The sequence below is a fragment of the Nicotiana tabacum genome, chromosome 9 (assembly GCF_000715075.1).
Source record: "Nicotiana tabacum cultivar K326 chromosome 9, ASM71507v2, whole genome shotgun sequence".
Lineage (NCBI taxonomy): Eukaryota > Viridiplantae > Streptophyta > Magnoliopsida > Solanales > Solanaceae > Nicotiana > Nicotiana tabacum.
Window position 1 is genome coordinate 106,611,626 of NC_134088.1, and position 72,089 is coordinate 106,683,714.

At 36.8% G+C, this 72,089-nt stretch overlaps 2 protein-coding genes across 19 annotated transcripts; one reads left to right on the forward strand and one right to left on the reverse strand.

Annotated features, from left to right (window-relative positions):
• Positions 1 to 22,058: 22,058 nt before the first annotated feature.
• On the forward strand, positions 22,059 to 36,397 carry LOC142164280 (uncharacterized). Of its 18 annotated transcripts, none has more exons than XM_075221990.1 (5): positions 22,061 to 22,367; positions 22,837 to 22,896; positions 23,438 to 23,486; positions 32,929 to 33,006; positions 34,942 to 36,397. In XM_075221990.1, exons 1-5 carry the CDS (start codon positions 22,270 to 22,272, stop codon positions 35,041 to 35,043), a joined length of 387 nt encoding a protein of 128 aa, XP_075078091.1. In that variant the 5' UTR covers positions 22,061 to 22,269; the 3' UTR covers positions 35,044 to 36,397. The 18 variants fall into 18 exon arrangements, 4 of the variants coding, with proteins under 4 accessions (XP_075078091.1, XP_075078092.1, XP_075078093.1 ...); XM_075221991.1 differs by having other exon boundaries at positions 22,062 to 22,367; positions 22,843 to 22,896; XM_075221992.1 differs by having other exon boundaries at positions 22,117 to 22,730.
• Positions 32,045 to 38,825, reverse strand: LOC107797035 (putative CoA ligase CCL7). Its single transcript, XM_016619870.2, has 6 exons — positions 37,677 to 38,825; positions 36,878 to 37,067; positions 36,404 to 36,549; positions 33,818 to 33,885; positions 33,580 to 33,682; positions 32,045 to 32,291 (listed from the first exon to the last, which is right to left on the reverse strand). The coding sequence occupies exons 1-6, from the start codon at positions 38,670 to 38,672 to the stop codon at positions 32,178 to 32,180; spliced, it is 1,617 nt and encodes a 538-aa protein (XP_016475356.1). The 5' UTR covers positions 38,673 to 38,825; the 3' UTR covers positions 32,045 to 32,177.
• Between the last annotated feature and the right edge of the window lie 33,264 nt (positions 38,826 to 72,089).

Below are 72,089 nucleotides of genomic sequence, written 5' to 3' on the forward strand. Positions count from 1 at the left end.
TCGAGCCAAAAATCATTTCAAGAATAGGGACTCCAACAAGCATATCGAGCAAGAGGAACCACATTACATCATTAACATGATCGTTGGTGGGGTTGACGTCCCTCAGGTGTCGATGTTAAAGCGCACTAAATTGTCCATTACAAGGGGAAAACGGACTCGAGATTATGTACCGGAGGGAACCATATCTTTCAATCACGGGGATGCTGAAGGCATCGTACAACCACACAATGATGCGCTGGTAATATCTGTACTCATAAATAAATATCGAGTTAAGCGTGTGTTGATTGATCCAGGTAGCTCGGCCAATATCATTAGATCGAGGGTTGTGGAATAGTTGGGTCTACAAGACCAAATTGTGCCTGCAGTTAATGTTTTAAACGGTTTTAACATGGCATGTGAGACCACTAAAGGGGAGATAACCCGGCCGGTAAACACTGTCGGAACCGTTCAGGAAATAAAGTTCTACATGATCGAAAGAGATATGAGATACAACACTCTATTTGGGAGGCCATGGATTCACAACACGAGGGCAGTACCCTCGAGACTACATCAGGTGTTGAAATTCCCTACACCGGGAGGGATCAAAATGGTTTGCGGAGAGTAACCGGCCGCAAAAGAAATGTTCCTGGTCGATGAGGTGGTCCCAATATCTGCACTCTCGATATCGAAGAACCTGAGTTCGGTCACCAAGAAAGAAACCAAATAGAAATTATCGACACCAGCCCTGACCGAACCAGAAAATCAGGGGACGAGCAAATATGACGATTACGAAGACCCAGGTCTTTCATAGTCCCTGACAATTCCGATGCCACCAAGTCAATGGTTGAGGAGCTGGAGCAAGTCATATTGATCATGCACCTGCCCGATCGAAAGGTATACCTGGGAACAGGGCTTACTCACGAGCTCAGGAAAAAACTCATTGGATTTATTATAGCTAACATAGATTGTTTCGCTTGGTCCCATATTGGCATGACAGGGATCCCGCCGGAAATAACTACTCACAAGTTGAGCTTAGATCCGAAGTTTCACCCGGTTAAACAGAAGAGGAGGCCTCAGTCCGAAGTCAAGCGTGCATTTATCAAAGATGATGTATCCAAACTCCTTAAAATAGGTTCCATTCGGAAAGTTAAGTACCCGTACTGGTTATCAAACGTAGTGGTAGTGCCTAAAATGGAAATAAATTAAGAATGTGTGCAGACTACAAAGACTTGAACAAGGAATGCCCTAAGAACTCTTTTCCGTTGCCTAACATCAATCGCATGATCGATGCGATGGCCGGCCATGAGATGCTCAGATTTCTCGACGCCTATTCCGGGCACAACCAGATGCGGATGGATCCGGGCGACGAGGAAAAGACTTCCTTCATCACTAAATACGACACCTATTATTATAACGTAATACCATTCAGACTAAAAATGCTGGTTCCACTTACCAATGCCTAGTAAATCGAATGTTCGAAGAGCAAATAGGAAAATAAATGGAGGTTTACATTGACGACATGTTAGTTAAGTCCTTGCGAGTAGAGTACCATTTGAAACATTTGTAGGAAACCTTCAACATACTGAAGAAATACAATATGAAATTGAACCCCGAGAAATGCGCATTCGGAGTCGAACCCGGGAAGTTCCTTGGATTCATGGTGTCCAACCAGGGAATCGAGATCAATCCCGACAAGATCAAAGCCATAGAAGACATCATCGTGGTGGACAATGTCAATGTCATTTGAAGACTAACCGAGCGCATAGCCGCCTTGGGTCAATTTATTTCAAGGTCCTCCGATAAGAGGCATCGGTTCTTCTCGTTATTGAAGAAGAAGAATAACTTCTCGTTGACCCCGAAGTGCCATCAAGCTTTGGAAAAACTCAAACGGTGCCTTTCAGTTCGCGTTTACTTCATACTCCGAAGGCAGACGAGCAGTTGTACATGTACTTAGCGGTATCTGATATAGCGGTAAGTTGAGTCTTAGTCCGGAAAGAATAAGGTACGCAATTCCCTATATATTATGTAAGCTGGACTCTAGGAGAGGCCGTAACGAGGTATCCTCACCTAGAGAAATTGGCGCTCGCTTTGTTAAGCGCCTTCAGGAAGTTAAGGCCATATTTTCAATGCCATCCCATATATGTCGTGACTACTTATCCATTGAGGAACATAATGCACAAGCTTGAGCTCTCGGGACGATTGGCCAAATGGGCCATGGAAATTAATGGGTACGATATTGAATATCGACCCTGAACCACAATTAAATCTCAAATTTTGGCAGACTTCGTAGCCGATTTCACGCCGGTCTTAATACCTGAAGTCGAAAAGGAAATGTTGTTAACCTCGGGGATTTGGACCCTCTTTAGTGCTTCAAACGCAAAGGGGTCCGGACTCGGTATCGTGTTGAAGCCGCCCACGGGTAACGTAGTTAGGCAATCTATTAGAACTATGAAATTGACTAACAATGAGGCCGAGTATGAAGCCATGATTGCAGGCCTCGAACTGGATAAAATCATGGGGGCCGAGGTGATCGAAGCTAAATGTGATTCCCTCCTTGTGGTGAATCAAGTCAATAGGACGTTCGAAGTGAAAGAGGAACGAATGCGAAGATACCTAGATAAACTACATGTAACACTACATCGATTCAAGGAATGGACCCTACAACATGTACCCCGGAATCAAAACAGCGAAGCCGATGCTCTAGCTAACTTGGGGTCATCAGTTGATGATGATGAATTCAGCTCGGGAACGACCGTACAACTCATGAAATCGGTAGTGGAAGAAGGCCACGTCGAGATAAACTCGACAAGCTTAACCTGAGACTGGAGAAACAAGTATATAGATTACCTGAAGACCGAGAAGCTGCCCTCGAATCCAAAAGAATCGAGAGCTCTGCGCACTAAGGCGGCCAGGTTCAGCCTGTCCGAGTATAACACCATATTCAGAAGAATGTTCGATGGCTCACTCGCCATATGTTTAGGATCGGGAGACATCGAATACGTTTTGAGGGAAGTCCACGAAGGCACCCGCGGGAACCATTTGGGGGCCAAATCGTTGGTTCGTAAGAGAATCAGAGCCGGTTATTACTAGATCGACATGGAGAAATATGCGAAGGAGTTCGTAGGGAAATGCGGCGGCTGTCAGAGGCACGCACCGATGATCCATCAGCCCCGAGAGCTACTGCATTCGATCTTGTCACCTTGGCCATTCATGAAATGGGGAATGGACATCGCCGGTCCCCTGACATGGCCACCCTGTAAGGCTAAATTTATATTATTTATGATTGCCTATTTTTGTAAATGGGTTGAGCTCAGGCATTTGAGAAAGTCAGAGAAAAAACGTCATTGATTTTATTTGGGACCACATAATATGTCGGTTCAGAAATGTCGATCGAGATCGCGTGTGACAACGGGGAACAGTTCATCGGCAGTAAGGTAAGCAAATTTTTCGAGGACCATAAGATCAAAAGGATCCTGTCAACACCCTATCACCCTAGTTGGAACGGGCAGCCGAAGTCTACAAACAAGACCATACTCCAAAACCTTAAAAGAGATTGACCGACGCCCAAGGAAAATAGAAGAAAATTTTGCCCGAAGTCCTGTGGGCATGCCGTATGACCTCAAAGTCTAGTACCGGGGCCATCCCATTTTCGTTGGTCTACGATATCGAAGCGCTAATATCGATCGAGGTAGGAGAACTGAGTTTCAAGTTCCTATATATGACCGAATAGTCAAACAGTGAGGCCATGAGCACGCGCCTGGAACTATTGGATGAGAGGCGCGAAGCCGCCCTCGTCCGGTTGGCCGCCTAAAAATAACAGATCGAAAGGTATTATAACCGGAGATCCAACCTACGACACTTCATTATCAGGGACTTGGTGTTAATAAAGGTGAAACTAAACACCCGGAACCCGAACGAAGAGAACCTGGGACCAAATTGGAAGGCCCATATCGAATTATCAAGATTACCGGTAAAGGTTCGTACAAACTCGAAACAAGAAACGATGAACAAGTACCGAATAACTGGAACGTACAAACTCGAAGCAGGGAACTTAGAGCCTTCCTTTTCGTCTTCACTCCTGCTACGGCCCCTGGCTGCCCTGAAGCGGATGGATCAACAAACAGGTTCTCGTCCCCTTTGAAAGGCCTAAGCTCAATGGTCTTAGGCAAGCATGCGAAAAGAAAAGAGAGGTAATGGGAATATGGTGTTGATAGAGTAGCCTAATATTACTTATTCGGGAAAGAGATCTTACTGTGAGAACGGGCCTCCCAACGCCCCTTCGAGAGTTTGTGCCACGAAGCTCATAATAAGGCATCTGCGAACAAATGCCATCGATCCACTCCTTGAGTCGAGGAATGGCGTTTGGGACTCGAGCAATAGCTGCACCATCGCAAATACTAGTGAGGAAAAAGGAGATGAACGTAAAATGGACATTTAAAGGAAAGTTATGCTTACGTGATACTATTTCTCAGGGAATGGCCTAAAATCGGCAGTGATCAAGTCTATGGTCCTCACCCAGACAAAGCGTCCCTGCCAACCCCGATCCCGGTCCTTATCGATGCTTGAGAATGGGGCTTTGCTATCTCGGTGTACGAACTTTATTAGTCCCCATAATACTGTACAAATGGAATAGATGATCGATGGTGAACCGACAAGAGTCAATTTTGTTCATGAAGTATCGAAGGAGGATCACGATCCTCCACAGCGTAGGTAGATCTGACCGAGGCATACTTCATACCTCTTACAGAAGTACAGACTTAGATACCCCCCCACATGAGTAGTAATGGCATCCTCGGGCCCGGGGATTACCGGTCTTTATCCATCTAGCCGCAGTCCTTTCGAACCGCATGAAGGATGTCTTCAGTGATGGAGCATATGTACCTAGATCTTGCCTCACACCGGCTCTGCACCGACGAGGGCTTTTCGACCCTTAAAATCATCTACGACCGAGCACCCCCCCGGGACGAACATTTTCAAGGGAGGCTCGGCAGCCGCGCCCGGAGCAGTTCTCTCGAGGACGACCACATCGTGAGTGGTCTCCTAGACTTCGGCATTCGGCTGTGAAGATGAGGAAGCAACTTTTTTGGGGAACAACTTTGGAATGTTTAGCCATTGATATTTGGAAAGAGTTTGAAAAATATGAAGAAATGTTGGGAGATGAAAGGTAAAAGCTTTACTGAGAAAGTCAAGTGCGCTGATTTGGATAGAAAATAAGTAAAAACTTGCAATTTATTGAGGAATCTCGAAGAACGGAGGTAAAAATGTCAGAGTAAGAACGGTAGTGATATCCCGAAGACTCGAAGGTAGAAGCCTGATCAAAAGGTAAGAAGTGAATGGAGGAGGGGAGTATTTATAGAGGCTTCGCGTCGTTTCACATCCAGGGATGACCTGTCGATGGCTGACACGCGTTTAAAGTCGTAATGACGCGACTGACGGGACGTTTCAGATTCTTTATCGTTTCTGTCACGGCGTATTGAAGAGGGAATCAAAGTGCACATATTGTTTCTCGTCGTTTCCATAAATTTACTCTCCGAGAAACGAGGGGACTATCTATGTACGGGTGAAACGGAGCTCATAGGATGCCTCAGTTTTCGATGAAGTAAACGAAAGAAGAGACGTGATTGTAAGGGACCGAAATCGAGGCAAGGAGCCCCTTGAGCTGGGGTCCGGGTAAAACGTCTGCCCTCGGGAGTATTGGGGCCACGACCCCCATGATCGGTTTGAATCCCAAAAATCTCGGAGAGCATTACCAAATAATCGAGCATGACCAACAAAAGACCATGATATCTGTGACCAGCTGGATGTCACGGCGTGAATCTCGGCACGTATCGACAGAAAATCGGTGATTAGTTAAATGGAAGAATTTTACCTTTTTTGGAATTGCACTTAGGGTAAAACTCACCTAGTATATAAATGGGTGTCTCATTATTCATTAGACATAGTGTAACATGCATATCAAGACAATGTATTCTTATTTTCTTTGTTATTCAAAGTTCTTACTTTTGTTTATCAATTCATCAATAACGTGAGCCCGGGATCGAAGACAGACATTTCATTAAGTTGTTACTAAGTCCGGGATCACTCCTCTTGATTGATTTGATAATTTATTATGTCCTTTATCTATTTAATCTAACGCAATTTATCATTTGTATTTAATTAACCCATATATTCTTAAAATCACATACAAATTTAATTGTTATGCACTTTTAGGTTAAACACACTTATTTCTCAAAAAGAAAATAAGAAGAAAAGTTCTCGAGTGACTTTCGAAGTTAGTGGTTTGATCTGAACATTGTTGTGGCATCAGAAAAAGAAGATTGATTAATGATGGGGAATTATTTGTGCAGACCTCATAATTATGTTTGCTTCTGACTTTATTTCATTTTATTTCATTTTTGTCCTTTATTTTTTGGGAAGTGTTTGTTTGAGCTAAACCATATGCACACGGTATAATGCCAAACACCGGCCACAGGACAGGCACATGTTTTTAATTAGTAGATCCATGATAACTGTGATTTCTATATGTTTTATACTCATTCTTACTTGAGCTTTTTGCATTAATTGCCTTAAGAATACCACTCATTATACTATTGGATTATCTATACTCTTGGAGTCATACTTTGGGTTCAAATATACCCCTCATTTAAACGGAGAGACACATGTCATCGTCCTGTTGGCCAATTCTAAATATCTCATAATTAATTAAAAAGACACATTACTCATACCCGAAAAATAATTTTTTAAAGCAATTTTTTTTTGTAAAAACTAGAAAAAACTGAAATCTTTTTTACTAAAAACTGAAAAAAACCGAAAATATTTTTTTCCCCAATTTTTACAAAAAAACTGCTTTAAAAAAAATAAAAAATATTTTCTAAAATAATATTTTTGTAAAAACCGAAAATAATTTTCTAAAGCAATTAAAAACTGGAAAAAACTGAAATTCTTTTAACTAAAAACTGAAAAAAAGAAAATATTTATTTTTTCAGTTTTTACAAAAATATTGCTTTAGAAAATTGCTTTTTAGTTTTTTTTAGTTTTTACAAAAAAAAAGCTTTAGAAATTATTTTTTAGTTTTTTTTAAAACAGTATTTTTCTAAAAACTGAAAATAATAGTTTCTATTTTTTCAGTTTTTACAAAAATATTATTTTAGAAAATATTTTTCAACTTTTTTAAAGCAGTTTTTTTTGTAAAAACTGGAAAAAACTATATTTTTGTTTTCTTCAGTAAAAAATATTTCAGTTTTTTTCAGTTTTTACAAACAAAAAAAAATGCTTTAGAAAATTACTTTTCGGGTATGGGTAATTAGTTTTTTTAATTAATTAAGAGATATTTAGAATTGGCCAACAGGACGCTGACACGTGTTCATCCGTTTAAATGATTGGTATATTTGAACCCAAAGTATGAATGCAGGGGTATATATAACCCAATAGTATAACGAGGGATATTTTTAGACCATTTTTGAAAGTATAAGGGTATATTTGGCCCTTGCCGAAAATTTTATCATGGAATTTATCATCTACTATATACATAAAAAGAATTTGATCTTTTATATGGTGTGAATTAATTGTATTTTCTTCCGCTCGTTTTGCTCCGTCCATGCCTTTAACTTTCCATTAAGGGAATTGTTAATGGCGATTAAAAAGTAATATATATAGGATGGTTGGATTATTTTTATTTTTAATTAGAGATCACAAATTCAATCTTTTAAAATATAAAATCTCTTGATAATTAATGTTTTATTCCTTAATGGATCTATGTAACTTGATTCCTAATTAATCAAACTAATATATTTGAAAAACCAAGTTACATAAAAATGTAAATTGTCAATGGTTTTTCGCAGGATTGCCTTTAGAAGTTAGAACCTTTTCTAATTTTTTTAAAAAGAAAATGTCATGTATTCATGTTGGAAGAAAGGCGAGATTGTGGGAAGGGATGGGGATTCCAAAATCGTGACTCCTGCCAAAGTATTATATTAGTAGTAAAATAAAATGATGTTCCAAATAATTCCAAATCTATTTACGGTGTGACCAAGTAGTTATAAATATTTTTTATTTACTTATATTTATAAATATGGTTTTGCTATTTCACAATGACAAAAACTTAAACAAATAAGTTAGAATAATTTGTATGGAACCTCGTGAATAATCTATTTCTTAAATAATATAAACCATCAATAAATATGACAATAATAATAATCATATATTTGCACTTTCAACCATTTTCCTTCTTCAAATGTTAGTTCAATGCTGGTGAATACTTACTGGTTGGGCAAGCTAATATCTTTAACTAACGTTTATTCATCCCATATTTTGTGGATGCGCAGTAATTGAAAAGGTATACCAGCTATAATATCTTATGTTGAAATAGTCAAAAGTTATACTTAGTCCGTTTTAATTTACGTGAACTCATTTGACTGAACACGTAGTTTAAAAAAAGAGATAAAAAATTTAAACTTGTAGTGTAAAATGAGGCACATATATTTTGTGTGGCTATAAATTATTGAATAGAGGTAAATTGTTTCCAAATAAGAAAATAAGTCATTTTTTCTGATACACACTAAAAAGAAAATAAGTTCACGTGAGTCAGATGGGTAACAATTTTTTTCCACCATATTAATTCGAATTCCGCCAATCATTCCAAAGTAGGTCGAGCACAACCTAACACATTTATTTTTCATTAAGGATCGAATCAACAAACATACCTGGCAAACATATTTCTCAGTTTTGGGCTTTGCTACATCTATGAGAAAGTCCAACATCAGCTGTTGTTCCTTTGGAACAGGCTCGTCTTTCCTGTAACTAAGGATAATCTACGTGGTCTAGCCATTAAAAACATAAGTTAATTTTATATACTTTTAAAATATTTATTTTATATTCTGTACCTACTATATAAAGCTTTATTTACTTCTTAAATTTTTAATATCATTATATGTCATTAAACATATCAAACATTTTAAGGGATTAGATTATCTCCCCTAGATTCTTATGGTATATCTTCAATCAATATTTAATTGGGATAAAACACTATACCCACACAATCTCTTCTTTCAATGTTTTCCTCTCAAGCCTTCCTACTTAGTTTTTCACTAATCACACAATCTTCTTTCAAGATTTTTCTCTCAATCAATTAGCAATCAAAAAGTGGAGGAAAGGATGAAGAGAAAATTGGCTTTCCATAGCAGTAAAAAAATGCTTGAAAAAGGCGATAATATTTCTTTTCCCATTGAAATTCAATCGGGAGAATTGAAATTATTTGAAGAAACTCCACATGCAATATATGAATCGGCTTCCAAAATGGATAATAATGTTAGATTTGTGAAAATACGATCTCAAAATTCTAAAGTTCGAGCATCCAAAAAGGATGATGGCATTAATGTTAGTAGGAAAAAATAGTAAAATGGAGCATTTCTTTTGTACAAGATAATACATCTTTACCATTTATTTGTTAGATGAAGTGTTTCATCTTTTTTGTTTTTCTCTTACATTAATCAAAAGAAAAGTTAAAATAAGGTAAAAATATTTTAATTTGGGATATAATATCTAAACTACAGAAATATTAGAATATACTATTCAAGCAAATACACCACAATATTTAAATCAAATATGCCATATTATTATAATTTGGAATACAATATTCAAATCAAACATACCAAAATATTTTAGTGTGCGATATAATATCCAAACCAAACATACCAAATTATAATTGATTAATGAAGAATATAGTATTCAAACCAAACATACCAAAATATTCTAATAAAGAATACAATATTCAAAACCAAACATATAGCAATATTCTAATTGGGAATATAGTATTCAAATTAAACCATAATATTCTAATTTGAAATATAGTATTCAAACCAAATATACCACAATATTATAATCTGAAATACAATATTCAAATCAAACACTTTTATTTATATTTATTGTGTATATATTATTTTACTTTGAATATTAATATTCTTTAATAGTATACAATGATTAGTTTACTGTAATTTTTTTATTGTATAGAGGAAGATAAACTTCTATAACGACAAAGGTTCCCATAGTAAAAAAGATTGTTTAATAGATAATATTTTTTGATTCCTTAATTTTGGTCCAAGTTTGAAACGGATGGAATAAGATTTTGAGTAAATTTGCTTTGTGTATATAGCTTCCTTTAATTTAGGGGACATATTTATTAGGTAGTTATTGTCCTTTTACTAAATAGATATGTGGGGTAATTAATTAATGTGTACTACAAGTAATTTTATAATTGAAGTATAGCGTGTTAAGACTTTTTTAAAGGGGATATACAGTGTAACTTCCCCGTAACTAAATTCATCAGATGTTTGTCATGGGTCAAGTTTGCAGTCATGTTCGCTCCTTATGCTTTGGTCATCAGACTTTAGTTGTCATTTATTAAGCGGGACTTAGGTTCTTTTGGTTGGTCAAATTTAAGTGTTAGCGACATGGGCTTTAGAGCAAGGATTAAGTTATTTTCGTGTGACCTATAAATTATAAGTTCGAGCTGTGGACTCAACCACGACTGTCTACATCACACCCCTCAGGGCACAACCTTTCTTCGAATTCTGCATGAACAAGGAATACTTCGTACGTCGGACTGTCTTTTTTAATTTTTTAGTGTTAGTATTCAATTATTTCTCTACCCATTTCAATCAAAAATAAAGAAGAAAAAAGGTGAGCTTTATCATTCAATTTTGTATAACAATATAAGGCAATACTATGAGCGTTAAATCGCAAGTTAGAAAATTTCCATATAAAAGCAAAGCTTCCCGCAGAGGTAATAATAATAGAGGACAAAAGATGGAAGTGCATGCTTTGGTAGTATTAGGTGGGTTTTTCTGATGCTTTAAATGGAAAAGTTTCCACTTATAATAGAAAAATTAATCCATGTATAGAAACTCGACGATAAGAACTTAAAAGAGCATAGTATTAGGTGAGTTTTTCTGATTAATGTATTGCCTATTAATAGTAATCACGTACAAATATCTCACAACTTCTTTTGAAGTCAAATACCAGGTCTATATCAAAATCAATTTCACCCACTTTATCTACTTGTAACATGAAACTTAAAAATTTCTTTTTTGTCACTAGAACAGTTAAGTCACAATTTTTTTTATCTTAATCATATTAAAGTAATTGAGTTTTACCCTTTCTATCAGTAAACATACTAATTTTGCCCTTTATAACCATAAAATTTACCCAAGAATGTGATTATATATATATATATATATATATATATATATATATATATATATATATATATATATATATATATATATATATATATATATATATATATATTGGGTGCATTGTAGTAACTTTACCATTATAGTGTTTTAGTTAAGTTAATGTTACAAAAGTTATTTTGTAACTTTATTTTAAAGTAGTCAATTAAATTGAGTTTCTTTAATGCGACAAAAAGTAATTTTATGACTTTATTTTTATAGTAAGTAAAATGTGTTTTCACAGATTGACATCTGATCCAAACTAGTAGTAAGCAATCCGCCAAAAAGTAACCGAAATATCCCTTGAGGAATCGGGCAAAAACGTGAAAAATGTACATACATACTTTTAAAAAGGGTAAAGCCAAACATAAAAATTGGTGCTATTTACTTGTTAATATGATGACATGCTATAATTAAGTAATGATTTTAAGTCGGTTCGCTTGGACTACGCTGAAGTTCAATGAACAGATATCTTGGACTCGAATTAGAAATCTTTGGTTAAGAATAAAGGAGTATTTATTATTTCACCACGACCAAGGGCAGACCCACATGGTGTCAAGAGGTTCAGTTGAACCCGCTTCGTTAAAAATTTATACCGTGTATTATATACGGTCAAAATCGATTCGAGTCAGTCGTACGGACTGATCAAGACGATAATGTTTCGATCAAAGGATATCTGCATGACAAGCTCGGTCAAGATTCGAAGTAAGGGCGGTTAACTTCGAGCTCTAAGACCGATCAAATGACAAGCTCGATATTATTATCGAGCCCATACCCAAATCGAACTACGAGACAAAGCGGAGATTATCGAAGATGCATGGACCAACCAACATTCACCCTGAATACCGAGACCCCAAGTCAGAATCAAGCTCGGACCAAGGCCGGGGGCTCGATCCAACACCGAGCTCGAGCCAGTATCGAGCTTGCAGATTAAGGCCGTTGCAACCGCACTATGTGAGAGAATCTTGGCGAAAATCGAGTAAAAGATAATATATCATGGGCTCTCCACTACGTATTTTTTATTGTATATAAAGTAGGATCCCTCTCCTATAAGAGGGATGTCAACAAAAGATCAGGGAGAGGAAAAAAGAGGGAATCCCTAGTGTTTATTTTACTCATTCTTTTTGCTCACTATTTTCATTCTCATAGCTAAAGAATACACATATTTTTATTTCTCTACACGATTTATATCAAATTGTATCGCATATCCTTAGAACCATATACAAATCTAACGTTATCCGATTTTTCGGGTAAACATGTATATAGATAAATTATATTTAAAACGGAGAAGATGAGTATATAAATAATATTTGAACCCACTTAAACCAAGTGAAATCCCTGTTGAGATAACCGGATTCGAATCCATACGATGCATATTGCCATTTTTATTTTGTTTGCATTTGGAACGGCGTGTGTGCAAATTAACCATACGGTACAGTACGCGAAGACAAATTGTATTTCAAATCCACCAAGTTTCCCCTTCTAAATTCCTAGTCATTTTTCTGTTTCACTTTATTTTCTTTGCTTGAATACAATAAAAACTATTCCATAGTTTAATCGGCTTCAAAAACAAAACAAAAAAAAATTATCTACAAAGTGAATTTTGGTTCCTTCTTTCTTAAATTTTGATAAAACATGCGAGTATATTTATTGAAATCATTTATTATCTGTTAGTTTAATAATTTAATTATTAATGCCTAATTATTTTATACTAAATTTTTTGCTTTGGTGTATAGCTCTTTTTTCACTAGTTATTGATTTAGCATTTAGAAATCTTTTTAATTCTCTTTTTTCGGCAAGTAACAGCTTCTTAGTAATAACAAAATATTTAAATATCTTAGGGTTAATAAACTTTTGTTAAATTAAATAGAAAGTAGATAAAGTTGTTGGACCTTTTTTAAAATATTTTAAACTTTGTTAAAATCTTAGAGTGCCAACTTTAAAATGTTGAGATTGCATTAAGCACAAAAAGAAGAAAAAAAGTTATAACACTTATACTATTAACTACAGTCATTATTTATTTAATCCGCTTGTATAAAATTTTGGGATCCGTCACTAACCACGACTCTGGTTGGTAAATCATATGACGTTGATTTGAAGAAAGAATGTTGTAATTTGTAATATATCATAATGCAAAAAGGCAACAATTGTTTATGAATTGCTTAGTTTTCATTAGAGGCCATTCTTTGTTTTTCGCCCGTGCAATGTGTATGTAAAATTAATATTTAGTGATAAAGTGGCAGCAACGGGGAAATAATAACACAAAACCCTCCTTTGGATACTCAGACATGAAATCTCATAGCTCAAACTGCAACCAGGATGATTTCAGGCTACAGAATTCATCGAATTATGATTTCTATGGTTTCTTATATTAAAAAGAATATATCAGTACTAGTACCTTATATTATCTCTCTTTTTCTTTTTCTTTTTCTTTTTCATCAAGCTGATATGCATAATATATATAGGCTTCTTCCTCATACATTTTCTCTGTAATTTCTTTTCTATGCCAAATAAATCGAATGATTAATTTAAATAATCGTCTATCCAACCGTTTAAATTAAAAATTATTGGCACATATTTAATATATGTATATCATCTAGAAAAAATAAAAAATGAATTTGGCCTCCTATTTGTTTAAAGATCTCCAAAGCAAGCACATGAAAGTTTTATTCAAATCCAAGGTAGAAATGATAACATGTAGCTACTCTAAAGAGCTACTATTTAGAATTAGTTAGTGTTCTGAATTTTAATTTTTCAGTTTAATTTGTCGAGACACAAATGTATTAAATTATCATAAAATTTAAAAATTTTAATTTTAAATTTTAGGATAAAATAAGTACTTATTAATCCCTAAATAACAACCCAAAAATGGCCATTTGTGTACTTCCACACAAATCTAGGATTCAATGACTGGGTTAGCCCATATCTGTGGTTCGACCCAGGTTCAGTCCATCTACCTGTTGCCCTCTTCCAAGAGACGACAAATACAAAAATCTTCCACTATCGTTTTCTTTTCTCAACAAATGAAAAGCACAAACGTCACTGGTCAAATTATAGCCTTCCAAATAGTTTAATAATTATCACCTCCAAAGACATGACCCCACTCTCTAGTCAATTTGAGGATCATTAATACATCGTATATTGTACAATAATGTAAAACAAATTTTCTGAAATTGTTATAAATATATTATATTATGCATGTTCATTTAGCACTCCGTTATAAATAATCTTTCTGAATAAGTTTATCCATATTGAACTCCGCCGTAAATATGTTTATATATTTAGTACTCTATTGGAAATAAAGCTCCTAGAGAAGCTTATCAGTTTGGTACTCTGTTGTGGATAAATATTACTCTTATAGAAGATTATCTATAACTTGTACAATAACAGCTTACAAGAAACTTACACGACAGCTTGCAATAACTGGTACAATAACAACTTACAAGAAGCTTACACAGCAGCTTGCAGTAGGAGCTTACAAGCAGCTTATACAGCAGCTTGCAGTAGCAGCTTACACAACAACTTCCTTTCTTCTATAAATAGAAGAGATTTTAGTTCATTATGTACATGAGTTTGAAGTTGAATAATATATCAATCTCTCTATACTTGCCTTCGGTTTATTTACTTTATAACACGTTATCAGCACGAGACTCTGCCATTTTGAACACTTACTTCGAATTTAATTTCTATTTCAGTGTTCATCTCCGTTGTAAGGCGACGCTATTATCTCCGTGGTTAGATCTTATTCATTCTAAGCATCATAAGGCAGATTGTATCCGTAAGGTGGTGAGTTTTTCTTCTTGGCAGTAGTGATGTAGATATCACTTACATCTGGAGTGGCCAAATTTGCATAAATTAATTTGAGCCTTTTTCTTATATTTTAATATATTTATCATCGCTTGCTTGGTTATATGTTACGTATAGAGTACCTATTTTGGTATTTGTTTTAATCTTAATTATCTTAATAAAGGACTACAAAGTGACTAACATTGTTAGATCCGCTTAAACTCTAGCAGAGTTTGCAAGAAATATACAACCACCAGAAGTGGTTATATTTCGTATATCTCATTGTAACTATATTTTGTTAACCACTAGAAATGGTATACGCCTATGACCACCAGAAGTGATAATTTAGGCTTTCTATGGTTACAACTGAAGATAAGCTAGAGAAATATTCTCTATATTACATGCACGCCTCGATTTGCTCCTGAAGTAGTAAAAATTTTAAAAGAGGTTAAAGCATCACAATTTGATATGATTAATGCGCGTTTAGATAATTATATTCGATTTCCTAAAGGATGAGAATTTTTGATAAATATTAATTCATTCCCCGAAGTGAATGTGACAATATTAATAAAGCTCGTAAATATGAACGCGCTCTTGATGTAAATATATTACAATTCACCTCTAGAAGAGGTAAGATTGAGAGAATATATACTCAATATTTCGTATTTTAAATTTGCTCTTGAAGAAGTAACACAATTGCAATTCCCTCCTGAAGTAGGAAAATATTATGAAGAGGTGTTTTATTTTGATTAAACAATTATTTTATATTATTTATTTGATTATGATTTTCTCTCATGATACCAGAAGTGTCTAAGCAATATTTGATAGTACAAAATGTATCAACAACTCCTGAAGAGATAACTGTTTTTCCAGAATACACATTACACCAGTAGTGTCTGATAAATATTAGATTATGCATAATAAATGAAGGCTCTCGAATAGCTTATATACAAATATGTCATTCATATTATATGATTATAGTCAAAACATATGTTGTAGTAAATCTGAAGTTTACTAATGCAAATGGCTATCATATTGAAACTACAAATGACCGGAAGATTGAAAATCTTCATGTTTTCACAATCATAGGAGGTAAAATAATATGAATGTGAGAAGTGACCCGCCTTATTCTTCAATTTGTACTATATCGTGTATCACAGTAAACCAGAAGTTTACTAGTGCAAAAGCAGTCACATTAAATCAGAAGTTTTACTGAAGCAAAAGTAGCTACAGTAAATCAGAAATTCGCTGATACAAAAGTAACCCCAGTAAATCAGAAGTTTACTAATACAAAAGTTTATGCCATAGTAAACTAGAAGCTTACTAAGAGATATCACATGCCATGATAAACTTGAAGTTTTCATTTGCCATTTTTAAATGAGCTATTTAAGAATTCAGATGAGCATATACTGAAGAACTAAAAGATTCTTCAAGAATTATTTTGTATTGCTTGTTCTCATAATAAATTGATTATACCAGCTAAAGTTGGGACTAAAACCCCTGAATTATGAAATATATAAAAGGTGAATATGGGTACATTCACCTATCATGTGAACCACTTATAGATGCATATATGAGATGGTTACATGTGTGTTTATTGTCAACCTGCAGTTTAGCATTTGAAATTACTTTTCTCAATTAAGAGCATAATTTTCAGATTATGAAATCAAGATAGTTCATCTTGATGATGTTGGTTTATGTCCAAGCAAGTTTAGCATTAAATACCTCCTATTAATGGCTAAACTATTGCTTATAAGAACAAAGTTTTATGTGTTGGTCTAAGATGTTCTAAATTGCATACAACAACACTTGTATGCATCAGACCAACAATATATGATAAGTTCTCCCCTCACAATTGGTTTAAGATCAGAAATCAAATATTTTTACTATCTAATAACTTTTGATGTGTGGTATATGATTAATTTCTCTACCATAATGCACAAAAATATATTTCACAAAGAAGATTAGGGATATATGTTAGTTTTTCTAATATTTGAGGGATGAAATAAACAGCTGGAAAATATGATATATGAATCAAATTATTATTAATATGATCCTCACTTAAAAGATAATTCAAGTCAAATGCCAGAAGCATTCGCTGATCCAAAATTAAATATCATATTTCAGCTGTAAATGCTCCTATTAAAATTAAAGTCCTCGAAGGATAAAGTTTACTGCACACATGAAGCGTAGTAAACCGATCGGTTCCAAAGGTAACAATCCTTGAAAATTGATAGGAGCAAATGATCAAGATGATCATAATGAGGAGGAAATGAGCTCTAGAAGAGTCCACAACATAACATTTCATGAAACTACAGATGAAGTTCAGGTACTTGAAAATAAAAAAAGTGATGAGATCTCAACAAGTTATGTCGCTTAGGAACCGATACAAAATGATTGTCGACGATATATTTAATCCAATATAGTGCAAGATATTATAAAAGATTGTGAGGATCGGACCTGTAGTCTAGACACTTGAAGATGTCGTGCCATTTAAATGCAAGCTTATATGACTCATTTGATTAAATCTATATGAAGATTCCTGAAGGATTTAAAATGCTTGAAGCATATAATTCAAAGTCTCGAGAAATGTACTCGATCAAATAACAAAGATCTTTGTACGGTTTAAATCAATCTGGGCACATGTCATATAATCGCCTCAGTGAATATCTGCTGAAAGAAGGTTACATAAATGATGTTATTTATCCATGTATTTTTATAAAGAAAATGTCATCAGAATTTGTTATACTTGTTGTATATGCTGATGACATAAATCTTGTTGGAACTCGAGAAGAGATCCAAAAGGAAATTAAATATCTTAAGAAAGAATTTGAGATGAAAGATCTTGGAAAAATAAAAATTTGTCTTGGTCTGCAAATTGAATATTTAGCAGACAAGATCTTTATCCATCAATCTGCCTATACAGAAAGGGTCTTTAAACACTTTTACATGGACAAAGTGCACCCATTAAATACACCAATGGGTGTTCGATCACTTGAAGTGAATAAGGATCTATTGCGACCTCCAGAAGAGGGTGAGGAACTCCTTGGTCTTGAATACTCTATCTCAGTACAATTAGTGTACTTATGTATCTTGCTAATGCTAACAAAGGTGGTACAGATCGTATTGGTTATGCAGATGCAGTTTATTTATCCAATCCCCATAAAGCTCGATCTCAAATCGGGTATGTGTTTATATGTGGAGGTAATGTCATATCATGGCGCTCCACAAAGTAATATATTTTTGCCACTTCTTCAAATCATGCTGATATAATAGCTATTCATGAAGCAAGTAGGGAATGCGTATGGTTGAGATCAGTAATTTATTTTATTCAAGAAAAATGTGGGTTGGAATATGATAAAAAAAAAAACCACAATATTATACGAAGACAATGCTGCATGTATAGCCAATTAAAGGGAGGATTCATAAAAGGAGATAGACCCAACCCATATTTTACCAAAGTTATTCTTCACACATGATCTTGAGAAAAATAGTAATATTGTTGTGCAACAAATCCGTTCAAGTGACAATCTATCAGATTTATTCACTAAATCTTTACCAACTTCAACTTTTGAGAAGATAATATACAAGATTAGAATGCAGAGACTCAATATTTGAAATAAAGTTTTCATCAAGGGAAGTATAATACGCGGTGTACTCTTTTTCCCACAGGGTTTTCCTTATAAGGTTTTTAATGAGGTAGCTAGCAATACGTATTACTAGATATGTGTACTTTTTTCCTTCACTAGAATTTTTTCCACGGGGTTTTTCCTAGTAAGGTCTTAATGGGGCACAATATCTTTTAATGAACATCTAAGGGAGAGTGTTATAAATATATTATATTATGGATGTCCATTTAGTACTCCATTGTAAATAAACTTCCTGAAGAAGTTTATCCATATTGAACTCCGTCGTAAATATGTTTATATATTTAGTACTCTATTGGAAATAAGCATCCTGAAGAAACTTATCATTTCGGCACTCCGTTGTGGATAAATATTACTCTTGCAGAAGATTAACTATAACTGGTACAATAACAACTTATAAGAAGCTTACACAACAACTTGCAGTAGCAGCTTGCAAGCAGCTTACACAGCAGCTTGCAATAGCAGCTTACACAGCAGCTTGCAGTAGCAGCTTACACAACAACTTCCTTTATTCTATAAATAGGAGAGATTTCACTTCATTATGTACATGAGTTTGAAGTTGAATAATATATCAATATCTCTCTATACTTGTCTTCGGTTTATTTACTTTACAGTTTTTATTTTATAACATAAACGATTTAATTGTATTAGTAAAATATTTTATACTGTTTGGTGAGCATTAACATTCACTCAACAATATGTACCGGTCTTACTTTCTACTCTCTCTCTCTCTCAAAAAAAAAACTCTACAAACATAAGCGGATTTAAAATATAAATTTGATGAGTTTTGAGACGAATTTAAAATTAAATATTATATATTCGAATTTAAATTCTAGCACACCTTATTTGACTTATTGGGTTTTAAATCTATTATTTTAATAAACTTTTAATTATATATAGAGACCCGAGCTATAACTTCTAGTTTATTGAATCCTTAACTAAAGCACTATATTCGGCTATGAATAATTTCAATATTTTATGTTATGAGCAATAAACTCATTGTATTTTGAATTTGCAGTTTAGTTTTATGTTTGTTAAAATTTTAATAATCTTTTATTATATATTATATTAAGTGTAAAAAATGGAGTATTAAATTTAGTTGAGCTGTACATTCCATCCGCCTATGTGTAAAACAGTAGTACAAGTCTTCCTTTTACTTTTTTCCGGTGCGGTGCAGAGGTACTTCTAAAATAATCATTGAACCCATAGTTATTGAGTTTATAATTAAATTTTTTTATATATTTAATAAAATTTTTGATAAAAATATAAAATCTAAATAAAAACTACTGAATTAATCTGAAATTATATTTACTTCTCTAGCTCTTTAGTCTGTTTGGCCAAGTTTCTCTAAGCTGAAAAGTATTTATTTTTTAAAGTTGAAGTGTTTGGCTAAACTTTTAGAAGAAAAAAAGTACTTTTGAGGAGAAACATAAACCGTTTTGGAGAAGCAGAAAAAATTAGTAATTTCTTTTCGAAAACACTTTTGAGAAAAATATATTTAAAAATACTTTTTAAAATTTTAATCAAATATTTATTGCTGCTTAAAAGTACTTTTCAAATTAATTAGTCAAATATAAATTATTTTCTACCGATAATTTTTAAAAAATATTTATAAAAAAATATTTCTAAAAATAAACTAATTTTTGCTATTCTATTTGTATACTACTATTCCATTGAAATGGGGCGTCCAAAAGAAAAAACGAAAAGCAGAAACAGAAAAGGACAGAAGTAATAAACCACGTGGTTGGGCAGTCATTTCTCCACGTGGCGAGATGTGGTTAGCGGAAGCATAAAATCCCACGTGGAGGACATGGTACCTATCACATGGCTATGCTTATGTACTTTGTTGGACCATGTAAAAAAGCTCTGATAAAAAAGTTCCTTAAGCTTAGGTCCTTCCGTCCTTGATAAAGGAATAGGGACAAACAGTACTTTCCTTTTCAAATATCAAACAAATGCCCCTGTAAATACATGTTTACCCATAAATTTTGTCTATATTTTGTCAAAGTTTCAAATCTCAAATCCTAAATTTTAAAATCAGCTCAATAGCTGGTTTTGGATCAAAATATCACTATTACTTTTTTTAAAAATTATCTTAAACTTTTATATTTTATAAAAGAGCCCACAATTTATTATTTTATAACAATATTATTTCGTCTTCTCGGTCACTTAATAGTGTATCATGTAATTCATTATAAAAATGATAATTTAGTATCAAATTTATTTATGTTCAGGACTATGATTTACGATAATATAATGAATGTTATTGATAATAGTACTGTTGGGTATTTGTGATAATTTTTAGAACTTGTGGGTATAAGTCATGTTTCATGTTTTTCCAAACCAAACTTCACCCAAAACAGATGTCCAAACACATTTTCATCTTCAAATCAAACTTCACCAAAATCAAATTTTTCAGAATAAATTTAAAAATCTATGGTCAAACGCTACCTTAAATTATACTATACAATTGACAATAATATAATTTTTTGGAACTATCAATGTAATTTTTAACTTATAGCACAATTATCATTTTATCAAAAATTATGTACATATTTTTAGAACGACAGTGCAAATAACTTAAACTCTAATAAAACGGATCGTTTGGTACAAGAGATACGGATAATAATTATGGGGTAAAATTTAAGATTGTATTTATTTTATTATATAATTATAGATATTAATTATTTCCAGAATAAATTTTACACTAAAATAAGATTAATTATTTCATACAAAAAGCGTGATATAATTGTTTATCCTATCATTGTACCAAACTACCGGTTGTTTGTCCTTGCCCCACATCACATAATGTCTTTCTCCACTGTATCTTTCACACACTCCACTCTTGACCTAATTCCCTACATTGGACAGCCTTTTATCATGTTGACACTTGACACCTTTGGTCATGAATAATATTGCAAAAACTGATTTAGCTATTAGTAATATTTATAAATATCGAACTTTAATATTTAAATATTGGTGAGAGATTAAAAATACTTGAGTATTTCAAACGAAATAGTAATAATTTCATTTAGAAGTTCTTAACATTTGTTTCAAGTAAAATCTATATACTTCATATAGCAAATTCTAAATATATTTTTTAATTAACTTCAGCTTCAAATACCTTTTTTAGCTTCAACCGCTTGTACAAATGTGCTTACAAGGTTTATCTCGACTTTAAAACCATCAAAGTTTAGAATTGTACAGTGTATGATATCTTGTTGTTTCTTAATTAGTATTGGTGCACGTACGTATGAAATGTACTGCATAGGAGCAAAAATACAACACTAATAAGAAGCACATTTTAAAACCCTTGATATTGAATGAACCAACTTATAAAATTGATAAAAATAAAGGAATACACATACACTTAGTGTAGAATATTTATTTTCATCTTATAATACTAGTAAATGTTTACGTGTAAAAATGTTTACTCCTCAGATATTTTTTAAAAGTACTACTGTGTACACATTCTATTTAACAAGACAACTGTCAATGAACTGTGAAAAAGACGGAAAATCAGACCAAGCTTTTGTATATAAGAAATGCAAAGCTACCACACCAGGAAGATACTAAGAAGAGATCTAAATTCCTTCAATTTGCTGTTTAGGAATGACGAGTAACAAGTGATGAAAACACCAGAGTGTTTCCTTTATCTGCATTTACACCTGCACCTCCTACATCACTCTCCACTTTTTCACCATTTTTTCCTTGGTTTTTTAATCAGGTAAAAGTTCTTAGCGCAATAGATTCAATTTTCACTATTCACTTTTCCATGGATTTTCACTATCTACCTTCCCCTTTCCGGAGGCGGAGGTATGCATTCAGGTGAACTCAATAGCGGTAATACCTTGTATATGTATTACAAATCTACTAAATATTCATAAATTATTTATTGTATATTTAATTGAGGTCGATGCAAGAATTCATAAACTTTAAATTCTGGATTCCCATTTGTCATTTCACCTTGTCTATGTAATGGAAAAGAAAATAATAAACAAAAAAAAAGAGAGGATCGGAAAAAGAGGCTTCATTATGATAAAGACATGAAAGTACAATGGATTCAAAGGAGGTGCAGGTTCAAGTGCAGGTGAATGACATTTTGGAAATCCTGAGACTATTGATGCTCTTAATTATATATATTTAAGCCTTCTAATTAAAGAAGAGTAATCTTCAGAGTATGATGGATTGTTTAGTTTCAGGCACAGCAGCCAAAAATTGGAATTTAATGGTAGCTCATTGGAGATAAAGCAAAGGTAAGGAATTCCTTATTCTTGAATAAAATAACCTACGCATATTATTTGTAAATTTCATCAAGATCTATGTAGTAAGTGTAGTAAACAGGTCTAGGATATACTTTTTTTTTTTTTTTTTTTGAAGATTTTTGCAGATTCAGACTAAAAGTCTTTTAGGGCTTTAGAATACGTCTAAACCCTAACCTCCTTTTAGCCTTTATTCGTGAACGCATATTTTTCACAAAAATTTGTGACATGATGAAAATGATCTATAAATTGATTGTATCTTCAAGTCTAATTCGATCTATTAGCAATAGACTGTTTGTTTCCATTTTGTTCTTGAGGTATATCTACTTGTTTCTACCAAAAAAAAGTAAAACAAAAACAAAATTATATTTGCTAGCTCTAAATTCAGCCACCAACAATTTTATCTTTTGGATTGATTTACCTTTAATTTTCCCTTCTCATTCTTCATATATATTTTAACGCTGCTTCATTAGCATTACGATATTATGAGTGATATATAAAATAACTTTATTTAATCTAACTGTAATTAGTGAAGGGGTGTATCCACCAAAGATGGCAGCAAGAAAGACGGGAACACAAATGAGGTAATTTATATTTTCTTTTCACCATCAAAATAAATTAAAATGAAATTCTGAGTTTGATGGAGATTTTCTTATTTATATAATATATCCTGGTTAAAATATTTTGGTGGTAACTAACGAATGACACAGTTTAATCATTAAAGTTTAAAGATGAGACGAATTAATTAGTCGTTCTTTTACTCTTTCTTGAAGTACAATGGTTATAAGTCTGAATGCCAGCCATAGTGAAGATTCATAATATAAAGTCAATTCCAATTAGCTTGGGATTGACTAATTGTTATTGAACTGTATTTGTAAAATAATTCTGGAGAAGATAAAATAACATATAAATAGAAATGTAAACGAAACAGAATTTAATCCGAGCCCACTGAATTCACAGTGTTTCCTTAAGGAATTTAATCTCCTCATAGTAACCCAGGTTGTGGATTATTTCCTCCCAGGATAGAACGAATTACACACTGGTGTAGCGATACTTCAAACACCAGTGTTTCAGCGAATACAAAGATCGGTAGCAAATCACACTTACTGGTGCTTTGTTTGTAGTTAAAACAATGTAGAAGAAAGGAGGAGAAGTCAGAAATTTGTATGAAAAATCTAAGAGAATGGACTGGTATTTATAGTCAATGTTGAGCTCAAACTTAAGAGGTGCAACTCTTCAAATCTGAAGAGGTGCCAACTGTTTCTTCAAATCTGAAGAGGTGCAAACTGTTCTTCAAATCTGAAGAGGTGCAAACTGTTCTTCAAATCCGAAGAGGTGCAAACTGTTTTGTAAATGTCTTTTACAAAAAGCGAAGGGCATATACTATTACGTTTGGATTTAATATTAATATTTCGTTTACAAAAAATTGGATATTTAATAACAACTCTGTTAATATTTACTATTAACAAATAAATTTGGTTTAAAAAATTAATCAATCAATTGACCAAAGCCGAAGCCGTAGCCGAGCGAGCGACGATGACGACGAAAGGCTTGCCTTCTTCTTAACTCTTTAAGAGCTAGAAGAAGTGCAATTGTATATATACCCATCAAAATCTTTTCCTCTTCCAATATGGGACAATATCCCTTTGTCAATGAGGGAAATTCAAATATTTTCAATTTCCCTCCATTTCCCATTCACCCTCTTTTAAGCTATATTTAAGCTTAAAACCCCAATAATTTTAAGCTACATTTAAGCTTAAAAACCCAACACTAATTGTTGGGAAAACTACAATAATTACGATTAGTGAATCCTTTTTTCACAGAATAGTGGCATTTCCTTGTCAACTCCCAAAATTTACTAGCGTATGTACGTTCAAAGGTGAATTAGTGAGTTTATAAGTTCTAAATTCTACAAAAGGCAGGTTTATGGGTTCTGATAATTATATTATTTATACATGTTTGATAAATTTCTTAACAGAAATACAAAGTTTTGTATTGAGTTACACCGAACTCGTAATTATATATGTTTTCCCCCTATAATTTGTTCTACACCCGCTTATAATGAACTGAATTTCAAAATCTTTCATAATTTTATGATATGATTTACCACAAGAATATGTAAGGAATTGCTGATAAGTAACTCAACTTCGTTTTTGTCATAATCCGAAGACCACCATCCTCATGTCAATGCACTAACTTCTTGAGCATTATGTTTAATTAAGTATTATGTATGAACAACTCTCCTTGTGAAGTCTTGAATAGTAATATCAAATACGTACGGTGTGAGCTCATAAACCTAACTAACTATTGCTAGATAAATGATAAATTGTGTATATATTGTAGACAGTGCAGCATGATTGTCTTTCTAGTTTTATACTATAGAATAATTCAGGTAATTTGGTATTATTTATCCCATCTTTACTAGTTTTTTTTAAATTCCGTATTAGTTAATACATGTATTGACTTATACCATAACTTAATTTTGTAGAGCTTTATCTATAGTTTAAGATAGGAATAACAATATCATGATTAGTTATATATGGATAAAATATTTGAAATGCCCATTATTTTTCTTCTTTATCACTTCAAAATATAAACCACGATCTGAAAAGACAATTGTTATTGATTTATGACTTTGTTGTACTAATTTTTAAGACAATAATCCAAATATTTAACAAGAAATAATTTCTGCATTACAATCCCAGTATTATTAATTCCTGCAAACCAAATGACCCCTCAGTGTAGTTTAACTAGCAGGATATTAGTCTAATTTCTAGGTTGTTAATCCAAGTTATCTATAATTATTATTAGATGAAATGATAGTAGAAATACTGTCAGTTGTACAGAAGCCTAAACTCTCATTCTTAGTTAAGTAAGATTTTCTGTTGAGTTGTCATTCTTCAAATTAAACTCTAATCTTTGAGAAATGAGACCTCTTCACACACACACAAGGACTTTGATAAAAGCTGCTAAAAGGCAGAGTGAGACCTACCTAAACTGACAAAGCGAAGACCCCAATGTAAGTTTTAGATGATCTGTACGTAATTTCTCTGTGTCACTGTGTGTGTATATTATTTCGCATCTCTTCTTCACACTGACAAACAATATGGAGTACTTGGATTTGTGATGAACCTGACAATCATTGGATGCTTTTTTATTCCTTTTCTTTTATTGTGGATAACTGGTAAATCCATCATTTCTTTGCACATTATTGCGTCATAACTTATAAATAATGCTCATATTGCTAGTGAATGCCATGACTCAAGGCCCATAATTAGTGTTTAAGATTGAAGACTCCTTTATTTTCTAAAATCTTATAATATAGTTGCAATTATGGAACATAAAGTTATAGTTTTCTGATAGGAGTTTAACCTGTTATTTATAAACTCAACTGTGCTTTCTTTAATTCCTATGATATTGGCATGTTAATGTTACACTTCTCTATTCAATTGCTATTTGAGTCTTATTGACTTCCATTCGTCGATGAAATATCACCAAATTCAAAAAAGTATTTAACATCCATGGTTTCTTTATTCAATCTTTTGAAACCCTCCCTCCCCCCATGTGATATCAGGGTTAATAATCCTCTTAAACTATGTTCTTTTATTAGCATGAGAAAATAAAATGTTTACGCCAACACCTTTTTCTATCAGCAGATTTTTTTTAATTTATCTTCCGATGACTAATACCTGCTTTGGGCCCGATTTATCTAAAATCGCGTCGGAAAAGTTCTACTTTCTATCTGCAGATATGGTCCTATTTATTCTATTTATTTAAGTAATTTTGGGTTTTTTCGGGCAAGTTATACATTTGGCCGCTTGGCCAAAATAATTACATCTGTGAGTCGCATATACAAAAAACATGTATAAAATAAATACATTACATATTAATATATAAAAAATATATATTTTGTCGGCTATTATTTTTTGGAGCAGTTATACTATGTAACTTTCCCTCTTCCCCTTGGCAATATTGAATTCAATTTGCAACATATTATCTTCAGTAGTATGGTTGAGTCTCGGGTATCCCGTGAAACTGCTTTAAAGTATAAAGTCTCTGTCATTCCTTCGTTCGGAAATATTCTGTTTTCTAGTCAATAACAGTTAAAATCAAACTTTCCACCGAAGTATAGTTCGAGCTTTAACTGCAAGAGAGTGTTCGTAATTTCGTATAGAAGAGTATTGGATTGATTTCTGTTCCTCATTTTTTGTTTTTAGCTCCGAATTATGCTCTCCGATAGTTGTTTATTAAAAGAGTTAATTAAGAGCTTTCAGCTATTGATAACATGCCTTATATAAAAGCCATAACATTTCTGATCGTTAGAGATACTTTTGTCTTCCCTTTAGTTCATACTGAAATAAGAAGCTAAATCAAATTGATGGTATGCACGCTCTCAAGTTTATAGATTTGTGAGGGTAAAATAGGACTTCATTATTGTGACTAGTTATGTAGAAGTGTAAATAAAAGAACTTTTTATAAGATTTGAAATATTGTGTGAAGGTAACTCTGTCAGAAACAAACTTGCGCAATATTTATTAGCATCATTATTGCAAAACAATATCTCTCGACTAAGCGAGAAAGTATCGTATTATTGCTAAGAACGTTGGTCATAGTTCCACATTAAAAGAAGTTAATAAACGAAATTATATTTTTTTTAATTGTGAAGCTTAGTGCTAAAAACATCGAGGACTATTGGTACTTGGATAAGAGATTGACATTTTAACAACAAATTAAAGTCCGAATTATTTAGTAGTACCAAATAAGGTTGTTATATAACATATTAGGTCCCGAAATGACACTATTGCCTCAACTTATAATGTGAAGTAGGGATGTACAAATCGAACCGAAAAATCGCACTAAATCGAAAAGTCAAATCAAATCGATTAAAAAACTCGACTAGGTTTGATTTGATTTGATTTGGTATTGAGTAAAAAAAATCGAATCAAACCGACATATAAATATATAATTTATATATATATTTTTAAGATTTTTCATAGAATTTTGTTTTAAAAAATGTCTAGAAATATTTAAGATTCTCTTATGGGATGTAATATTTAGTAAAATATGAAGTGCTTTATCTTTATTAGCTTTAAATAATGGGTTGTATGATCACTTTCTTATCAAGTGTTAGTGAAATGTGTCAATCTCTTTGTTCTTCCATATTCATATGTCAAGATCTATTACATTCTTATATCTTTTTCGAATTTGAAGTGGTATTTTGATAAAATCAATATAGGTATCATATTGATTTTATGTTTAATTATTAAATTCAACTAACCTTGAAAGTGTACATCAACAAAAAATTATATATTGTCAGACAACTAAAATAATAACTATCATATATTACTAAGAAAATTCTCCCATAAGAATATGTTAATAGATCATACGTTTGTCAAATTTTTTAAATTTTTACTAAATATATATTTACTTATAAAAAATTTAACAAAGTAAGATTGAAATAATATTTATGCAATAAAAAACCCGGTAAAACCGAATCAATCCAAACCGATATAGTTGGTTTGATTTGGTTGTGATAAAAATCGAACCAACTCGGTCTATGTACACCCCTAATGCGAAAGATGACATCCAACAGACAAAATTGGAGAGAAAATAACACTGCATGGCCGCCTAAAAAATTTAATAGCCCAAAATTTTACACTTTACCCGAAATGTCACTAGAATAAATTTAATATCAAATCATAGCCATTAGCACAACTATTGCTCACTTAACTAAAATCTCTCATATCTCTATATCCGGACAACATCACATACTCCTAAAAACTTTATTATTTATTATACATGTTTTCCAACCTAACTTTATCTTTTTCATCCCATTTCTCAAGAATAATTTTTTATCTTCTAGAAATTACTCACATCTTTTTTAGTCTTCTTCTCCTTCATTTTCTTTCTTTGTCTATTTCTCTCTTCTTTATTCATTCTCCTTTTTCTATTTCCCACTTCATATCTAGATTTCTTTCTTTTTATTTTGCATTTTATATGGAAAAGATTCTTTTGAGTATATAGAAAAGTTGCCAAAAATTCAATTTAAATTTCAAAAGAATTTCTTCGATTAATACTACGGTAATGATATTAGAGTGGCAGTAGAAGAGGTGAATTTTTGACAACTTTTCTATAGATTTGTGAGGGTAAAATAGGACTTCATTTGCCGTATTATTGCTAAGAACGTTGGTCATAGATCCACATTAAAAGAAGTTAATAAACGAAATTATATTTTTTTAATTGTGAAGCTTAGTGCTAAAAACATCGAGGACTATTGGTACTTGGATAAGAGATTGACATTTTAACAACAAATTAAAGTCCGAATTATTTAGTAGTACCAAATAAGGTTGTTATATAACATATTAGGTCCCGAAATGACACTATTGCCTCAACTTATAATGTGAAGTAGGGATGTACAAATCGAACCGAAAAATCGCACTAAATCGAAAAGTCAAATCAAATCGATTAAAAAACTCGATTAGGTTTGGTATTGAGTAAAAAAAATAAACTAAACCGACATATAAATATATGATTTTTATATATACTTTTAAGATTTTTCATAGAATTTTGTTTAAAAAAATATCTAGAAATATTTAAGATTCTCTTATGGGATGTAATATTTAGTAAAATATGAAGTGCTCTATCTTTATTAGCTTTAAATAATGGGTTGTATGATCACTTGTGTTAGTGAAATGTGTCAATCTCTTTGTTCTTCTATATACATATGTCAAGATCTATCACATTCTTATATCTTTTTCGAATTTGAAGTGGTATTTAAAAAAAATCAATATAGGTATCATATTGATTTTATGTTTAATTATTAAATTCAGTTAACCTTGAAAGTGTACATCAACGAAAAATTATATATTGTTAGACGACTAAAAAAATAACTATGATATATTACTAAGAAAATTCTCCCATAAGAATATGCTAATAGATCATATGTTTGTTAATTTTTTAAATTTTTACTAAATATATATTTACTTATTAAAAATTTAACAAAGTAAGATTGAAATAATATTTATGCAACAAAAAATCCGAAAAACCTGGCAAAACCGAACCAATCCAAACCGATATAGTTGGTTTGATTTGATTGTAATAAAAACCAAACCAACCCGGTGCATGTACACCCCTAATGCGAAGGATGACATCCAAAGGACAAAATTGGAGAGAAAATAACACTGCATGGCCGCCTAAAAAATTTAATAGCCCAAAATTTTGTACTTTACACGAAATGTCTAGTGGAATAAATTTAATATCAAATCATAGCCATTAGCACAACTATTACCGTCGGAACTAAAATCTCTCATATCTCCATATCCGGACAACATCTCATACTCCTAAAATTTTTATTATTTATTATACACGTTTTCCAACCTAACTTTATCTCTTTCATCCCATTTTTTCAAGAATAATTTTTTATCTTCTAGAACCAAAAATTACTCACATCTTTTTTTTTTTGTCTTCTTCTCCTCCATTTTCTTTCTTTGTCTATTTCTCTCTCTTCTTTATTCATTCTTCTTTTTCTATTTCTCACTTCAGATCTAGATTTCTTTCTTTTTATTTTGTATTTTATATGGAAAAGCTTCTTTTGAGTAGATAAAAAAGTTACCAAAAATTCAATTTAAATCTTAAAAGAATTTCTTCAATTAATACTACGGTAATAATATTAGAGTGGCAATAGAAGAGGTGAAATTTTGTAGTCAAGCTCTGTATATTTCTGTTGGTGTTTTATTGAGGAAATTCAATTTTGTGAGGAAATGAGATTTTATGGTATTTCTTCTTCTTCTTCTTCTTCTTCTTCTTCTTTTTCTTCTTCTTCTTCTTCTTCTTCTTCTTATTATTATTATTATTATTATTATTATTATTATTATTATTATTATTATTATTATTATTATTATTATTATTGTAGTTTTGTATATATATATATATATATATATATATATATATATATATATATAATGCTATGTATAAAAGTTGTATATACATTGTATCCTAGGTTTGGCAATGCACTTTGTGTATATTGAGTGTATTCTGAACGTGTTTGTATATCCAAAGCGTATATTGAGCTTTTTATACATGAATATATAGTGTATATATATTACACAATAAGAATATATCATGTATGTAAACTATATAATATTTATATATACTATACACAAATTATATACATAATTTATACACGATTGATGCATATTGTGCAATTATATTTTTGTATAAAAATTGTATATAAACCGTTATATATGTATAGAAGATGTATATTTATAGTTAAACAGTATATAAAAGTTTTATATTATATTTCCCGAGTTTGACAATGTATTCTTAGTGTATTCCGAGCTGTTGTGTATTTTAAGTGTATAAAAAAATATATTGTTCAACGATGTATAAAAAGCGTATAGTACGTGTACAACCTATACATCACCTTGTTGTTGTTCTTCTTCTTATATCATGGGTATTTTTGCTTATGTAATATTATATTTTTCAAAATTGGATCACTAAAAATTTAAAATTCTTTGTAAAAGTTACAAAGGGGATTATAATTCATGTATAATAGAAACAAGTTTGGTGGTTGTGGAGAAGACAATTGGGTTTGATGAAATTTTGGGGGTTTTTAGAGGGATTTCACTAGATATGAAGGATTTTGGGTGTGATTTGACGAGATTTCAAAATTTTTAATTACTAACATTAATTTTAAAAGAATGTTAGGCTAGAGGTTGGGCTAGCAGCTATTATGGTTGCATTGAGGAGCCAGAGTCTCTCGTTGGTTTTCTAGGTTTCACTTGCTAGCCCTTATAATTGTATTTGGACTATGAATTGTATACCTTATTTTGTGGCTACCAGTTGTCATTAGTTTTCACCGAGTGACTACAAATAAATTTCTCTCAAAATTGGATAAATAGTCGATGCAATTATTCCGGACCATACTCCATAATATCGTATTATAATATTAAACTCCATTTTGGAACAACAAACCAAAAACCATATTTGATTCATTGAAAATATTTTTTCTTCTGAAAGTCAGACTATTTCCGAAAATATAAAACAAATCAAATGTATGTTGTTACCAAAACTAACACAAAATTGACTTGGAAATGGTCCATAGAACATGTAAAAACAAAAACAAAAACAAAAACAAAAGAAATAAGCAGTTCCAACAGTGAACCTTTTATTATACATGTTACTTCTAATTTCACATCATCTTACAATTCTGCTACAATTCGAAAATACAGTAGATGGAAGTGCATTTAACATCTCATGAATAAACTGTGCAGATCTTATAGTTTTGATCGAACCTTCTCAATTAGTTCTCTTCTTAGGATTTTCCCAGAGGCTGACTTGGGGACACTGTTTACGAATGTCACCTTCCGCAATCTTTTGAAAGGTGCAACCTGCAAGACGCATGGAAATTACATGTAAATGTTCGATTGTATTTGGTACAACAGAAGTCATTTTTAAAAAAAAAAAATGATTGATAATGATTTCCACCTTTGAACCTACTACAGCATGTGAAGTGACAATTAGTAGTATTATTTAGTAAATCGCACATCCCGAAGATGGTCCCTGCTACACTGCTTAAACCACTCCCAATAATCAATCCAAGAGCAGATCTCTAAATGGTTAGGACAAGATGCGGGAAGCGAGAGCTAGATGGTTTGGATATGTGAAAAGGAGGAGCGCAGATGCCCTGGTGAGGAAGAGATAGAAGTAGGCCAAAGAAATATTAGGGAGAGGTGATTAGGCAGGATATGACATTGCTTCAGCTTACCTAAGACATGACCCTTGATAGGAAGATGTGGAGGTCGAGAATTAAGGTAGAAGGCTAGTAGGTAGTCGAGAGTGTTTTTTTACTACCAATAGTATTAGTGTTAGTCTAGTGCGCTACTATTGTTAGATTTATAGTTTTACGTGTTGTCCCCTCTGCTTCGTTTTCTTGTTATCTTCTTGTTGTTAATGCTTGTGCTACTACTTTATTTTCATCTTGCCTTGAGCCGAGGGTCTATCGAAAACAACCTCTCTACTTTTCAGGTAGGAATAAGGTCTACATACACACCCCACTTGTGGAGTTGCGGGAATATGCTGGAATTGTTGTTGTTGATTTTCCAGGTAAGCTACTAATTGCTTTTTTATGCTTCTGACACCCTCCATTACATGAACACTAAAGGGTCGTTTGGTATGAGGTATAAGAAGGTATAGTGCTGGTATAAAAATTTAATACCACCTTAATACTTTGTTTGGTTAGCAAACTTGGTATAAATTAAACCGGAATTAAAATTAGTACCGGAATAACTTATACCTTGTAGAGGGTGGGGTAATTAGTGCCGGGATAACTTATACCTTCTTAGAAATTATGTAATTGTCATTTTTAATACAACATACCAAACAGTGGATAAAAAACAATACCAGAATAACTAATCTCAGCATAACTTATCCCGGCATAAGCCGTATTCAAACCAAACGACCCCTAAGTGTGTCAAACTGGATAATTCAAACAGTGATGGTGCACTTATATGACCCAAGTGACATCAATATCAATAATTTAGTCTTCTCTAACTTATCAAAGCCCCCGCTGATTAGGTATGCTTTCTATTAGCTAATAAAGAGATATCATCTAAGCCTGCCGTGGAGGTGCAGGCATCATACGAATATCTAAGAGATGTCACTGTTTCGCGATCATACCTGATCTGCAATGAACTTCTGAACATCTTCTTCAGTCAGAGAGCTATTAGGCGAGCGAACAACATATGCAATTGGAACCTCACCAGCCTCAGCATCAGGAAACCTATAAGAAAACTCTTAACTTCATATATTCTTGGATCATCTTTTCAAATAACAGGAAAGTATCACATGACATTTTTGTGGATAGCACATGATGTTCGAATAAGTTAGCTTCAAAATTTACTAGAGCAAGACTTACGGTATGACAACAGCATCTAGTATTTCAGGATGAGAAACAAGTAGACCTTCAAGCTCTGCTGGTGCAACCTGATAAAGATATAAACTTGAATTATCGCCCTTGATTAATTGATATGAAAACCAATATGCATCTGGAAAACACTAAATAATCCATCCATAACATGAAGCTCCATCTGTCTAACTGTTCAAAACTCTTAATTTGCTTATAGAAATGAAAACAGACACTTAACAATAGCTTCTGGATAAGGTTATTTCCAGTAAGTTACGGGGAATCTAAGGTAAATCCTTTACCTATCCTATCAACTTGCATATATATATATATGCGCACGCACACACATCAGAAACCTGCAATTGGAAAAAGAGAAGGGGTAGCTGCTGCCAATAACAAGGATTATCTCATTCCCACATTGTAACCCTTAAAAAAAAGCATGTGCGAAGATTCTTGTATTTTGCTTATATTGTTCTCTTGAAGTTTCATTTTAATAAGACTGAAAAGGTAGTGAAGATGGATAATTAACACACATGATGACTCCAGTAGGCCAATGATGGACCTTGAAACCAAAGAATCCAGCATCTCAAACACCCCTCTTCTGCTTTTGGAAGATATAGAGGGTAAGGTTAATTTACTTTGTTTATGAGCTCATATAGAGGAACTTAAAGGGGTCGTTTGGTAGGAGGTATTAGAAAAAATAATGCAAGCATTAGCTCTATGCATTACTAATACCTTGTTTGGTACATTTTTTCAACATGTGTATAACTAATACCATACTTGGCATTATCCTATGCACAAGTAATGCATAGAAAACCATGGCATTAGTAATACCAAGTCTATTAATGCATGCATTAGCATGGTTAAAGACAAAATTGTCCTTAAAGTCCCTTAAAGCTAGAGAATATGGAGGGCATTTTTGTAAACAACTATTTTTCTTAAAAATTATGCAATGCATTATAATTTTAATACACCACACCAAACAGTAGATAAGAAATAATATCTGCATAACTAATGCTTGCATTACTAACCCATGCATTACTAATCCATGCATTACTAATACACCTTATTCCGCACTATTCTTATACACCCTACCAAACGATCCCAAAGTGGTTTAGCTTTACTGCATAATTCAGGGTAAAAAGGCAAACTTTGATGAAAGAAAACATTCTTGGCATCCCGCAAACCTGAAGGTGGAAGTAGAGATCTATCGTCTTACGCATTGCCAAGACCACTAAGAACTCCTAAGGGTACTGCAAATGGAATTTTTATCTTAAGGGGTGAGAGGCAAGATTTACAGGAGAAGAAAAGATGAGAGCAGTAAGAAGTATCAAAAACAGGCATCCCGTATTATGCGATGCAACACTTAGCTCTTTCAACTTTTTTGCTACACCCAGAAGGCTATACTTGGAGTTCAAAGGGAGCGACTGTAAACAATTAACTTTTCGACTATATACGGGTCAAGGTAGAGTTTATCCATTTAAGTGCGGAGCAAGTTGATGATGTTTATAGATTGCTTCTTCTTTGCGTATGTAATGGAGTCTATCTCCAGGCTCCAGAGCTATTTTAAATGTAATGAGTATCGACAATCTTCAATTTGACTAGAGAATTAGGTATATATTCCTTTTACTTCTTTTAAAGGAGATGAAAGAGAGGAGAAGAGTTCACAAGAATAAAAAGGATTAGTAAACAAAAGAACCTGCCATTATATACAGCTTGTAGATATATAGACCTTCAAGTTGGATTTCCACCAACACATGGTATAAAGCCTGTTTAAGGGTATCGGACATACTGGAGGAATCCCGATAGTTGAAAAGATCATGCTGTGGCCAGTTGTGAGAAATTAATAAAGATGATCCTCTTTGGAAATCAAACCAAAATGTTTTTCAAGAACTTCTCCTCAAACAAAAACCAATTTGGTTAAAAAAGATACTCCCTCTTTTCAATTTAGATGACACACTTTCCTTATAAGTCTGTTCCAAAAAGAATGACACATTTCTACTATTGGAAATAATTCAACTTTAAACTCTTTATTTTATCCATTTTACCCTTAATTAGAAAATTTTTATAACCACACAAATGCCATGGCCCCACAAAGCTTTTACCCCTTAATCTTTTAAGACCACAAGTTTAAAAAAAAAAAAAATTTCCTTAAACTTCGTGCCTAGTCAAACTAACTCATCTAAATTGAAACGAAGGGAGTACTGGTTTCCTGATATCAGACCAAAACGTTCTAAAGCTTGTTCACAAAAACTAATCCAACATGCATCTTTTCCGCTAATTTATTACCAAAAATTAAACCAAAGCAAAATCCAAAGACTACAAACAAACCAAGAGTTCCTCATGTGAAAACTTAAGTTCAAGAGAACGAAAGCAGTTCACATAGTAAATAAACAGACATAATTTAATAAATCAGAAAGACACAGTGTTTTTTCTCCCTTCAGCATGTCAGATTTTGGCCAAGAAACTAATGCTATATTCACCAATTCAGGGCAAGACAGCATGTACAAATATAGATACAGCAAGTCCAGCTAAGTCTTTGCTACTTTTATGTTTAAAACCTGGAGGAAAATTTGCCATCACTAAAAAAGAGGGTACCTGAAAACCTTTGTACTTGATCAGCTCTTTGATCCTATCAACGACATAGAGCATTCCTTCCTCATCAAAGTATCCAAGATCTCCCGTATGAACCCAACCCTGATTATCTATAGTGAGCTTTGTGGCCTGTGGATTATTGAAATAGCCTGAAAATAACAAGACTCCATAAAGAATACGACATAAAACGCAATGCCTGCCCATCGCAAAATGAGAACCAATATTCCTCACAGTTAACATAATCGAGTAAACTGTCATATGAAAACAATTCATTTTCAGAATAACAATTATTGCCTTGTCCAAAAGAAACATAGTAGCTCAAAAACACAGTTCGGCAGATCTACATGGAACAAGGTACAAAGTGCAATTTCCGTTGTACCGGTTTTACCTTTTATGATAGCAAAAGAATAGAATTCTATTCCAGGATACATGAACTTCTTACAAACATAACTACACCAAATTTAGCAAAGATTGTACCTTGCATCATGTTGGGACCACGCACCCATATTTCTCCTAATTGTCCAGGAGGAAGAGGCTTCAGTTTATCAACACTAACTATTTGAGCTTCGACTCCAGGAACCAAGGTCCCTGCTGATCCAGTGTGTCTCGGTCCAACATATGGACTCTCCACTGCCACAATCCCACATGTTTCTGTCATGCCATATCCCTGAAATTATAGCACTATGTACTATTAGAACCCACATGATTACTCCTAAGGTACTTACCAAATCTCATGACCGTTCATGTAAAGCTATTCATATTGCCCATATGGGCTGTCTGGTTGTTCATTTATTTCTCGCGCCACTATTTTCGTGTTAACAGAACATTGTAAACAGAAGCATCAAAGGTCACTAAAGTTTTGATTTTTTTTGACAAACATAATAAGAGAAAAGTTGTTTTGATGTTTTGAAGGAAAATACCTAGACAAGGAGAAGTACTATTACTGAAAGGTTAAAACAACAACGACTACAATTAACACACGATCAGTTTCAAACTAGTTGGGGTCAGCTATGCAATAGTCTATATCTATTCTCATCCATTTTGATATGTTCCATTCCAACAAAAAGGGCAGCCAGTTCCACTAAGTTCCCACTTGGCAAAGGGTCTGAAAAAGATTAGATCACATTGGGTCTATTGTATACAGCGTTACTTGCATTTCTGCAAGAGACTGTTCTTATGGATTGAACCCTGGTCACATGGAGACAACTTTGCCATTGCGCCAAGACTCCTTATCATTCCAATATTCGGGGTAGAAATAATGCAGCAAACAAATTACCTGAAAAACAACAGCCTGAGGAAAGTTCTTAGCGCAGTCCTCCATCAAGTCCTTCCCTAAAGGTGCAGCCCCGGACCCAATATTCCTCAACGACGTTAAATTATACTTCTTCACCACAGGATTCTTAGCCAACGCTAAAACAACCGGAGGCACAATCCATAAATGCGTAACCCTATACTTATCAACAGTCTTCAAAATCATTTCCAAATCAAACCTAGCCATAGACACAATAGCACTACCCCTTTGCAATTGTGCATACATAATAACAGCTAGACCAAACACATGAAACATAGGCAACACACACAAAAACACATTATGCATTTCACCCTTCAAATCTTGATCAGCAGTTACCATTAAAGATGCAGCAATGAAATTCCTATGACTTAAAACTACTCCTTTACTAATCCCTGTTGTACCTGAAGAGTACAACAATGCAGCAGTATCACTCTGTTTTATCCCACTATTATCCAAATTCACATACCCTGCTTTATCAACTAACTCAGTAAACGTTACGCCACTAAAATTAGAATTTTTCTTGTGACCCAAAAGCAAAATAGGTAAATTAAAGCCACTAATTTTATCAAGCAACTCGGGGACACTAATAATAAGCTTTGGTTTACAATCTTTAATTTGCTTAGAAAGTTCAGAAATAGTGTACATAGGATTCACAGTTGTAGCAATGGCACCTAAAGCAATAACACCAAAGAAACAAAGAGGGAATTGAATAGAGTTAGGTGCAAAAATAAGAACAACATCATTTTTCTTGATACCAAATTGGTGAATTAGGCCATGGGAAATTTTGGAAACAATTGTTTTGAATTGAGAAAAAGTCAAAGTTTGACCAGAATCAGCATCAAAAAGTGCTGGTTTTTCAGGGAAAGATGAAATATTTCTGAAGAGAAAAGAGACCATAGAAAGATTTTGGTCTTTTGGAAGAAACAGAGGAGGTCTAAGTGATCTGTATATTCCATCACGCCCATAACCAGATTTTTCCATTGAATTGAACACTGTTTTTTCTTGATTTTTATGTAATGCTTTTTCTGAAATTTCAGTGGGAAATGAATTGGTATTTGGGCTTCTTGAATTGAGGAGAAAAGATAGGAAGATGACAAGGAAATATATAACGTGTTACGAAGATTAGATAGACTAAAGACAGTTTGTTGAGTGCCGAGTCCACCATAATTATTTAGAGAAAGTCAAATATTTTTGTCCTTTTCAAACTAATTTGGCTACTAACTACTAAAAATTTATAATATGAAATTAATTTACTATAGTAGGTATAGTATTTGGCAACTGACTACTTAAAATTTATACTATGAAATACAAAGTTCCTGTTATGTTTATGATTGGGAAATATTCAAATTCGTCTCTGCATTATTTGCAATAATTTAATTTTGCTCTTTGTTATATTTTTGGTAGATTTATATCCTTGCAGATAGTAAATTTTGTATTTATTCTTGTTATTAAGGGAGCTCCGGCATGAAACGAGTAGGCCGATGAGGTCTAAATTTTTCGAGAAAAATGTTATCTATTAATTTTTACTGTGATTTTAAAATTATTCTCGAATTTGAGCTTCATTAGAGACGAAGGAAAAAATGAGACTTTTCTTAATGACGAGTTAATGTTAAACCAAAAATTGAATGAAAAATCTACCCAAAGTATAAAGGCAAATTTGACCCTATAGTTTGAATGTGTTTTGATCTATTACAATATTGATATTTTTCGAATAAACAATTTTAGGCCATAAAACAAAAAATATGAACACGAATATAATCACATGGGAATTTCCGAATTAATTGGAAATTATCTGGTGAATTTCATCGTTTTTGCGTAAATAAAACTCTTCACATTATTAATAATGTCATTTTCTTAGAAGCATATTGTAATTTGCAATGTTGGAGGAAAATGTGAATTTTGTTTTCGGTATACAACTCTTTGGTCGTGTATCTTGTTTACGTTTAATGAGATGGAGACCAACCACAAAATAGGCCACGCTTCTATGTTTTAGTCCACATAATATCTAATTACAAGAATAATTATTCAACGTAAAACAAACTAAATAAGTACGTAAACAATATGTATTTAAACATAAATATTTATCACTTAATTATATCAAATAATATACCTATTTTTTATTTATTACTTTTACTTTACTACTTATTAGAAGGGGAATAAGCAGGCACCAGGTCAACAGGCCTGCTCGGCACCTCAAGGGTCTTTAGGTAATTTCGCGTGAAAGGGAACAACGTGATTGGGTAAAAAGGCATCTTAATTATCCAAAAGCTTTTATGAGACGTGGGTACAACTGCTCTTTGTTTATCATTTTGCAAGAGTAAAGAATACAACTGATAGCCATGTGTGTGTTGTACAACTCTTCAAAAATCATGGGGAGTATTCAATATCCACGTGGCTAATGTTACATCAATTGCATTCGTAAATCATTTGACTGGTGATATTGTTTGATTTAATTTAAGTACAGTAGATATAAATTAAAGATTGAAAACTACATACAAATACATAACATGATTACATGACATTTTTATCTTAAGATCTTACATAAAAATATCTGTAAACATTTTTGTCATTTGTTGGCAATTTGGAACTTTTTATGTAATTAACTTTAGAAATAGTTTTTATCTTAATTATTTGCATTGTTTTTTAAAGATTTTTATTAATTATTTTTACTTTAAGACTTTTCATTAGAAACTTGATCATGCAAAGAATTATGAATTTATGTATTTAAAATCGGCTTTTGTCTTTATTTAATTTTATACGTCTTTCGATGAAAGATTTTAAGATTATTAGAAGATTTTTTAGTACCGACCGTAAATAAATTGTATCATACTTGAAATATTTACTATATCCTTATAATATTTTATCTAAAGCAAATAAGATATATATTGAAATACATGAGGGGAAATGAACATAAGCCAATACAATAATGAAATATGCTTCAACAAATGATTGAACTTTAGCAGCAAAAAAAGTGTCACGTCTTCCACAAAGTTGAAAGATCAAAATGTCGACCTACCCTCAAAGTTGAAATTGAAATGCCACTCGTGCCGAGAGCTTTCACCAATTTAGTATTGATTTTATGGGTAGGACATGGTAGTAGTGGCGAAATGAATGAAAAAAATTAATACATTCATATTATTTACTAAAAAATAAGTTGGATAATAAATTTTTTAAATATGAGTAAAAAATGCATAAGATTCATATTATCCATTTAAAAATGAAAAATTAATGGATAACCAATGGGTTTAACTTTTATATTTGCAAAGACTCGAATCGGGAGTTGTTTAAGTTTAGAAGACTAAAAATTCTCCCAAGAGTGATCATATTCAACAAGCTATAGATAATATGGATATTCATATTATCCACCAGTTAACTCATTTTCTATCCCAATTGGGTCGGATATTTTATTCATTTTGCAATACACATTTTTGACCCGTCCATATTCGACATAACCCGCTGATTTACGACTCCTACATAATAGTATCCAATAAGGTGAGGTCTAAAAATCATAAAACTAAGTTTTCACACGGAGAAAGATTTTCTTAGCTCAATATTGGAATCTACATGGAGCTGAATCAGAAAGACAAGATTGAAAAGGGAAGCGAAATTTCATAGCTATTAGGTTACGAAAAACATAAATACAGCATACAGATATTATTATAATAAATTGATATAATTTGATGTAAATATTATATATAAAAACTTATTAAATGCTCCATACAGTAAACAATGCGAAAAAATGCACACTGATGTTTTACTTTTTCTTTTATTATTCAACACAGATCGTGAGCAAATCAATTGTATACAACTAGTAGGCAAATAAATAAACTAATGAGCCTCTTTATCTCGTTCTTTTTCCTTTCTGTTAACTACTCCACAAATAATTTCCACTCCAAAAAGTAATCGAGAAAAGGAAAGCAAGAAACATAGTGGGTGTTTGGACATAAAGAATTATAAAATTTCATAATTAAAAAATTCAAGTGAAATTGGTATTTGAAAATTAGAGTTATGTTTCGACATGAATATAATTTTGGGTCGTTTTTTAATTTTCTGAGTAATCTGAAGTGAATTTTGAAAAATAATTTTTTGGAGTTTTTCAATCCGAAATTCATTTTCATACGAAAATCGAATTTTTCATGACCAAATACTGATTTCGAAAAAAGTAAAAAAAAAAAAATCTAAAAAAAGAATTTTTTTTTATGGCCAAACGGGCCATAATGTTTTACTTTTTTTTCTTCCTATAAACAATCCTGAACTTTAGAAAATCAGTCGTTTACGACTAGTAAACAAATAAATAAACTAATGTAACCTCTTGCCTCATATTTTTTATAATTCTTTTTTAACACTTTCTTCACTATTAAACTCAAAGTAGTCTTTAAAACCTCTCGAATTCCTCCACATCTAAAGTAGGATACAATGAAAACAGTAGTACTAAATAAACATGATATTGTTGACCATTTTTTTGATTTACATGATAATTGCACTTATGATTTCTCAATTATTGATAAATTTTATTCTTTAGTTCTGGTGATATTTCATTGAGTATATTTAACTTTGAATTAATTAAAATGTGTTTTTTGTCCTTTTGCATAGGAAATGTGTTACAGTAAGATTATTTTTGAAATAATATTATCCTAAATATGGAGTCTAACAGTAAAATTTTGACATACTACTTCAGTAATTAAATGGTTTAAAAGTTAACAATTCGTTAAATTTGTGAAGAATCACCAGAAAGATCAACAAGTACATATTTAAATTAATTGAAGGTTTATCTGCTTATGAACTAAAATTTAAACAATTTGAAGGTTAACTATGCTTAACTAGACAAAAGTTAGAATTTGTCAATATTTCATGGACGAAAATACATATTTCCCTTAATTTAAACTGTTTACCCTTAAATCGATAACAATTAAATTTGTACGCAGTTTTAAGGATGCATGGATTGATTCAACACAAATAATCAAGAATATTAGATAAACGAGTTAAATACAAAATGAACGATCGAACCAGTTGTAATGTTATGGCCTGGCCCGAGCCTATGTTGAACAGCAACTTTGCCCTCGATTGGATCCTTGGTTCGAGCACAGTTTTGCATGGAGAATAGAACAATTAAATAAGAACTTTAGCAGTAGCTAGACAGCAGAAAATGAATTTGTATTGCTTTGATTTGCATGTTACAATGTCCCTTACAAAATAAAAACTTCCCCTTCATATAGTAGGAAAGTTTCATCCCTAGTACAAGTCTAAAAAAGGTAAAAATCTTCATTTCTCGTTAATTACTGATCTATAACCGACATCGAGCGAGATCTGCGCTGTGATATTCAATTAGGTACGAATATCACAGCCCTCTATCTGTTGTGTATAACCATTTACCGTATTTCCGGAGGTCTTAGAACTCGTTCTGGGTCCGGAGAGCGTTGCTTTATCATGCATGATGATGAACACATCGTTCACCTTTCATGAATCTCGAAACGAAGGATTCCGAGCCTGTCACGACCCAATTTTCCCTCTGTATGACGTCGTGACGGCACCTAGTCTCTATGACTAGGTAAGCCTAACATTTACGGAAAAATAAAATAAAAACATAAATTTAACAACTAACTATAGCAATAACACCATAACTGAATACCATGCCGCTTGGCATGTACAATAACCAACTCCTCAATATACTACACAGCATTTCCAAAACCCGGAATATCGTGAATCATAAACTACAGAAGGAAAATCTAGTGTCTCTATACATAAGAATCTATCAAAAGAAAATACAGAAGATAATGGACATGGGGAAGAGTAGAAGGGGACTCCGAGGTCTGCGGACGCGACAAATATACCGTGAAGTCTCCAAAGCTGTCCCGACTCACTGATAGTGCGGCTGATAAGGAGCACCTGGATCTCCACACGAAAAACATGTGCAAATAGTAGCATGAGTACACCACAATCGGTACCCAGTAAGTGCTAAGCCTAACCTCGGTCGAGTAGTGACGAAGTCAGGTCAGGACCCTACTGGTATATATAATAATAAAGCAAGGCAGGAATAAAATATCGTAGTAGAATAAAGACTGAAATTTAATAAGAAAAAATTCATGGAAGGTAATAGCTCAATACATAGAGATAACAATAGGGGATCTCCCGAGATACCGTCTCGTAGTCCTAAACGTAAATGTGCAGGGGGATCTCCCGGAATACCGTTCCGTAGTCCCAAAGTAAATATGCAAGACAGGGGGATCTCCCAGAATACTGTTCCGTAGTCCCAAAGTAAATATGCAAAACAGGGAGATCTACCGGAATACCGTTCCGTAGTCCCAAAGTAAATATACAGATCAAACAACAAATACAACAGTTAACAGTAAGATTTCTATGACTATAGTGATAAAGAACAAGGAAAAAGCATGAAATCAACTAGGCATGCTTCACAGAGTTCAAGCAAGCAGTTAAAGCATGTAGACATGCGATATTAGACTAAACAGGATAGCTACACATATTGGAATAACTCAATTAAGAATGAAAACAGATTAATACTCATTAAAATGGTATAACTTAAAATAAAAGGAGAACAACTTGTTGCTAAGTAAAACAAATCGGGTTTTACAATAACTAGCCCGTGTACGTTCTCGTCACCTCACGTATACGGCGCTCACATATCACAGTAGTTCCAAATCCTAAGGGGATTCCCCTCCCCCTTCCCCACACAAAGTTAGGCAAGCCACTTACCTCGAGTCAGGCTCAATTAATCCGTAAGAATGCTCTTTCCTCGATTATCCGACTGCGAATGGCCCAAATCTAGCCAAACATAATTGCATATCATGAATACAACCATAATAGACTTATCTAATTAATGAAATCAATAATTTAACAAAAATTCCGAAATTCGCCCTAAAACGTCTACCTAGGCCCACGTCTCGGAATCGGGTAAAAGTCACAAAATACGAACACCCATTTACTCACAAGTTCACTCGTACCAAAATTAACCAAATCCGATGTCTAAATCTCAATCAAAACTTAGAAATTCGGTTAGGGAAATTTTCCTCCATTTTTCCAACTTTTCAATCAAAATCCGAAATTAAATGGAGGAAACAACTATAGATTAATGAAATACAATAAACATGAGTCAGGAATCATTACCCCAAAGCTCTCTCTTAAAATCCCTCAAAAAATCACCAATTCCCAAGCTCCCAAATCCAAAAATGAAGAAATGAATCAAACCCTCGATTTTCCCACTTTTATGCTCAGAAATCTCGCTTCTGCGAGCCTTCAACCGCACCTACGGAAATTCTATCGCAGGTGCGAAAATCAATTAAGGGGGGCTGAGTCCACATCTGCGAACAAAGGCCGCTTCTGCGAGCCCGTATCTGTGCTCCTTTTCCGCTTCTACGGATCTATGGCCGCACTTGCGGTCCCAGCTGGACAGGGTCAAAACCGCTTCTGCGGCTCCATGGACGCTTCTGCGGCGCCGCACCTGCAGCCCAAAGTGCGCAGGTGCGATTACACCAGGTGCAGCAACTCCAACAATTGCATAAGTCACAAACTCAATCCGTTAAGCACCGGAAACTCACCCGAGGCCCCCGAGACCTCGACCAAACATACCAACCAATCCTAAAATACTATACGAACTTATTCGAGCCCTCAAACCACATCAAACAACGCTAAAATCACAAATCATCCTCCGATTCAAACTTGAAGAACTTGAAACTTCCAAATTCGACGATCGATGCCGAAACCAACTAAACCACGTCCGATTGGCCCCGAATTTTGCACACAAGTCATATTCAACATTACAGACCTACTCCAACTTCCAGAATCGGAATCCGACCCCGATATCAAAATTTCCACTACCGGCCCAAATCTCCAAAAATTCAACTTTCGCCATTTCAAGCCTAAATGGCATATGGACCTCCAAAACATAATCCGGACACGCTCCTGAGTCCAAAATTACCCAACGATCAAATCTGGAGTCGTCTTCATATAGTTCCGATTACGGTCAAAACTCCTAAGAGTTAAGCCCCGTTTTAGGGACTAAGTGTCCCAAAACACTTCAAACCAAAAGCAAAACTTCCCGGCAAGTCACATAAGCAGAAAAAGGTACGGGGAAACAGTAAATAGGGGATATTGGCTATTACTATCAAAATGATTGGCCGGGTCATTACATCATCCCCCTCTTAAAACAATTGTTCGTCCTCAAACGAGCATAGAGACATACCTGAAGTGGTGAAAAGATGAGGATAACAGCTGCGCATATCCTACTCGGTCTCCCAAGTCGCCTCCTCGACCGACTGTCCCCTCCATTGAACCTTTACTGAAGCAATGTTCTTTGACCTTAGCTTTTTGACCTGCCTGTCCAAAATAGCCACTGGCTCCTCAACATAAGATAGATCCTTGTCCAACTGGACTGAGCTGAAATCCAATACATGAGCCGGATCACCATGATACTTCTGGAGCATAGAAACGTGGAATACCGGATGAACTCTTGCTAGGCTGGGAGGTAAGGCAATCTCATAAGCAATCTCCCCAATGCGCCGCAACACCTCAAAAGGACCAATGTACCTTGGGCTCAGCTTGCCCTTCTTTCCGAATCTCATAACACCCTTTATAGGTGAAACCCAGAATAAGACCCGCTCTCCAACCATGAATGCAACATTGCGAACCTTTCGGTCCGCGTAACTCTTCTGTCTGGACTGGGTTGTGCGAAGTCTATCCCGAATCACCTTAACCTTTTCCAATGCATCCTGAACCAAGTCCGTACCCAATAATCTGGCCTCGCCCGACTCGAACCAACCCACTGGGGACCGACACCGCCTACCATACAGAGCCTCATATGATGCCATCTGAATGCTGGACTGATAAATGTTGTTGTAGGCAAACGCCGCAAGTGGAAAGAACTAATCCCAAGCACCCCCAAAATCCATCACACAAGCGCGGAGCATCTCCTCCAGTATCTGAATAGTGCGCTCGAACTGTCCGTCCGTCTGAGGGTGAAATGCTCTGCTCAGCTCCACTCTAGTATCCAATTCCTGCTGTACGGCTCTCCAGAATCGCGATGTAAACTGCGTACCCCGGTCAGAGATAATAGATACCGGTACGCCATGAAGCCTGACGATCTTACAAATGTAGATTCGAGCTAGCTGCTCGGAAGAATAGGTAGTCATCATAAAAATGAAATGAGCCGACTTGGTCAGCCTATCCACAATCACCCAAACTGCATCAAACCTCCGCGGAGTCCGTGGGATCCCAACAACGAAATCCATAGTGATTCGCTCATATTTCCACTCCGGAATCTCCAACTTCTGAAGCAACCCATATGGCCGTTGATGCTCATACTTCACCTGCTGGCAATTTAGACATCGGGACACATACTCTACTATGTCCTTCTTCATCCTCCTCTACCAGTAATGCTGCCTCAAGTCCTGATACATCTTTGCGGCACCCGGATGAACAGAGTACCGCGAACTGTGAGCCTCCTGGAGAATCAACTCACGCAAACTATCTACATTGGGCACATATAGCCTGCCTTGCATCCTCAATGCACCATCATCTCCAATACTGACCTCCTTAGCATCACCGTGTTGGACCGTGTCCTTAAGGGCAAGCAGATTGGGGTCATCATACTGACGCTCCCTGATACGATCATAAAGAAAAGACCGAGAGACCACACAAGCCAATACTCGACTCGTCTCAGAAATATCCAATCTCACAAACTGGCTGGTTAAGGCCTGAACATCCAACGCCATGGGCCTCTCTGTTGCTGGTAGATATACTAAGCTCCCCAAACTCTCTGCCCTGCGACTCAAAGCATCGGCCACCATATTGGCCTTCCCAAGGTGGTACAAAATAGTGATATCATAATCCTTAAGTAGCTCCAACCACCTCCTCTGACGCAAATTAAGATCCTTCTGCTTGAACAGATGTTGCAAACTCCGGTGATCAGTGTAAATCTCACAAGGAACACCGTACAAATAATGCCCCCAAATCTTCAAGGCATGAACAATAGCTGCTAACTCAAGGTTGTGGACATGATAGTTCTTTTCATGCACCTTCAGCTGTCGGGACGCGTAGGCAATCACCCTACCGTCCTACATCAACACCGTGGCGAGACCAATCCGCGATGCATCACAATATACAGTATAAGACCCTGAACTTGTAGGCAATACCAATACTGGGGCTGTAGTCAAAGATGTCTTGAGCTTCTGAAAGCTCTCCTCACATTCCTCTGTCCACTTGAACGGAGCACCCTTCTGGGACAGCCTGGTCATAGATGCTGCAATAGATGAGAAACCTTTTACAAATCAAGGGTAATACCCCACCAAACTAAGAAAACTTCGGATCTCTATAGCTGAGGACGGTCTGGGCCAACTCTACACCGCTTCAATATTCTTTCGGATCCACCTGGATCTCCTCACTCGATACTATATGACCCAAGAATGCCACTAAGTCTAGCCAAAACTCACACTTTGAAAATTTTGCATATAACTTCTTTTCTCTCAAGGTTTGAAGTGCAGTCCTCATGTACTGCTCATGATCTTCCCGAGTCCGAGAGTACACCAAAATGTCGTCAATAAACACAATGACGAATGAGTCAAGATAAGGCCGAAACACACTATGCATCAAGTGCATAAACGTTGTTGGGGCATTGGTCAACCCAAAAGACATAACAAGAAACTCATAGTGACCATATCTAGTAATGAAAGCAGTCTTCGGGATATCTAGCTCCCGAATCTTTAACTTATGATAACTTGAACGCAAGTCAATCTTGGAAAACACTCTAGCACCCTGTAACTGATCAAATAGGTCCTCAATACGAGGCAATTGATACATGTTCTTGACTGTGACTTTGTTCAACTGGCGGTAATCAATACACATCCATATAGAACCATTATTCTTCTTCACAAATAAGACAGGAGCACCCCAAGGTGACACACTGGGCCAAATGAAACCCTTATCAAGCAACTCCTGCAACTGCTCCTTCAACTCCTTCAACTCAGGAGCAGCCATACGGTACGGAGGAATAGAGATGGGCTGAGTGCCCGGCAATAAATCAATGCCAAAATCAATATCTCTGTCGGGCGGCATGCCCGGAATGTCAGCTGGGAACATATCTGGAAAGTACCTCACTACTGGAACTGACTCAACTCTAGGGGTATCAATACTGACATCTCTCACTTAAGCTAGATACGCATCACACCCCTTCTCAACCATTCGTTGAGCTTTAAGAAATGAAATAATTCTGCTGGGAGTATACTCTAAGGTACCTCTCCACTCTAATTGTGGTAAACATGGTATAGCCAGTGTCACGGTCTTAGCGTGACAATCAAGAATAGCATAATAGGGCGACAACTAGTCCATGCCCAAAATAATATCAAAGTCCACCATGCTAAGCAATAATAAATCAGCCCTGGTCTCAAAACCACTAAGAGCAATCAAACACGACCGATACACGCGGTCCACAATAAGAGAATCTCCCACAGGAGTAGACACATAAATAGGGGAACTCAAAGAGTCCCTCGATTTGACCAAATGCGGGGCAAAATAAGAGGACACATAGGAATATGTAGAGCCTGGGTCAAATAATACCGACGCATCTCTATGACAGACCAGGACAATACCTGTAATGACAGAATCAGAAGCGATAGCCTCTGTATGAGCAGGAAAGGCATAATATCTGGCCTGACCTCCCTCTCTAGGGCGACCTCTACCTCCCCGACCTCCATCTCGGGCTGGCTGAGCTGGTGGGGTCGCAACTGGTGCTGTAATCATAGCCTGAGGACCCGATGGAGCACGATGTGGCTGAGAAGTCTGTGGAGGTGCACTCCTCCTAAATCTGGGGCAATACCTCACCATATGGCGAGTGTCTCCACAGTCAAAACAAGCTCTGGGAGGGTGTGGCTGCTGTGACTGGCTCGGGCCAGGTCTGCTGGACTGGCCACTAGGAACACCCCGTGCAGGAGGCACACTAGATACTGGCGGTGCATAATAATGCTCCTGGGGTCTAGAAGGAGCTGGAACACTACTGGCGGCTGGAAGATCTGAATGAACGGGGCGGCTCATATAACCCCTACCATGGCGAGCTGCTGGGACACGAGCTCCAGAATAATAACCAGTCTCTCGAGAACTCTTGGCCTCTCTCTCCTCTCTATCTCGGGTAAGCATGCCCTCCAATCTCCTGGCAATAATCACCACCTGCTGATAAGAAATATCCATCTCCAACTCCCTGGCCATACTAATCTGGATGCTGGAGTGGAGTCCCTCAATAAACCGTCGAACCCTCTCTCGAACTGTGGCAACCAAGGCCCGTGCATGTCGGGCCAAATCACTGAAGCGAACTGCATACTCTAACACAGTCATAGCACCCTGGCACAACCACTCACACTCTGCGCGCCATGAGTCCCTGAAGCTCTTAGGGATATACTCTCTCAAAAATATGTCCGAGAACCGAGTCCATATAAGTGAAGCTGTCTCAGCCGGACTACTCAACTCATAAGCACACCACCACTGATAGGCTACTCCTCTAAGCTAAAATGTGGTAAAAGAAACCTCGCTCGTCTCTGCTACGCCCATAGTACGGAGAATACGATGACACTCCTCCAGAAAAACCTGTGCGTCATCTGTAGCCAATCCGCTGAAGGTAGGTGGGTGGTACTTCTTGTACCTCTCAAGTCTGAGTTGCTCCACCTCAAAAGTTGTTGCCCTAACCTCGGGTTGAGCTGGAACTACCGGCTGCATTGGTGCAATCTCTGGAACCTGGTCGACCTGAACCCTCTGCTCTGGAGTACCGGCGATGGGAGTCTGTGCTCCTCCCCCGGCCTGAGATGTGGCAGGGGCAAGTAGAATCAATCCAGCCTGAGCTAAGATACTGAACATGCTCAGAAACTGGGCTAGAGTCTCCTGGAGGGCTGGTGCAGAAACAGGTACCTCAGGTGTCTGCCCTCCAGCTGGAGCTACTAGGGGCTCCTCTGTAGCAGCTCATGCTGGTGCTCTGGCTACACAACGTGGACATCCTTAACCTCTACCCTGATCCCGGCCTCTCGCGGCTCTAGCAAGGGGCGCGGGTTCCTGGTCATCAGATCCGCTTGTACGTGTCCTCACCATCTGTGAGAGAATAGAATACATAAGTTTAGAATTTTTTAAGTCAACAATTTTTGCACGACAAGGAATAAAAGTAGTGAAATTTTCCTAACAGTTCCATGGCTTCCCAAAGATAAGTACAGACGTCTCCGTACCGATCCGCGAGACTCTAATAAATCGGCTTGTAACTCACGATACCTATGAACCTAGAGCTCTGACACCAACTTGTTATGACCCAATTTCCCCTCCGTATGACGTCGTGAAGACGCCTAGTCTCTATGACTAGGTAAGCCTAACATTTGCGGAAAAATTAAAACATAAATTTAACAACTAACTGTAGCAATAACACCATAACTGAATACTATGCCGCTTGGCATGTACAATAACCAACTCCTCAATATACTACACACCATTCCCAAAACCCGGAACATCGTGAATCACAAACTACAGAAGGAAAATCTAGCGTCTCTATACATCAGAGTCTATAAAAAGAAAATACAGAAGATAATGGACATGGAGAAGAGTAGAAGGGGACGCTGAGGTCTGTGGACGCGAAAGATATACCGTAAAGTCTCCAAAGCTGTCTCGGCTCACTGACAGTGCGGCTGATAAGGAGCACCTTGATATCCACTCGAAAAACATGTGCAGAGAGTAGCATGAGTACACCACAATCGGTACCTAGTAAGTGCCAAGCCTAACCTCGGTCGAGTAGTGACGAGGTCAGGTCAGGACCCTACTGGTATATATAATAATAAAGCAAGGCAGGAATGAAATATCGCAGTAGAATAAAGACTGAAATTTAACAAGAAAGAATTCATAGAAGGTAACAGCTCAATACACAGAGATAACAATAGGGGATCTCCCGAGATACCGTCTCGTAGTCCCAAACGTAAATGTGCAGGGGGATCTCCCGGAATACCGTTCCATAGTCCAAAAGTAAATATGCAAGACATGGGGATCTCCCAGAATACTGTTCCGTAGTCCCAAAGTAAATATGTAAAACAGGGGGATCTTCCGGAATACCGTTCCGTAGTCCCAAAGTAAATTCACAGATCAAACAACAAATACAACAGTTAACAGTAAGATTTCTACGACTATAGTGATAAAGAACAAGGAAAAAGCATGAAATCAACTAGGCATGCTTCACCGAGTTCAAGTAAGCAGTTAAAGCATGTAGACATGCGGTATTAGACTAAACAGGATAGCTACACATATTGGAATAACTCAATTAAGAATGAAAACAGATTAATACTCATTAAAATGGTATAACTTAAAATAAAAGGAGAACAGGTTGCTGCTAAGTAAAACAAATCGGGTTTTACAATAACTAGCCCGTGTACGTTCTCGTCACCTCACGTACACGGCGCTCACATATCACAATAGTTCCAAATCCTAAGGGGATTTTCCCCACACAAAGTTAGGCAAGCCACTTACCTCGAGTCAGGCTCAATTAATCCGTAAGAATGCTCTTTCCTCGATTATCCGACTGCGAATGGCCCAAATCTAGCCAAACACAATTGCATATCATGAATACAACCATAATAGACTCATCTAATTAATGAAATCATTAATTTAACAAAAATTCCAAAATTTGCCCTAAAACGTCTACCTAGGCCCACGTCTCGGAATCGGGTAAAAGTCACAAAATACAAACACCCATTCACTCACAAGTTCACTTGTACCAAAATTAACCAAATCCGATGTCTAAATCTCAATCAACACTCAGAAATTTGGTTAGGGAAATTTTCCCCCATTTTCCCAACTTTTCAATCAAAATCCGAAATTAAATGGAGGAAACAACTATAGATTAATGAAATACAATAAAAAATGAGTCAGGAATCATTACCCCAAAGCTCTCTCTTAAAATCCCTCAAAAAATTGCCAATTCCCGAGCTCCCAAATCCAAAAATGAAAAAATGAATCAAACCCTTGATTTTCATACTTTTCTGCCCAGAAATCTCGCTTCTGCGAGCCTTCAACCGCACCTGCGGAAATCCCACCGCAGGTGCGAAAATCACTTAAGGGGGGGTTGAGTTCGCATCTGCGAACAAAGGCCTCTTCTGCGAGCCTGTATCTACGCTCCTCTTCCGCTTCTGCAGATCTATGGCCGCACCTGCGGTCCTAGCTGGACAGGGTCAAAATCGCTTCTACGGCGCCGCGCCTGTGGCCCAAAGTGCACAGGTGCGATTACACCAGGTGCAACAACTCCAACAATTGCATAAGTCCCAAACTCAATCCATTAATCACCCGAAACTCACCCGAGGCCCCCGTGACCTCGACCAAACATACCAACCAATCCTAAAATACCATACGAACTTAGTCGATCCCTCAAACCACATCAAACAATGCTAAAATCACAAATCATCCTCCGATTCAAACTTGAAGAACTTAAAACTTCCAAATTCGACGATCGATGCCGAAACTAACCAAACCACGTCCGATATACCCTGAATTTTGCACACAAGTCATATTCAACATTACAGACCTACTCCAACTTCTGGAATCGTAACTTGACCCTGATATCAAAATTTTCACTACCGGCCCAAATCTCCAAAAATTTGACTTTCGCCATTTTCAAGCCTAAATGGGCTGTGGACCTCCAAAATACAATCCAGATATGATCCTAAATCCAAAATCACCCAACTGAGCTAACGGAACCGACGAAACTCCATTCCAGAGTCATCTTCACATAGTTCCAACTACGGTAAAAAATCCTAAGACTTAAGCTCCCGTTTCAGGGACTAAGTGTCCCAAAACACTCTGAAACCAAAAACAAAACCTTTCGGCAAGTCACATAAGCAGAAAAAGGTACGGGGGAAACAGTAAATAGGGGATCAGGGCTATTACTCTCAAAACGACCGACCGGGTCATTACAAAGCCCTAATTTCAATCTCATGCGTCCATTCTCTTCTTCCGTTTTCTTCACTGGGAAATCTGGGTATGCATTATGTCACGACCCAAAATCCAACTATTCGTGATGGCACCTAACCCAACCCGCTAGGTAAGCCAGTTAACCACTAACCAATTCCAATAACAATCCATAAAGCAATTAAGTAAAGAAATTATTTGAATCTAATACATTTCCCAAGAACTGGTAGTACAAATAATGAGCTTCTAAGAATAGAGTTTACAAAAGTGAAATGAAATAAATGCATCGTCTGTTTGAAAAGTACATAAACAGAGTTTTACCGAGCTAAAGCTACCACGAACAAGAGGCAGCTACAACTGAGATGCATGTATATCTTTAATCTAGCTCCCATCGATCGCAGGCCTTGGAGCCCACTTATTTTCATAAGTGTAGTATGCATACAACCGACCCTATGTACTCAATAAGTAACAAACCTAACCTTAGGTTGAAAGTAGTGACGATCTAACAGAAAGGTCGGGTCCAACACCAATAGTCCACAACAGTTCATAACAGCATGGTACACATAACAAAAGAGTATCTCAGAAATAAAAGGCTCAGTCCGTTCACAGTTCCATAAAAATAGGCATTTTTTTTCAAGTATCTCAGTGAAAGCCCAAATCTTTTACCGAAAAAGCCAAAGTACGAGTAAGTTTGAAAACTGTGGTTTTTCCCAAAACTCCTTTCAACAAATAGTAAGATGTTTCATTTTCAGATAGCATGAGGAAGGTACTTCTCTATACTTACATGTCAAGATACAAGTAAAATCATAAATGTCCCCAAAATTCGGTAGCAGAAGGAAATGCATCTCTATGCATGTATCTCAAGTACGCATGTCAAATGCAACGCATCTCAATGAGGAGCTCATGTACTCACACTCTCAGAGTACTCAATCTCACTGTGCTCAATTCTCAGCACACTCAATCACTCAGCGTTGTCCAATACCTGCTGCGGCGCGCAACCCGATCCATATATGACCATAAGGCTCGTTGCGGCGTGCAACCCAATCTATATATATATATAGTCGACGACGCTCACTAGGGGTGTGCAGACTCCGGAGGGGCTCCTTCAGCCCAAGCGCTATATTATTACGGCGCGCAGCCCGATCCAATATTATTGCGGCGTGCAATCCGATCCAATAATATATATAGCCCGAAGGCTCGTTGCGGCGTGCAAACCGATCCATATTAAATATAATCAATATAATATGTTGCGATGTGCAGCCCGATCCCAAAATGTCACTCTCACTCAGGCCATCGGCCTCACTCAGTCATCAATCTCTCCAGTCTCACTCACGGGCTCATAATGTCATGAAACTAGCCCGACAATAATGATATGAAGTATCAATAAATAATATCTGAGACTGAGATATGGTATAAATGCATGGATATGACTGAGTATGAAATATCAATGAAATTAGTGAGATGACAGTAAGAAATGACCACTATGGGTCCAAACAGTATCGGCATAATGCCTAAACATGATATCTAGCATGATTGACAGCTTAATTATTTATCACATGGTGAAAACATGGATATCAACAAAGTAGGACCACTATACAGTGCCATGGGAACAACAGAGTCTCAATTCACATGGTGCACGCCCATACGCCTGTCACCTAGCATGTGCGTCACCTCAATACCAATCACATAACACGTATTTCGGCCAAAACACTCAATTTTCTCTATAAAATTCATAATCCAATTACCAAAAATGAAGGTAGATTCATGAAATATAACCAAAACCGAGTAGAGAACACTTACCCCAATTCATATGGTGACATTTGCTTCAAGAATCGCCTCAATCCGAGCTCCATAGCTCCCAAAATGTAAAAATGGCAGAAACCCTTGAAATAGAGTACTTTATACTTCTGCACAGGCATCCTCTTACGCGAACGCGTCAACACCATCGTGTTCGCGATGAACAAAATAATCTGCCACCATAATACACTTCACGTTCGCAGTAAAAACCTCGCGAACGCGAATCACAGCTGGCTCAGACCTTCACGAACGCGGCTCCAACTACGCGAACGCGATGAAGACCTTCGGCTCCGGTCCCAGCTCAGCCCTACGCGTCCGCGGTCCATCATACGCAAACGCGAAGAAGACTTGCCCCAACACTACACGAACGCGGACCATTACTCGCGAACGCGAAGAAGACTTGCCCCAACACTACACGAACGCGGACCATTACTCGCGAACGCGATGAAGAAATGCTTCTGCCATCCAGATACACTACGCGTTCGTGACACTTGACACCCAAACGCGATGAAAACCTGAGACACCAGAAAACAGCAGTACCAAAATGAAGAAAAATGATCCGAAATCAATCCGAAACACGCCCGAGCCCCTGGGGACCTCATCCAAACATACCAACAAGTTCCATAACATAATACGGACCTACTCGAGGTCTCAAAACACACAAAACAACATCAGAATGATGAAGCACACCTCAATTCGAATTAAATGAACTTTGAAACTTCAATCGTCCACAACCGATGCCTAAACCTATCAAATCACGTCCGATTGATCTCAAATTTTACACACAAGTCACATTCGACATTACGGACCTGATCCAACTTCCGGAATCTAAATCCGACCCCGATATAAAAAAGTCCACTCCCAGTCAAATTTTCCAAAATTTCAACTTTCGCCCTTTCGAGCCAAATTCAACCACGGACCTCCAAATCACAATCCGAACACGCTCCTAAGTCCAAAATTACCCAACGGAGCTAATGGAACCATCAAAATTCCAATCAGAGGTCAAATGCTAAAAGTCAAACTTGGTCAACTATTTCTAATTTAAAGCTTCTAGCTGAGAATCATCCTTTCAAATCAATTCTGAATAACTTGACAACCAAAACCGACGATTCACATAAGTCATACTACATCATACAAAGCTACTCATGCTCGTAAACTACCGAGCAAAGTGCAAATGCTCAAAACGATCGGCTGGGTCGTTACACAATCCCCAATTTTACCAGTATACAGATAGTCCCCTCGTTTTTCGGAGGGTAGGTTTGCTGAAACGATGGGAAACGATAGATGAACCCCCATTAATTCCTTCGTACGTTACAACTGAGATGACGGATAATTCAAAACATCCCATTAGTCGCGTCATTCTGACTTCGAACATGTGTCAATCATCGGCTGACTGCCTTCGAATGCGAAACTTCGCGCATTGATTATTTTTCCCCTATAAAAGCTTCAACCTTTTTCACTTCTTCAATTTTTCGATTCCAGATTTTACCCTCAAACTCTCTAACGGCTTTTATCTTCTCCAAATCTTCATATATTATTCTTTGAGCCTTCATATCTTCATCTTCAATCCTCATACATTTTCTTTGAACCTTCAACCCAGGCCTCCATACCTTCATACCTTTTTCAAATCTTCATATTTTTCTTCAGACCTTCATATTTCTCATATTACAATGGCAAAAACCTCCAAGTTAGTACCTCAGTAGACTGCTCCTTCATCTTTCCACCCGGCCGCAGATGCCGAGGTGGCCATTCCCGAAGTGGCTCAAGAGCCTCCCTTGAAGAGCTTCATACTCGAGGGCTGCTCTATCGGGAATGACTTTAATATAGAGAAGGCCTCTAGTTAACAAGACCGAAGAGAGGGAGCATGGAGATACATATGCTCCGTCACTGAAGAAACCCTACCCATAGTCTGAGTGGACTGTAAATAGGAGGGTAAAGACGTGGTCGTTCTCAGGCCCAATGACAATATTACTACTCACGTAAAGGGGTATTTGAGTGTTTATACTTACCCCTTCACGCTCGCCCCGGTGGACCCTAGAGTCCTTGTTTTTGCAAAAGGTACGAGGTGTGCCTTGGGCAAATCCACCCGTCCTTCTGGAGGATCGTGATCCTCTTACATCATTTCGTAAATAATGACGAATCCCATCAGTTGATTAAGCTCCCCCGAATCGACCATATACTCTACATATACAGTCCTCGAATCTTTCGAGAGGGACTGATTAAGCTCATTTGCCGAGCAACCAAGGCTCCTTTCTCGAGCATCGACGAGGACCGAGACTGAGGCTGGCAGGGGAGGTTCATTTGGGTGAAAACTAAAGACCTAATCCCTCCCAAGTTTTTTTTGCTCCCTAAGGAGTGAAACGCAACCCGTAAGTATTGTCTTTCTTGAGTATTCATTTCCTTTTACTCTTTCTCTCATTGCATGTGTTTGTGGCCGTGCAACTATTGCCCAACTTCCTAATGTAGTCCCCCGATTCAAGGAGTGGATTGAGGGGATCTGCAAGCAGATTCCGTACTCCGAGCGCGCATGGCGCAAGCTTTCAAATGGAAAATGGGAGGCCCGTTCTCATGGTGAGGTCCTTCCTTGAATAATTATCACCATGCTCTTAACTTACACAGTGCTAACCCTTTCTCTTTTCTTACAGATTTGCATAAGAACGCCAAACTTAGGCAGTTAGATGAGGACAAGGATCCATCCTCGCTTGCCAAACCCTCCCTTTTGGGGCAGCACGGGGCTACCGCGAAGGATGACAAGAAGAAGAAGAGAAAGTCCTCGGGTTCCCCCGGACGCCGAGGCGAAGAAGAAGAAGGTGACCATCCGGGTCCGGAAGCCCCAAAAGAGCACCAAGTCCAGGGTACCGGACCCCGATTCTCTCTACCAGCTCAGGGAAGAGCCCGAAGACGATGACCTTTCCATCACTCATGGGTCGACCCTTAATGAGGGGGAGCAGGCGATGACCAAGAAAAAAGACCTTGAGGTCGATCTAGAGGGAGAGACCGAGGTTGCGGCCTCCGAAGAAGCCGCTCATTTTCAGAAGGAGTCAACCGGTGTCATTGACATCGTGGAGATACCCTCCTATACCGAGTTCATGCTCGAAGAGGCCCAAGCAGGCAAAAAAAAGTCAAGCGAGGTAGTGCAGGGCCCAGACGATGCCTTCAACATGTTCTTCGACAACATGGATATGGCCGCACTAGAGGATATTTCTAGGCTTAGTCACCTGGAGGTCCCGAAGAAAGATGTGCCCTCGGGAGAGGGCAGGCCGAGTTCAAGCCCAAAACTAGTGAAGCAATTTCCTGGTCTGAGCATGAATCCCAAGTGCAAGAGAACGATCGTTCTTACAATCCCGGAGGATTCCCGGGTCCTGTCTGCTCCGGTAGGCGTAGCCAGCTACCTTCGATGCCTGGTAACCCAGGAGGACCAGGCAAAGATAAGTGGGCACGTCAAGCCTCTACAACTAGGGGCAACATGCGCTAAACTGGGTAAGGCGTCAACCCATTGTACCCCTTTGTGAATCTCACTTTGGTTTTTGATGTGCTCTACTAATTTCATTATTTTTCAGGTTCCAGTGCTTCACCATGAAAGCTTCCTCCGGTACCGATGGAGATTATCCTGCTTGAGTTCGAGCTCAAAGAGCAGGTTCGGAAGAAGGACATGTACATAGCTCTTAGCGAGCAACATGACGAGGCCCTCAAAGACCTCACCTATTCTCCAGGCCGAACTGGAAAAAGCTCAGAATGAGGCCTCAACCCTGAAGTGGGAGCACGCTGACCTGGTTGAGAAGGTAAATATTTTTGAGTCTATATACGAGAATCTAGTCGTGGTGACTAACAATACAACTTCGCATGTCCAAGAGAAGATAGACCAGATCGATCAACTTCAGGCTAAGATAGACGAGGTCAAGGTCACAACTGAAGTGTGAAAGGGCAAGATGAACCTGCTGGCTTCAGAGAAGAAAGCTATGAGGGCGGTGCTAACATCTATCGAGAACAAACTCCAGGTGGTGAAGGACAAGGCCGATAAGTGGTTTTGGCTAAATGTTGATCTTCGTGCACAACTGAGCTCGACCTCCACAGAACGGGATGCTCTCGGACAAGAATATGCTGCACTGAGGTCCAAATTGGATGCAACCTCTGTCGATGCCGATGAAATAGTGGCTCAGTATAAGGCCGATGTGGAGGTATCCGAGACCCGCTTAAAGACGAAGACTGAGTACATAAAGTGACTATCCTGGATAGAGACCCTCGAAGAGATCCATGTCCGAGGTGTTGACCTATTGACCGAGATTGAAGAAGCTAGGAGGCTCGAGTCTGAGGCAAAGGAGCTCTACCATCCCGAGGGTCCCGAAGGCTCCCAGGGTTTCGAGGGCTCTGATGGTTCTGGCGACGAGTTGGGCCCCGGTGAAGACCAGGTGTAAATGCCTTAGTATTTTTCCAATTTTTCCATATGTATCTTTTTTTGTTTATTTTGAGGCCGTTCTGTTGGGCCTTTGTAAATATATTTTGGAGTATTTAAAATTTTTCCCTTTCTGGCAATACCGTGTCTTTACTTTTCCAGCATCTACTTGCAATTTCTATTTGTGTATTAATTTTTATGCCTTAGCATAAAATCAGATGTAGTTCTGGAGCATCCATTTTTCGGCAGTTCGAACGGATCCCGACTGTGATGCAACTTTGGTTTACTTGTGGCTTCGAACCCTCGGTGAGACCGAAGTTTTTTAAGATGCTTAAGTATTTTTAGACGATGTTTTTGTCGAGGGTAACCTTTTAGTAGGTTTTGAATTTTTGTAAGGGCCTTACTTTCTGGTTATGTACTTCGAACGTCTCCGAGCCATTTTTAGGGTGGATGTAGCCTTTTATATTCGGGCACCGCCTAGTGGGTTTAGTGCCTCCGAGATTCGGTATCCCGGGTCATCTAAATTTTTATCGGGCGACAGTCTCCGAGTAGGGGTAGCCCATGGGCTTTAGGATCCCGGATCGAAGAAGCAAAATTCGCAATAATAAAGTGTAAGGGAAGTAGAAATTTTTTTCATTGCTTAGTATGCATGGTACACGATCGAGGGCGCATAAAAGCTTGTGCCATGGCTAGAGTGGACTATGTGGGCACGGTTCATTCGACCGTTTGACCCTTACAATGAATCCTAACCACCAAGCCTTAGCTTTTAGCACATAAAATTTTCTTTTTCCCTTGCTAAGATATTCATCCGAGGGTAATGGTCCCCAATATTTGAGGTCGAACTCGTGAAGGCTCAAATACTGTTGACCTGAAGCAAACGATCATTGATTCTAGTTTGAAATCGGTCTTCAAATCTAAGGTAGCACGTTTTATTGCTGCCTCATTAAAAATCATGCCGAAAAACCCACTTCGGCACAAAACCGGTTCAAGGGTAAAGGAGTGCAACACGTGCTTTCAGACCTAATAGCCACATCCGTCCTTGGATGATTACCTAGATACGTTAGTCCGATTTATAACATGATTAAAATGTAATTGAGTTCGTACCTTAGCAGTAGTTGTCACACCCCTTTTTTACCACAATAAGAATATGTGTTTAATAGATTGTTGTGGGTTAAAGAGTTTTTCCAATTAAAGTGACAATTTGAGTAGGGATTATTTTATTTATAAAGTCGCTACTTGGAATTGATTTTTGGGTGTCCCAAGTCATATTTTATTTGAATCCCTAGTTAAAAGACTGTTTGACTCTCTGCGAAAACAAAGTCCGGATAAGGAATTCTATTGATCGAGGAGAAGGTGTAAGGCATTCCCCGAGTCCCGTGGTTCTAGCACGATCGTTTATTGATTACATTTGGCTTATATTATTTTTGGATAAACTGTGTTTTATTGGTTTTCATGTTTACATAAGTCTGCTTTTATTTATTGATTAGATTTATGAAAATTAACTTGAAATAAGTCATGCGTACGTGTACTCACTTTATTTGGCGTGTCAAGAATCATGTCACGCGTACGTGTACACAATCAATAACACATTTATTACTATTCGAAGTTGATTGGTTAAGTCGCATGAACGCGCACTTGTATTTGGGGTTACATATTCCATCTATGCTACCGGAACCATACCTATAGGCATGATATTTAATTATTTAAAGCGCTCCTAAAGCAACTAGCGCACTTGAATTATTTTTCTAAACTAATTTGAGATTATTATAAGGTCATGATTTATGGATATGAAATTAATGTGAAAGTCAAGAAATATTTTAGCTATTTAGGCATATATAAATTATCCACACTTAGAGATGTTTACAACTTACTACTCCATCTTTAAAATTAGGAAACATTTATCTATGATGGGAGAATGAGCTAATTATTAATCTAGTCACTAAAATTATTGGGCCTAGCAAATTAAACCTGTTCAGCCCATGTGTCATTTATTAAAAATATTTTCGACACTCTCATGACCCATTAACACCCCCAACAAATCTTGAAAATTCTATCCCTAAAGCAACGAAAAAGGAAACAACACAAAATGGCATACAATGATCTTTGGTAGTAAACTAATCAATTTATAAGTCATGTGACGGGATTACCAAAACTAACAATGGCAATAGATTTGAAAGCACTGAAGCCAACGTAAATTAATAAATAAGAGATGAATTTAAAATAGACCTTTACTATTGAATAGTTTCTCCCAACGTGTACAACAGGAAACAGAGCTTTGAAAATTCTCAAATGTACAGCAGGAAATAGACCTTTACATGTGATTTGAGATCATTTTTTAGAGGAAGAAGACAACAACAGTTGTTGCGTCTTGACTCTACATTGGCAGTGCTACATAAGAGGAAGAAGGTTATTGGATGAACATTGGCGGATATTAGGGGAATAAGCCTCGCATTTTGCATGCACAAAATCAACTTGGAGGAAGAAGCCAAACCATCTATTGAACATCAAAGGAGACTCAATGAGGCTACGCAAGAAGTTGTCAAAAAGGAGATTATCAAGTGGTTGGATGCCGGGGTTATCTACCCCATTTTCGATAGTTCGTGAACCTCTCTGATGCAATGTATCACAAAGAAGGGGGCATGATGGTGGTCACCAATGACAAGAATGAGTTGCTTCCCACAAGAACGGTGACCGGGTGGAGAGTGTGTATGGACTATCACAAGCTCAACAGAGTCACAAGGAAAGATCATTTTCCACTTCCCTTCCTTGACCAAATTTTTGATAGGGTGGCCAGCCGTGCTTTCTACTATTTTCTAGATGGATATTCAGGCTACAACCAAATCCTTATTGCTCTAGAAGATCAAGAGAAAATAACTTTTACATGTCCCTATGGTACTTTTGCATTCAAGCGGATGCCATTTGGTTTATGTAATGCACCGGCGACTTTTCAAGGGTGTATGATTGCTATCTTCACGGACATGGGGGAGGACTATCTTGAAATTTTCATGGATGACTTCTCAGTGGTTGGGGATTCCTTTTATGATTTCTTGGAAAATTTGGATAAAGTATTGGCAAGATGTGAAGAAACAAATTTGGTGCTAAATTGGGAGAAACGTCATTTAATGGTCGAGGAAGGCATTATCCTTGGCCACAAGATCTCAAATAATGGCATTGAATTCGACAAGGCAAAGATTGAGGTGATTTCTAAACCTCCACCTCTAACTTCAGTGAAAGGCGTGCAGAGTTTCTTAGGCCACACAGGGTTTTACCGAAGTATCATCAAGGATTTTTCTAAAGTGGTGAACCCGTTGTGCAAACTTTTAGAGAAAGATGCTAAGTTTTGCTTCAATGAAGATTGCATGAGAGCCTTTGAATTGTTAAAGTTCAAGTTGACAACCACTCCCATTATCACCGCTCCTAATTGGAGTATCCCTTTTGAGCTCATGCATGATGCTAGTGACGTAGCGGTTGGAGCTATTTTGGGGCAACTCATCAACAAGATTTTTTATCCGGTCTACTATGCTAGTAAGACCATGAATGGTGTCCAAGTTAACTACACCGTTATGGAGAAAGAGCTCCTTACCATTGTGTTTGCAATTGAGACATTTCGCCCGTACTTGATGGTTGCGAAAGTTATTGTCCACACGGATCATGCGGCACTTCATTATCTTATGAGCAAGAAAGATTCCAAAGCTCGGTTGGTGAGATGGGTGATTTTGTTGCAAGAGTTTGATATTGACATCCAAGATCGAAAAGGGAGTGAAAATCAATTGGCAGACCACTTGTCTCGTTTGGAGGAGGAAGGGAGGCTGCATGATGGCCTTGAAATCAATGACTCCTTCCCCGATAAGCAACTCTTGGCTATTTCAATGAAGGAGGTACCATGGTTCACGGATCTAGCAAACTTTCTTGTGTGTGGAGTTATCCCGGATAAGTTCTTTTCAAATCAAAGGAAGAAGCTCAAACAAGATTGTCAAGATTATTATTGGGATAAGCCATACCTTTTCTGGATTTTTACGGATGGGGTCATTAGAAGATGTGTACCGGAAGAAGAGCAAAGTGATATTCTTGGGGCTTGTCATTCTTCGCCATATGGTGGTCACCATGGTGGAGCAAAAACAATGGCCAAAGTGCTAAGTTGCGGTTTCTATTGGCCCACTCTTTACAAGGATGCAGGTGATTTAGTGAAAAGATGTGATGAATTTCAACGGGCCGGTGGAATCTTGAATAAGAATGAAATGCCTCTCACTACCATTTTGGAGATTGATATCTTTGATGTGTGGGGTATTGGCTTAATGGTTCCTTTTGTGAGTTCTTGTGGAAACACCTACATCTTGGTCACGGTGGATTATGTATCTAAATGGGTTGAGGCCATTCCTCTACCCAACAACGAAGTGAGGAGTGTGGTGGCGTTCTTGAAGAAGAATGTTTTCACAAGGTTTGGTACTCTGCGGGCTATCATAAGCGATGGGGGTCGCATTTTTGTAACAAGGCTTTTGACACTTTACTTAGCAAATATGGTGTTACTCATAAAGTTACGACTCCATATCATTCACAAGCTAGAGGTCAAGTGGAAGTCTCCAGTCGGGAGATAAATTGTGTCTCGTCCAAAATAGTGAATGCTAATCGGACGGATTGGTTAAAGAAGATTGATGATGCATTATGGGCTTATAGGAATGCTTTCAAAACTCCTATCGGAATGTCTCCATACCGATTGGTGTTCAGCAAAGCTTGTCATCTTCCGGTGAAACTTAAGCACAAAGCCATGTGGGCTCTGAAGAAGTTGAATCTTGATTGGGATGTAGCTACTAACTTGAGGGCTGCACAACTGAATGGATTGGATGAGTTCTGGTACCATGCTTATGCAAGTTCATCCTTGTATAAAAAAAAAGATGAAATATCTTCATGACAAATACATTTTGAATAAAGAGTTCAAGGTGGGTGATCTTGTATTATTTTTCAACTCACGGTTGAGGATGTTTCCCGGAAAGCTAAAGTCTAAATGGAGTGATCCCTTTGAAATTGAGGGTGTGACACCTTTTGGTGCATTGGACTTGAAGAACAAAAACAATGAGGTATTCTGAGTCAATGGTCACCGGGTGAAGCACTATTTGGAAAAAGTTGGTGATGGCCACGTTGTGGCGGTGATTCATTTCAAATGATGGTAATCTGCATCGTGCCGCGACATTAAATCAGGCGCTTCTTGGGAGGCAACCCATGTTTCCTTTATCTTTTCTTCTTTTGTAGTTAGGTGTTATTTTTGTGCTAACTGGATTTGAAATGTGTTGTAGGGATCAGTGTGCTTTACAGGAATTGTGCCCAAAAATTTAGTTAACTGTGGAAAGAATTGCGGACCGCAATTCTATTGTGCAGACCGCACAATAATGGTTGTTGCAGCAAAAGGTGCTCTGCGGCCGCACAATTTCATTTTGGACCGCACAAATTGAAGGTGGAAAGTGACAACTCTCTGATGTTGGTCCGTCAGAAAAATGGCCAATATGCGGCCGCAACGCAAATTGTGCGGTCCATAACAAAATTTGCGGCCGCACACCAAATTCTACGGACCGCTAAACAAAAGGGTAACTGGGCCCCCAGGTAATAGAGTGCAGTCCGCAATAGGAATTTTACGGCCGCACTCACTCCCACTTCCCTTGAATAAAACCGACAAGTATAAATAGAGGGCTTAGGGCTACTATTACCCTTTTCCTTCTCTAAGCTCACAACTTGCACAAATTTGAAATTTCTTCTTGAATCATCTGCCCACATGCCTAGAAACTGTGATCACTCATCTCTTGCACTCATTCATATCTGGTATGCTTCATAATCTTGTCAATTTCTTTTAATTTCTAGATTTTTAGTAGAAATTTAGACCATTTGATTGTTGATTCTATTTGAACAACCATGTGGGGTAAATTTGTAGTGGGTAGACTGGAAAATGCTCTAGGGGAATGGATGAATAGATTGTCATGCTTAGATGTTGTTTCCATGTCAAAATTGTGCAAAACAATTGCAAGCCCTAGGTAAAAATGATTGTCTATTCATAATTGGTTGAAATCTGCGGTCACACAAGAAATTGTATGGTCCGCAAAAGCTAAGTCTAGGGTACTTTAGTAAGACATGGTTCTGCGGCCGCAATGAAAAATGTGCGGACCGCAGAAATCCCATTGCGGCCGCAGAACAACCTATTTCCTGTGATCATCAGAGAGTTGTCAAATTGGTGACTCTCATGTGTGGCCGCAAGACAATTTGTGCGGCCCGCAGAAAACATGTTGCGGCCGCAAAAGAGCCATATCTCTGTTATCATAGAGTTGACATATTGGTGGTATCTGAGTTACGGCCGCAATGAGAAATGTATGGACCACAATACAATTCTACGACCGTAAATGAAAATTCTACGGACCTCAAATACCTACCATGCACCCATGTTTCAACTGTGTTCCTCACTGTATCTTCTGGTGTATCCTTACATTCATTGTATGTCTAAACTTGAATCGCATCTAACAATCGCCTTTGCTTGGTACAGAAAATGGTTCGATCTAGTGGCAGAGGTGACACTTCAAAAGGAAGGGATGACCCTTCTCGGGGATGAGGGAAGAGACCCTTACCTAGTGCCCACCAGCATGAAATAAAAAAGGAAACAGTAGCTGGCAGAGGAAGAGGCACAGACCTTTCTGAGACTAGTTCTTATGCCCCATCTAGGGAAGCATCAGAGAGAAACTCAGCCTCTATACATGAGCAGCAGGCTATCCAGTCAAGGCCGCTAGAGAGGTATCAACGTAGGGATGAGTCATCCACATCTCATAGCACTTCCGAGGGCTCGGAAACTGCTAGTCAGGCTTCTGATCCATCTACTACACCTGCCCCTGAGGCACCAGAGACATCAGTGTAGGACATCCTCGATGATGGTGGAGGAGGAGATGCTACTGTTACCGGCCTCAAGAGGTCAAAGAAGAAAGAGGTGTGGGAGGACCGATTTGTGAGTTTGGCTGTCTTCACCAGTTTTCGTGAATGGTGGCCAGTGAGGTCGCTCACTCTTTAGAGACAGTTTCAGTTGAAAGATCTTGAGAGGTATAACCCTGCAGTATTGAGATAGTTTCGAGAATGCAAATGGTGGATATGGTTTACCCAGAGCGTGGTGGATGTGAAGGAATACCTTGTCCGGGAATTCTGTGCCAATGTGGCGCATATTAAGAAAGGGACAAAGGTGACTAAAGTGAGGAACCTCAAGGTGCGATTTGATCAGCACACATTGAACACTTACTCTTGAGTTTTGATGATGTCGAGCCCACAAAGTACTTAGAGAAATGTGCACTTGGAAATGCAGCTCGTCCTTAGCTAGCTGAGATTTTAGCTGCTCCTGGGCCACCACCACCATGTATCATAACAGGGGTTTCTAGTCACATGAGTACACTGAGCTTTGAGGCAAAGGGGTGGCAAACCTGTGTATGCAGCCGACTAGACCTGTGCCAGAATGAGACATATCTTCCTATCCCGCGAGCAGTTCTAGTGGCTTCCATCATGGCCCGGTACCCCATCAATGTGGGAGCCATGATGTCGGCCAATATCTCTATGGTCGCTCGACAAGCTGACACATCTTACCCGTATCCCAAAACCATTACAAAGTTTCCCACAGATGCGAGGGTAGAGCCAAGGGACTTTGATACAAAGGTGCGGGCGAAGAATCCGTTCTCATGGTACTCATTGATGGATGCACACAACCCTAAGAGATAGGGTCAACCATCTACCACCACAGGCCAGTCTGATGAGCCATCGGTGGTAGTTGCAGAGGCAGTTGATATTCCATCCACTTTGGCCGATCCTTCATTGAGTGCCGCAGCTATGTCTCCACCACCATCCTCAGTTTCTATAGCACTCCCTGTCACAGGTTTCACCTCGGCTTTGAAGCCGGTGCCCATGCCTACTGCTCCACTCTCTGTGCTACGAGTCTCCCAGACATTGGCAAACCTCAATAACTGGATGCAGACAACCACTGCAAAGTTGTCTAACTTATACAGTATTATTGCAGCACAGTTCTCTATGTCGGTACCTCAGATGCCCCCATAAGTGGAAAGCACTCTCAAGAAGCTCCTAGAAAACCAGAACACTGTCATGGCTACATTGGTACAACATGGGTCAGTGATCAAAGAGCCGGGAAAAGAAGTTAAGAAAATGAGAAAGTCCTAGTCCTCCAAGAAGTTAGTGGACAAGCTCCGGAGACAGTTTACCAAGCTTGCTACAGCCGGAGATATTCCATTTGATATGCTGATTGACCCACACCATCCAGGCCCATATTCTACAGTACCAGCTGGCCAGTCTGAGGAGCCAGACCTTGCTGCTGACACTGCCGAGGCAGTGCGTTAGATGTTCACCAACCCAGTCACTCCCAGAGTTGAGGATGATAAGATCTAGTTGGATGAGACTGAGGTCAGTGACGTTGTTGTGGACACAGAGATGACCTAGGAGGCATAGGTAGTTTTCTTCACTCTTACCTTTCCTTTACTCTTATTTTGTTAAGCATTGGGGACAATGCTTATTTTTATTCAGGAGAGTAGAGTTTATTTGATTATATTTGATGATTATGAGACAATTGGTTTGTAATAACTTGACATTATTTTTCTTCTCTTTCCTTATTCTGTATATATTCTCCCTTCTTCTCTCATGATGTATATATCTTCTCCTTCTCCCCCATTATGTATATTCGTTAGGCTTTTAATAATTTTTGATTTGTAGCTTCTTTATGTTTGTCATCTTATTAGTTAGTGTTTAAGTGAGTAGCTTCTTTTTGAATTAATTGCTTCTTCTTGATTTAGTATCGTCTTTTTATGTTTTAGTAGACAATAAGCCTTTGGTTTTCTTAATGCCACGGTTCTTTCCAAATATAGTTTTTGTGTGAATCGGGTGACTCTTCCTAACGATGGATGGCGTGACAACCTTCTTAAGGGACTGAGTCTGTTTTTATGTTTAGGTAATAATAGTAGCAGCAATGAATAAAAAGACCTAATTAAATCATGCTCGAAGAGTCAAATATGCTTCACTTGGTATCAACACACTTAACTACGTGCTTATGGTTATAAATAAGGTTTTTGAAAGAAATAGCTCTAGTTAGTGAATTTGTGACTCTTGTGTTGACTTAGGCAACCATCGAGTGGTTTAATCGAACCATAGTAATTTTTAAACTTGAATGTGGTCGTTGTGGGCCCTTGACTCCGTCCTCTTTAATAATCCAGTTGCGTGAGGGGTGAGATGATTTGTTACTAGTCCAAGTACCCGTGCGAAAGGTCTACAACTTGCCCGAATATATTTCAAGGCGAAATCTTAAGTTTTGCTTGGCTTGAGAAGTGATTGTAGGTTGTCCTTGGCCCGTTTGAATTTTCTTTTGCCTACCAATGATTTAATCCCTAATCAACCTCTTTGAGCCTTTAGCCTTTCTCATTTGAAAACCATGTTACAAGCCTTTACCCGTTCTATTGTGACCCTCTCTTGGCACCCAAGCTTTTCCTAACACTCAGGTAAAATAAATGGCTAAAAACGTAAGTTTGGGGGAGAGATAAGGAAAGTGAAAAAAGGTATCAAGGCACAAAAAGAGAAAAATAAATGATGCGAAGAAAAGGAAAAGAAAAGGAAAGAACAAAAAAAAAATGCAACAAAAATGAATAAGTAGAAGAGTTGAAGGGATTCAAAGAAAGGCAATGAGCCCACACATGGAGAAATATGAGTGCTAATGATCAAGAAAGGGTGAGGAAAAGAAAATGCCTCAAAGAATTGGCAAGGTATGAGCCGAAAATAAAAAGATGGAGCGCTTAAGGAAAGGTGTAACCACTCAATCATATATTATCCAACTCTAACCCAAAATCCTTCATTACATCTTGGAAGAAGTCCTGCCTTATTTCAAGCCGAATAATCTTACATTAGTGGCGATTTACATGAGGGGCGATCCTATGATACTTGAAGCTTTACTTGCGACATTCTCTTGAGAGAGATGAATGAACCTTTCATAAGCCTTTGGATTGAGTGTTAAAATTCTTAAGTGAGCTATGCAAATGGAGAGTCGAGGAGGAGGAGTTTGGGATCCATAATGACCTACATGAGAAAGCGAGCTTCTTTGATGAATAAAGTCAACTCTTGATGCTCAAGTGTCACATTAGAACTATATGTGCATAAATGTTCAACTTGTCGCCTTGTTGATAATACATAAGTAGTGTGGGTAATTGTTGGTCCCAACTGATGTGTGAATGACTCACCTTTGAGTGGCTGAAATGACCCTCAACTTGTGGAGGTGGGAACTAATTTATTTGCTTGAGGACAAGCAAAGACTTAAGTTTGGGGGAGTTGATAAGTGGAGATTTTCACTACTTATTAGCGCCTTTTAGCTTTTGTTTTAGTCTAAAAGCAATATATTGTGTTCCCGAAACTAATGAAATGTGCAACATTGCAGGAATGTTGGAAGTTGGACTCCCAAGATGAAATCCGACTAAAAAAGGAGTAGCTTACACACAAGGTGATAAAAGGCACGTAAGCTTACAAAGTGTGGTCCAAGTTCTGGGTCCCTCAGAATTGCGAACCGCACAAGAATTGTGCGGTTGCAAAAGAAGTGCCTTGCGGCCACAGACATAAAAGTGCAGACTGCAGAAGACTAGGTTGTGGCCACAGTGCAAAATCTGCGGACCGCAAAAATGTTGTCTCGCGGCCGCAGAATCCCAGCTCCTGCAAGATGAAGAATTCTGCTGAACGCATATGGAATTGTGCGGCTGCAGAACCTCCCGAGGGGCATTTTTGTTCGAAATTTCCAGCCTTGTATAAATAGATGAGTTTCACAAAATTAGGTCAAGTTTTGACATCAGCAAGTCCTGTAGTCGTTTTTCTTTGCCTCTTTTGGAAGTTTTCTAAATGTTGGTGTATTTTACTATAGGTTTTATCATTTTAACTTTACATTATAAGTTTAATTAGTATTTCTTCTTCTCTTTCTTTAATTTCAAGCATGAATAGCTAGATTTTTACTAGGGTTGTGACCTAATCCTAGTGTGTTCACCTTATAGGTAATTTAAAAAGTGCTTGTTTATGATTGAGTATTTATTATTTAGCCTAGTTCATGCTTTAATTCGTGGAATTGATGGTTAAAAACATTAGTTCATGCCTATTTGACTTAGTCTCTACTTGAGAAAGAGAAACTTAGTCTAGGAAAACTTGGCTAACAAGGAGTTGGGTCAATCGAGAGATTGATTAACCCAATTAAAGGGTTTAACCTAGATATAGTAATAACCCGATTTGAGCTTTTATCAACTGCATTGTGTGATACCCATTTGGTCTTGAGAAAGCCAAATTGGGCGAAACCATTCTCTGACTGAGAGGTATTGAGTGGGTAATTGAGAGTTGATAGCTATAATATACCCTGATCAACAAAACAAACATTAAGGTTTTTATCCCATTAGGCAAACACCTTGGTAATGGTCACATCCTTAGGCTTTTACCAGTTTGAAAAAATATCAAAAAAAATTATCTTATTCTTGTTTCTCTATTTTGCAATCTTTAGTTTTAAAATAGAAATAGAAACAAAACCCTTTCTTGTGGAAGTGCTAATTAAGATAATTTAATTTCACGTATTAGAATATATATACTCCTAACTCCCATATAGCTCCATGTGGATTGAATCCCGACTCTTCGTTGGGTTACTATAATTGCAATCGACCGTTTCATACATTGTTTTAAGGTGTGCATTTGAGAGCGGTTTAGTAACCACTCATAAGCTGAGTTTGGACTCAAAGTTCGACCCGGTTAAGCAGAAGATCAAACATGAGTTCATCAAGGATGAGGTATCCAAACTTCTAAAAATAGGATCCATCCGGGCAGTTAAATACCCAAACTGGTTAGCTAATGTAGTGGTAGTACCTAAAAAGGGGAATAAGCTAAGAATGTGTGTAGATTACAAAGACCTAAATAAAGCATGCCCTAAAGATTCTTTCCTTTTTTCTAACATCGATCGAATGATCGACGCAATGGACGGGCACGAGATACTCAGCTTTCTCGATGCCTACTCCGGGTACAACCAAATTCGGATGGACCCAGACGATCAAGAAAAGACTTCTTTCATCACTAAACTGGGCACCTACTATTATAACGTAATTTCATTTGGATTAAAGAATGCCGATGCCACCTACCAATTCCTAGTAAACCGAATATTCGAAGAACAAATAGGAAAATCAATGGAAGTTTATATTAATGATATGTTGGTCAAGTCCCTGCGAGTAGAGGACCATTTGAAACATTTCCAGTAGACATTCGCCATA

Coding starts and splice junctions, on each gene's coding strand:
- LOC142164280 (XM_075221990.1), top strand. CDS start 22,270: ATGAAAACACCAGAGTGTTTCCTTTATCTGCATTTACACCTGCACCTC. Junction 22,897..23,437: donor TCATTGGAGATAAAGCAAAG/GTAAGGAATTCC, acceptor TAATTAGTGAAG/GGGTGTATCCACCAAAGATG. Junction 33,007..34,941: donor TGTTGTTGTTGATTTTCCAG/GTAAGCTACTAA, acceptor TGCATAATTCAG/GGTAAAAAGGCAAACTTTGA.
- LOC107797035 (XM_016619870.2), bottom strand. CDS start 38,672: ATGGAAAAATCTGGTTATGGGCGTGATGGAATATACAGATCACTTAGA. Junction 33,886..36,403: donor TCAAGTACAAAGGTTTTCAG/GTACCCTCTTTT, acceptor TATCTTTATCAG/GTTGCACCAGCAGAGCTTGA. Junction 32,292..33,579: donor AGAAGTTCATTGCAGATCAG/GTATGATCGCGA, acceptor TGCGTCTTGCAG/GTTGCACCTTTCAAAAGATT.